This window comes from Gadus chalcogrammus, chromosome 1 (genome assembly GCF_026213295.1).
Source record: "Gadus chalcogrammus isolate NIFS_2021 chromosome 1, NIFS_Gcha_1.0, whole genome shotgun sequence".
Classification (NCBI taxonomy): domain Eukaryota; kingdom Metazoa; phylum Chordata; class Actinopteri; order Gadiformes; family Gadidae; genus Gadus; species Gadus chalcogrammus.
This window is the reverse complement of record NC_079412.1, coordinates 5,414,283-5,484,487: the sequence shown is the minus strand read 5'-3', so window position 1 is coordinate 5,484,487 and position 70,205 is coordinate 5,414,283. Positions and strand designations below refer to the sequence as shown.

Sequence of the window (70,205 nt, the reverse complement as noted above, 5' to 3'; positions counted from 1 at the left end):
GAGTTTGTGTATTGTAATCCAGAATACAAAAACAATAGTTTTGACCAAGAATTGCATGTTGCTGCCCTCTTCAGGTTGGTCCTTAATGACCTGCTTCAGTTCTCCAAATGTAGTATTCAGTTGTATTCCCATAGAGCTAAACATCACTCTCATTTATGGTCATTTGTTCTTTGAAGTCATCAAATGTAGTATTCAGTTGTATTCCCATAGAGCTAAACATCACTCTCATTTATGGTAATTTGTTCTTTGAAGTCATCATTGGTTTAACACTTTGTCAACAAGTTAGAGCATTAAAAAACTGCTAAAATGATGAAATTGCAACATATATGTGCTGTATCATGTATTAAGCGTCTTAGAGTACCATATTAAGCGCTATATATTTTTTTTTTATTATTATTATTATTATCATACAGATAGCATTGGTTTGAAGACATTGAAAACCATGGCAATGCAATTGTGAAATGTATGTTTGTTAATCCGTGTAGTAAAAATAACAAGTATACATTGAATCATTTCCACTGTGTGCGTGTTTGTGTGTGTGTGTGTGTGTGTGTGTGTGTGTGGTTGTGTGTGTGTGTTTGTGTGTGTGTGTGTGTGTGTGCGTGTGTTTGTGTGTGTGTGTGTGTGTGTAAGCTACTCATGTAATGTCAAGTTTATCCAAATTAAAAAAACATAGCAGGCTTCAATAGATGGATCCTGATCTCTGTCTCTGGACTCTTGTCTCCACAGCGGTCTACATCTTGATTTGTGCAGGTGGGCTGATGATGGTGGTGGGCTTCTTTGGATGTTTTGGCGCTGTGCGAGAATCTCAGTGTCTTCTGGCGTCGGTGGGTCCATATGTGTGTCACGGCCACTGTCGTATGGCACCCAACGCATTGGTGTTATAAGCAATATGTGTAGAATCTTCAAGCCTAGGTCAAAAGTCCAGTTTCATTTAATTTAGTGGCATCTGAAGGAACAGACTTGACAGAAATGGTATATAATATTCATATCTATGTTTTACTCAGTGTATAATTGCACAAGAAAAGAGTCATTGTGTTTTGGTGGCTTTAGAAGGAGCCCTTTATACCTCATCAGGGAGCAGAGTTGCACCGGCCTGTTTCTACACTATCCCAGAACGGGAAAATGGCTCTAGGGAGGACGTGGTTTTCATCATAATCGCAATCCTACTAGTAACTTCCTAGTTGACCTATAGTTTTAGAGACTAAAAATCTATCATGGAAACTCACCAGCACATGTAAGGTGATCACCTAATTTTAGAAGAACTAAAGCAGGCGTGATAAGCTGCCAGTGGATGCCTTTTAAACAAGTGTTTTGTATTCCACAGTTCTTTGCTTGTCTTTTGATAATCTTTGGGGCCGAGGTTGCTGCTGGGGTTTTTGGTTTCTTAAACCAGGAGCAGGTAGGCCTTATCAAAAAACAACAACTCTATATGCAATATTCATAACACACACCATGTCCTATGAATAGCTTATTGACTCTTATTTATTCCCTTCTATATTAGATTATTGAGGAAGTTCAAAAGTTCTACAGCACTTCAGTTGCCGAAGCCGCAGACCCCAACTACAATGGCACCACAGTCGCTTCTATCTACCACAGTGTTGTAAGTAGATTACCGTGGATCGTCTCCATTTAATTCCCAAAATGTTCATGGCAGAAAGAGGATGTTGCTTCCATCTTTCCTGTAGCTGCATTGCTGTGGAGGGTCCAGCCCAGACCCAGCTCTGTGCCCAGAAACTGAAGAGAAAACCAAGGTAGGGTCTTCTTTGGAACTCTTAGTGGCAGGACAATTTCAAAAAGCCATTCAACAAAGCATAGCTAATGCTTCTGACAGTCTTTAACATGACCAAACCTGTTAAACCTGTGAACATGTATTTGTTAAACTAGCCTTTGTAATAAGGAGTAATGGAGCACACGAACACTTTGGTTATAAGCATTATGAAATATAAAATATTAACCTGTGAAATTTGGGTCTTTTTAACAGAAATGGCAGTTTCTCCAGAAATGACGTCCAACTGTTAACTGTTTCATGTTCCCACAGGACTGTTTGACTGCAATAACAGACTTCTTCAATGAGAAGCTCTATATAGTCGGCTTCGTTGGGATTGGAGTTGCAGGAGTCATGGTGAGGTCTCTTCCACATGAGTGATGAACACATGAGCTTAGACTATCGTCTCCTTGCTCTGAATGGACTCTTCTTTCCCCAGAGATGACACTATTTCATGTCTATGCAGTGTTTTTAAACATGTCAATGTAACATACAATGTAAAGGTATCCCTCTGGTTTCTTGCAGGTGCTTGGCATGATCTTCAGTATGGTTCTGTGTTGTGCGATCAGGAACAGCCGGGAGATCATCTAGGAATACTCATTCGGCACTACTCACACTCCTACCAGCCGTTCCAACATACATCTTAATGTACAGCTAATACTTAGCCTGTCCACTGATTGGAGACAGTGTTTCCCATATTTTAAGCTTTGAAGGAATGAATTCATTACAATTGGAAGGACCTTCTTTGTTTGCAAAAAATCTATTAGCACTAAAATGAACAAGAAAGCATTTTTTTTTACACACTTGCCAAATATAAATGGCTACTTTGTTTGTTTATAGCCAGTTTAAAAGAAATGCAATAGAGTATAACTGTAAATAACGATAACCGTCCTGGTTGAAGGCAACTCCAGTACATTACAATTATTTATTTGATCAATGTTAAGTGATATAAAACTTAAATGTCTATGAGTTAGATGAAGGCTTCAATGTTTTAAGGACTGTTTCATAAAATTCATGATGTGCCCAGAGTTACACTATCGTTAAACATTTACTCTCCCTATTCCAATTTAATCAAGCTAACCCTCATCTCCTAGTTTAATGAAGTATTTGCCTTAACGGAACAATGTGATCTTTATCAGCCCAGAGGGTGAGGAGATGCAAAACACTGCTATAATCTTGTTCACGGTCCACAGTAATAATCCCACATTGCAATGTTTTCACATGCTCTTTTTAAGCAATATCATGTGAAGTGTCAGCTGTTTGTAGTGTGCTGAATATTTAGGCTGTTCATTGGTTAGTGTGCAAATGAGATGATTTAACGCACACATATTCTTAACTAAACTAAGAAATACATTTGGCGCTTAGGACAATTGCTTTTGTAGATAGGAGTCATCTGCACAAGTCATAGGTTCACTCAGCCAGAGAGAGCTGTGCTTTATTTAAATAGCTAGCTAGAAATCCACATACGACACACGTAAAAAACATTTTGTTGGAACATAACACAGATTGTCTTATTGAAATATTAACTGACCATTTTAATAAAACAAACTAAAAAGATGAATGTATGAATGTTTGAGGCTTAGGCTACGGGCTATGGTCTCACCACCATTTTGAGTTTACATGGACAAACCCGTATTATGTGTGGAAATCTGCATCTTAAGTATTGGCAAAACAAACAGTACATGCAACACCTCAGGTACAGACTAGACAGTTGTCTGGATGGTCCAATGGAAAAAACACTCCAAAATGTATCAAAAATATATCAGTCAAAGCAAATAGTAGAGCCATTAAGTTTGTTATTCTTTAAAAAATAAATATAAATAACAGCCCTTCTGCTTTAACAAGTATTTCAGTCAGATATAAATATGACTACACAGTACTGCTGTCAAGCATTTTTTGACCAAAAAAAAAAAGAATACGTTCACTTTTAGATCTTCTTTCCCTCACAGAGGGAAACCCAAGACGTACACAAGATGCATACAGAACACGGCATTCTGGAGTCGTACAAGCCTGGAACAAACCAAACTATACTGCCATTGGTCACTGGCTGGATCAGGGAAACATGTGAAGTGCATCAAAGTGCGTAACCCCGTATCGCCTCCAGGGTTCCTCTGGCACACTGATTCGGTGTATAGCTGCCCATCCGTGGTCAAACAGACTTCCTCTCATCTTGGGGGAGGGGGGGGGAATGCATAGTCAGCCTGCTTGACGGGGGACGCTTCAACGCAGTCTCCTTATGTGGAAATGAGACTGAGAGGAGAGTTCTCTAGGATGTACTCTCCCACTCCCAGGAAGTACATGACCTGTGCAATACCGAAGAGAGGCGCGATGACCAGCGCCCGGCAGCCCGCGCCCTTCAGGAAGGCCGAGGGTCCTTCCTTCTGCAGGATCTTCCTGGAAAACCCACAGGCGGGAAGGAGAAAGAAAGCTGGGATGAGTTGAGAATTCAGCTTAGTAAGCCCTCGACAAAAAGATACCACAGGAGGAGATTATCACTGATACTGGCGCCATCGTACCGTATACAGTCCACCACGCCCGTGTACGTCTCCTCACCGCCCGCTTTGCTCAAGGACTGCAGTCTTGTCTTCACGACTGGGGAGAAAAAACAGACCGCAAAATAATTAACTCGGGAAGAGAAACCGCGAGGAGCCCCACAGACGGGGTGCGCCGTGCGTCTCCGTACGCTCGTACTGTCCATGGAGAGAGGGCTTACCGTCGCAAGGGTTCACCGCGACGGCGGCCGTGGAGCCGGCCAGGGCGCCGGACAGGAAGGCCCAGTAGAAAGGGGGGGGCTGCTCTAAGCTGGGCTTCCCCAGGCGGTTCAGGTGGGCGAACAACGGGAAGTACACCACAGAGAACGGAACGTCTCTGGAAAGAAGATACAGGGAAATTATTATTTGGGATAATCGGGTCAGAAAAATGTAGATATTTTACTTTTTGTCAATTCAATCAACAATACATATTTTGGCCGATCATGCTTATCCAAAGGACCACTGCCAGTGTGCATTACGCTTATTTATAGTCCTAGAGAGGGGGTTGACTCAAAGAAGGCATACCTATGCAAACTAACAGTATTGTGGCTCACCTCATGATGGTGGCCCCCAGGCCTCGGTACAGGCCCTGGATGCCCTGGGTGTGGAGCAGCTCCCGGGCGATCTGCATGGCCGACGCGGGCCGCGGCAAGGCCGCCACATTGTAGGAGCGGGTCAGTATGGGGTTGGGGACGACCAGCTTCACCGAGCTCATGACGCCGGGGCTCCGCTGGGCAGCTGGAGGAACACAAGTTAAAAAGGTTAAGTAATGCATTCCATTTAACGGTGAAACTGGTTGAAAGGGGTACCGTTTAATGAAGTATGCCTATGTCAAAGGAGTAACAAAGAGGATACAGAACACGATGTAGAGTTGATCCCTTATATAGTCACAACTGTAGGCCAACACGTATTATGTTTAGCTGTACGAGTGCGTCCATCATCTTGAGATGTTCAGTAAATACAACCAGCCTGGAGATCGTATTTGCCACAACAGAGAGGAGCTCCCGTTGGGCCCCGGCAACGGGCAAGTTGCACGTAGAGCCGTACCTCGTCCGCTTTAGAGACGACCAAACAGGACATACCTATTCTTCCAGCGTCCTGCAGCTGGATCTTCAGCATCTCCATGGGGGTGGTGATGACCACCTGACACATGCCCGCCCCGCAGCCGGCCAGCATCTCCCTGAGCACCGTCAGCCCCTTACTGTCCGGACACAACGGGGAATGAGTCAGTGAACCACGGCGAGAGCGGGGGCCAGGGAAGGCTCCAGGGTCGTCCTTTCTTACCCGTCTTTGCTGAGGTGATGGCGGAAGAAGTCGTTGGCAGCCAGCTTTATGGCCTTCTCAGGGGTGACCAGGGTGAGATTGACCGCAGCACCTGAGGAGAAAAACATTGGGAGTGAGCAACGACTTTGCGACCGTGTGACAAGAAAAGAAACGCATTCAGAACCAGGGTCGACTAACAGTAGGTTTAATTTACTCAACCGATAGAATCTGATTAACAGAATGAAATCCAGAAAGAGATGCTCAAGGATGGAGGATTGAAAAAGGGGGGAGGGGCCGAGAGGTGGATTAGGAACATGTTAGAACGGAGAGAAGGAAGGACGTAGCTTGCCGTAAGAATAACTAGAGCAGAGAGAAAACTGACCCACTTGTTATTCAATATAGAACAATTATGTTTATGTGATGAATGATGGGTTAGGGGGTTAATAAGTGAAGGAGAACAATATTAGAATGGATTGGGTAAAGAGACAATGGCTTGGGAAAGGAGCCAGGTCCTTCATGCACTCAGACTGGGGGGGAAGGGGCTCATGGCCAACCGCTAAAGGCAAGATTCTTTCAGTCTGGTTGCCACGGAGGTTTTTAAAAACACCCCACCACCCTCCTCCAGTCTTTAAGGGCACAGCTATTGCTCACCAAACAGGCTAAACACAAAACTAAAGACAGAGGAAGGCCAAAAAAAGAGTGGCAGGTTTTTACGAGATAGACATGGAAACAGAAGACATACAATCATAACACATTCAAACAAAGACCTGTGCCTAGTTATGTTCATGAATAAGAGCAGTGTAGTAAGAACCATTAAAGGATTTGCCTCCAGCGTGGCTGCGCCATATCGGCTAGCCTTCAAAATCCCAGGGGTCTGCAATATGAAAAACACAGATGCAAACACACGGCATTCCTCATACAGTTGGGAGACCTCTCGCTAGAAGGCCCCTTCAATAGACAGTTCTTATTTAAAAAGGGATGGCCAACAGTTAGCTCGGCCAATGTCCTCTTCCCTTTTAGAAACAAAACCAGGGCTATGCCCGTTGTCACTCGACGCCCGTTTAGGACAGTGCTTACTACTAAACTGAGAGCACAACACTTTCCTTACTATATTTACATTTCACAGCATTCTAACACATTGCTACCACTTGGTGTAAACCAAGTCCATTTCCAAGCAGTTGACAGAATGTTGAATCAGAATTAAACCAGAGTATGTTATATTAATGTCTGGGTACTTTTCAACTTTTTCTAAGGACAGCTTAAATCTCTGGAAGTGACTGAGCTACATTCTAAAGCGGGAACATGTCTTACCTCTGTACATGCCAAAGTACCCCTCCGACCTAACTGTCTTCACAAGGCAGTCAACCCTAAAGAGAGAAAAATAAATAACAACATAGAAAGTAAGTGCATAGGACATGTAAGGGAAAGCTATTAAATAAGGGGATGTTCAACTAAGAAAACTGGATTCTGGGGCTTAAGTATGTAATGCACGCAAATAAGACTTGGTTAAGTTGGAGAAGAGAGAAGGCGAATGTGCTTTCCAACACCGTCATGTTTCTAAACACTTCAAGGATTACTTTCAAATACCAACTGGGTGTAGCTCTCTATAGGAACACATTAGAGTACAGCAGCCCTACTGGGGCAGGAGGGCATGCTGGAGCCCAAATGGCGGCTGCTGGAATGGCGCAACATAAAACAACCCTGGCCCCCACATTCCCCTGGGCTTAGAGATCCTCAGTAAGAGAGCTTAACAAAAGGTTGCTGCATTCAAACCAACCCTACGAACAAAGAATGCAAACCAACTCATGCAAATACACCAAGGTGGCTGCCAGGGTGGAATACATCGCTGTTTGATACAGGCCCCAACACGGGAATGAAAGCTAAAGCATGTTGTGTTCAACATGATGAGACCTAGAGTATAGAGCGCTACACATCAGAGTCAAGTCAGGTACTTTTAAATTTGCAAACTATGATAACCCATGTAACACCAGCAACTGCCAATAGCCCTCCAGGTAATACCATTGTTTAAGATAGATGCAGCTGGCACAACCTGTTCTGCAAATACAAAGCTACGGCCCTGAGGGTCTACAGGGGGAACTTACATGCTTTTGTAGACCTGTTGACCTGGTCTCTGATTTTGTAGCCTGGTTTTAGCCAGGTCAATAGGGAAGACACAAGTCACCCCAACGATGCCAGCAATTCCACCATTAATAAGCTTGGCTGGCAGGCTACAAGGGAAGAAAAGGTTTATATTAGTAAAATTCCCATATCGCACACGCACAACCTAGTTCAATTTTAATAGCCGGTAGGAAATTAATTATTAAATATTTTAAAACAACATACCTGATTGGTTGCTGAGACATGTTGATTTTGTGATGATCAAAGAAAAAAATATATGTAATGTGCAAAGAGTCTTCTAGAGTCGATATGAGACGAGTCCTAAAAAAGAGAATTGCAATTATCAGTTTAAGCAGGCAAACTTCTAGGTATTGCACTCACAAGACAGTAGTAGCTCAGATATATATCTGAATGGAGAGCTTATCGCGCAACGTCATAGGTCACATGACGCGCCTTCAGCTGCTCGAGGTGCCTCTAAAAGGGGGAGTGTCTAGCTCTCACAGCACACAGGAATGCCCTTTTTGTCGCTTCCGGTAAACTGATCTTCGTTATAAAAGCAGAGCAACACAAAGCTTTGTAAAACATTGTAAAAGGAAAACCTTTCTGCCATGTAATAGCCCTTACTGTTGGATATAATACGCGAACTATCAGATATGACGCATTGTAGTTCCACAAACCGTGTCAATTTTAGAAAAATTAATAAACATTTAATAGTAAAACCACAATAATTTGAACTTCAAAGTAAACTAATCGTTACATATTTTTGGCCCATTGTAACATGCTAGCTTCTCTATCGGACAGCAGGAAGAACGATACCACCATGGCGAGCGTATCACCATTAACATTTCTTACACATTGAAGTGGCAAAGATAAAGGATCACGGCAGTAAATCGTGAAATAGTTGTAATGCAGCTATTCATCAACTTAACAAAGTTTCTTACCGTGTATAATTTATTATTGAATCAAACTGCAGCGTATCCTGTAACCGGCTGTAGTGGTATCTCCGGGGTTTTGAGTTCAAATATAAAGAGGGGGCCGGCTAGTGGAAAATTCCATTCCTTGGTAGGTGGGCGGTACTAAGGGTAGGGGGGCGGGACTAAACTGTTCAGTCGTTGGTAAGTGGGCGGGACTAAAAGTCATGGTGATGCCTCTGACACCAGCCATCCGAGTTGCAAGTGGGGAAATCCTGTCATGGAATGGCATGAATGTACATCTGCCCATCACACCTCTAGTGTAAACCTGAAGGTCTGCTATTGGAGGCAAGAAGCCAGCCTTGTCGTGATCGTTAGTCCAGTTATTTTCCATCATATATATATGACGTATTAGGACAGTGTTTCAGTGTATATATATACATATACATATATAAACATATATACTCAATAGGACAGTGGTTTCCAAGGCAGCGTTCCCTGAACGGGATTACAGCAACCATAATCTGCTAGTGAAAAGAAAATTGCAAATAGCTGCCGTTAACAATATCCTTGTTATCCTCCATGTTTACATTTCTTCATGATTGAATAATTCTTGTTAATAATACTTGCGCCATTTATATAAAGTACATTTGTACATCTGCCCATCACACTTCTAGTGTAAACCTGAAGGTCTACTCTTTTTGGCAAGAAGCCAGCCTTTTCAATAATACTTTTTGACAACTAATGCAATTTCCTGTTGGGAGCTGGCTGGGTTTTAAGGATAGGAACCAGGGAATTAGAATGATTATTTATCATACTGGGCACACTGTCTATATTTTTAACATTTAAATAAACACATACATTAACATATTTTCTCAAGGCAATGGAACAGGCATGGTGGCCATTTCACCTTCTACCACTCTTCTGTTCCTATTTAAATAATGTGTTATGAAAGCAGAATGGAAGCCTAACCCTAAAGGAAACAGAGAGCAGGGATCTACTATATCGTCTTTCATTAATGTTAAATCAGATCTGGTATGGTTCCTTTAATATTTATTAATCAATGTCATTTTCTGACACATTTGTGTTCCCTGCACACAAAGAATTAAGCTCATAAATTAACTATATTTTATATTATTAATATTATTATATTGTATGTATTTTAGACACCTACATGTATGGCTCCCTTTGAATGGCTGCAAAGTTATGGTATACTCTCACAACAGTGCTATTAAAGATTTGGAAGATCCAAAGTGAGTCATGCAGGCTGAAATAGCGGTGGGATGTCATGTGAGGATAAGGCCATGTGACTATGTGTTTATTTAGTTAACAGTGCATACTGTACAGTCTGCTGCCGTCCAGAACACAATGTGATAATGAACAGCAACAAACAGATGAATCACTATTTACAGACATAAGCTTTCATTCAGCGGCTTTCATGGGACACAGGTTTAAGACTAGATTGTATGTTCATCACGAGGGAGTCTGAGTCACACACACACACACACACACACACACACACACACACACACACACACACACACACACACACACACACACACACACACACACACACACACACACACACACACACACACACACACACACACACACACACACACACACACACACACACGTATTGGGACGCCTTTGTATATAATTTTGTCGCCCAAATTAATAATATTAAAACATAGATTTGTATGCGTGATATTTGAAATATCTTTATTTGGAAATAAACAAAAAGTAACAAAACGTTTGTATGCAGTGTATATTCAGATGGTTTTTTTTCATGGTACTACTACTCCCTAGTGGAAAATTACCCTAGGTTGATGCCAATATCCCTTTCTTTTCTCTCAGTATTTCAACAGGTAAAATACTAATGTCAATATCGACCAGTCCTAATACTAACGATAGAATTAATATTATTAAAAGCAAATGGTGGTCATTATAACATCCAACAGTTGGCTGCTCTTAACCCCATAAACATACTGAAAAGCCCCAAACAAGCATAGGAAAAGAAAACTAAAAACCTGAATCAAACAGCCAGCCTTTAGAAATTAAAAGGGCAGCAGGAAGTTGCTCTGGTAGATGTGTCTGACGGGCTTGGTACACGTGGGCCTGTTGCTGCTGGCTCTGTGGGCGCACTCATCGACTGCGGTGTTGCAGGCTCCGCAGTGGCAGCTGAGGGCCACGGGGTAGCTGAACAGAGAGCTGCCCTCGCTGGGGCAGCCGGGCAGGATGGCCGTGCGGTACTCCACCTGGTTGTAGGTGCAGCCTCTCTGGAGCAGAAAGCGCAGGCCCACCAGGTCTCCCATGTTGCTGTCCTGTTTGGTTGACATCATGGTTGTAGAATAAGAACATGACCCAGAAACCCTTATTATTTTTTACTTCATCAGGCCTAAACATTTTAACTGTTACAATTTTAGATGTCTCAACAATCCTACATTAAAGTTCCAAAATATAATAATATGACTAGTCTGAAGTTTGTGTGAATAGTTGCCCAGCGCAAGATACAATATTAACGGCACATACCCGAGAGTAACAGAATCCCATGCAGATGGTGGTGTTGATAGCCACACAAAAGTTACACTCGGGCTTCTCCACGTAGAGCGTGTAGTCCGTTGGGACGCACATCGGAGCAGCTGGGCTGAACATCAGCAAGAGGACGCTGCCCACAAACACAAAATAATCCATTCTCTAGATTGAATTAGGTTGCTAACTATGGGTCAATCTACGACTTGATGTGGCTCTTAGCCGAAGCAGGTTTTTATGCTTGGTTATCTGCTGACCCGCTGAAGGTTGGCAGTATTTATGTTGTAACATTGTAATCCTTATTCATACCAAGATCCTCGTTATCTTTCATGTGTGATGAGGGGGAATATCCAATCCATTATGTGATTGACATGCATTAAAGAACTCAAAACACAGGTATAATAATAACTTGGAGGAGTAAACCCCGTGGGTCATTTAGGAGCATGCCACTAGATGTCCCCATATGAAAGGAAATACTCTGTATTTTCTGATTTAGGGTTTTAAGTTTGCGATGGGGCTGGGGGTATGGTTGGTATATGGTCTTTTTATAGACTCCATAGCACTGAATAACAATGCAGAGGGACCCAAAAGTGTATCACCAAGAAGAACCACATGCAATTAACACAGCACAGCCAAAGATCACAGAGCAAAACGAAGGCTCTCACCGAGAGGGCCAGGGTGTTTGTGTCTGCATGCGTGTCCACATGCTCAACAAAGGTTCCTCTCAAACCGTCGTCGCTCCAGGTTGCTCACAGGCCTGCTTCTACGAAGGGGCAATAGGGGGGCACTGCACCCTCAGTTTCATGTTTAATACAACCCATAAAAAATGCTAAACAATGACTGGGCATTATTGGTTTTGATATATACATCACTGAAAGCTCATATCACAGCAGTGATACAGCAGTGTTTTCTCAATGTGTATGCTGGCCACGATTTGGCCAGTATATCAACTGCCTCTATCCCCTCCACACCAACAAAGGCAGACGCCCAAAGGAATATTTTTGCTAAATTATTGTTGTATTATATTATTATAATCTGTAAATCCTCTGTAAGATATCAATCCCAATATCTGGTCTGCATGCAGATTTCCCAGATGCGAAGCTTGATAGCCCCTACAAACAGAAACAAGAAGGGGCCTTTACCCATACAGATATGATTGTAAATTAGAGTTTGGGTTACTTTTTAACACTTGTTCTCATGATCATGGTTAATATTACGGCTGAACATTGTGTTGACTGGTTGTATGCTCAATGAAAAACTAAACAACGAAGGCCATGTTTCTCAGAATTACAAGAGGGCAAACTATGTCATCTATTCCGGCAAATTTCAGCCAGTGATATTAGGATGATACTAGCAAAGATAAGCCATGTTACCTTAATATGCTAAAAATAAGGCAAACCAAAACATTAATCTCTGAAAAAACATTAAATCATTCTATTATCAGGCTTTACCAGGTAGAATATATTCAGATAAAGTTTATGCAGTGATTTCAATGCTGTAGCAACTAATGTGACCGCATAGTTTATTGCAACAATATGGTTTTTTGACCACAGGGCTGAACCCGCTTCTAAGGAAACCCATCTTTATTAGGATATATTTTTGGCCTCAACTTCCATAGGAACATGATCTCCAACCTAAACGACAGAAGAGACCACCCATAATAACCCATATTACCGTTTCTGGTTTAGCACCCCCTAGCGGCCAAAGAAACAGCAAAACGTCACGTATGTCAAGATGGTCTGTCAAAACAAAATGGATCTGTTATATTCTCAGTAGACGGCATTTGCATTAAAATGCACTTTGATAATCTTTCTGGCAATAAATGTGCATTTAATTTGGTAATCTTCAGTCAGTAAATGTAGATTTAGTTTAGTTTGTTAGTTCATTTCCATCGTTGCCATGGTGATTCATATGGATGCTGCTTTCCCTGAGACCACACTGCTTGTCTTTGTGTTTTGTAGTCATCTGAATTGTTGTGTAAAGTATTATTTTATGTGACTGTTCCTTCAATACAAAACGTTGATTTTCGATTGATCCAGGGATGACATTTATTTCCTTTACTTTGGGACGGACTGGGACGACAAGGATTTTTGGGGCACTAAGGAAGTTTGATTTGATCCGTTCCAAAGGTCATTTTTATACATTTTGTTGGACAATATAAACATGAAAAATGAATACCACTTTAAAAGGTTCTTGAAGCTTTAATGCGTCAATAAAGTAAAAGGACTTCCAAATGATCATCATCAACTAGTAGACCTATACAGGAAGTGATAAGAACACACCATTCATAAGGGCTCTGAATGACGAAGGACTACGATTTTTATATGAAACTTTATATGAAAGAGGGCCTCAAGGACAAGTTACATGATCAATCTGGGGGCTGTCGCCCTTCAGGAAGTAACCCACTACGGCCCACTCTTGATATTTTGAGGAAGTAACCCACAATGGCCCACTCTTGATATTTTGAGGAAGTAACCCACAACGGCCCACTCTTGATATTTTGAGCTACAATTCTTCCCAGACTTACACCCCAGATCACTCACACATATCTGAGAATGAGACTTTGGGCACAATAACGTTTTATGCTTACATCTTACTCCCAAGTCATTCTGTGCCCCCATGTTTAGTATTTTTGCTTCACTGTGACGGTCACAGGGTTGCCTTGTGGTGGTGGTGCTGCTTCTGGTGTGTTCTGTGTTGCAGGTTGCTGGTTGGTGGATTATCACCTAACGAGATGCAGCTCACCTGAGCAGGCTGGGCTCAGGAGCCTATAAAGCAGCCCCGATCAAGTGACTCCTTCTGTTCCTGGCCTGCAGCCCGATCCTTAGTTTCTGTTATGTTTGTTTGTTCACGGTAGTCTTTAATAAATGTATTAAGTTCATCCAAGACCATGTGTGGCCTCCCCTTCAATGTTGCAACCGTTGAGCCAGGTTGTAACATATGGGGGCTCGTCCGACCAATTTGAGTTTTTCCACGATGGTAAAACTATTGATAGTTTTGACTGGTTTTTGGGGAGGCCGGTAAGTCTTGATCTTTGTTTGGTGTTTCTATCAGTTAATTGGTGCACTAGTTAATATGTTTTGAAGCTCCTTTGTGGTTTTGTGGATCAGTAGTGCATGGTTGGGGATTGAGCTTTTCATTGGGTAATCTGCTGAGGTTAGGCTAAACAGTTGATTGTCCAATCATTCAAATTGATTGAATTTGAACTTCCCCTGTTAGGCTTCAGTTGCGTTTCCCCTTTGGGTTGCGTGAATTATTTTTGTTTCGTTTGTTTAATCCTTTTGGTAGTGCTGTGGCAACGTGGTTAGTGTCAATTGTTTTCGGACAATTGTCTCGGGAGCACGTCCGAAGGATCTTGGGGGTTGTCTGCTTGCAGGTCGCCTTTCAAACCGGCTGGTTTACAGTGCATAAATACCCACCGCAAGCTGCATGAACACTAGGGTCAGGATTATTTAGTTTTGGATAGGCAGTTAGTGGGGAAGTTCCAATTCTATTTGCATCCCAATAATCAACAGTCTTGTCATGGCTTCTGTCAGTAGTTTTGTTCAGTCTCCCACTGAGGCAATTTTGAATAGTTGCACAAAAGACCAACTTTTGAAGCTCGTGGAGCATTATGGTGTTGACATTGGGGATAAAAAGTTAAAGGCGGAAATTAAAGGGGCATTGAGGGCTTCTTTAATTGAGAGTGGTGTGTTGCCAGCCACAGTACAAAGTAATGCTGCGGTTGAGTCTGTTTCTCCTCCTGTAGGTCTAACATTTGAGCAGCAGAAGGAGCTGCTGCTGTTGACATTAAATGCGGAGTTGGAGAAAGAACATCTAAAACATTCTTTGGAAAAGGATAAATTAGATGCGGAGATGGAGAAAGAACATCTAAAACAGTCTTTGGAAAGGGAAAAATTGGGGTTGCAACAGTACCGATTAGACCTTATTAAAGCAGGAATGATTGTGGGTAATTCTGAGGGTTCAGGATCGTCTGAAGAACCCGCTACAGCACAGGTAAAAGGGTTTGATGTGGTTCGTAATTTGCGTCTTATACCAAAGTTTGACGAGAAAGATCCAGACACGTTTTTTATCCTTTTTGAACGTGTAGCCGATATGAGAGGTTGGCCTGAAACTGACCGGGTTGTTATGTTACAATCAGTGTTCACCGGAGAAGCCCAGGAAGCTTATTCCGCTCTTAGTGCAGTGGAGTGTCAGACCTATTCCACTGTAAGAGATGCAGTTCTTAGAGCATACGAGTTGGTGCCAGAGGCTCATAGGCAACGCTTCAGGTCCTGGGAAAAGGCTGATAAACAGACCAACGTGGAATTTGCAAGAGAGTTGTCTAAATATTTCAATAGATGGTGTTCAGCAGTAGGGGTCATTACATTTAAAGATCTCTGTGATCTCATTGTTTTGGAACAGTTCAAAGATAGTCTTCCATCGGAAGTTGCCACTCATATTGATGAGCGTGGAGTGAAAACGGTTAATGAAGCAGCAATTCTGGCAGATAAATATATTATGGCTCGAAAAGGAAAGCTGGGGAGAAGCCGTATTCCAGATGTGCAGGCTCAGAACATTGGCCGCTCTGCTAAAATGTCGTGGTCGGAGTCTGCAAAGCCGAACCGTAGTTCACGTTCAGGTGGCTTTGATGATGTTTGTAATTACTGCCGTGAGCGAGGACACTGGAAAGCGGATTGCACCTGGCTGAAGAGCAGATTTAACCGAGGAGGCAATGCATTTCCTAAACCAGCTGCCTTAAGTGTTCCAATTAGGAACCTTCCAGTTGTTTCTGATAAAGTTCTTGAGGCAGATAAAACTGGAAATGGGAATTTTTCTGGTTTTGGAGCATTTGTCTCGGATGGATTTGTATCTGTGTCTGGTGGTAGGGATAAAGTGCCAGTAAAAATTCTACGAGATACAGGAGCAAAGGACTCGTTCATATTATCTTCTGTTGTGAAGTTTTCTCAGGACACTGACACAGGTGACTGTCTGCTAGTGCAGGGAATGGGCTTAGAGACTCTCAGTGTTCCTTTGCACAAAGTTAGTTTGGCTTGTGGCTTTGTGACTGGTGATGTCCACCTCGGGGTTCGTCCTGCTCTTCCACTCAGTGGAGTCCATGTTGTTCTTGGTAATGATTTAGCTGGCAATCATGGCTGGGTTGATGGTGCCCCACCTGATACATGTACTCCGTTGATGAATAACCCAGCTGATTGTAAGATTGAATTCCCTGAGGTATTTACCGCTTGTGCTGTGACACGGGCAATGGCGGCAAAAGCTTCGGAACCTCAAGATTTTGCTGTTGACCATGAAGAACTGGACTGTGGGAGGGATTTGCATGTACCTGATTCTCTGTCTATCTCCCAGCAGAAACTTATCACTGAACAACAGGCGGATGCTTCGTTGAGTGAACTGTTTGATCAGGTGCGGCCTAGCGTTGAAGCTCGGAGTGCAGCTAGTGGGTACTTTCTGCAGAATGAGGTATTGGTCCGTAAGTGGGTCCCACAGGGCATGGATGGTGTTGGTGATCCAGTTTACCAAGTAGTAACCCCAACTAAGTATCGAAATAAAGTGATGCAGTGTTCTCATGACCAGACTGGGCATCTGGAAGTTAAGAAAACGTACTGTCACATTCTGTGGTATTTCTTTTGGCCTCGTCTTAAGGGTGATGTGGCAGGGTATATCAAGAGCTGTCATACTTGTCAACTTACAGGTAAACCCAATCTGACAATTAAGCCTGCCCCACTCTCTCCAATCCCTGCAGTGGATAACCCATTTGAACACATAATAATTGACTGTGTTGGACCTTTGCCAAAAGTCAAAATTTGGTTCAGAGTATTTGTTAACTGTCATGTGTCAGGTTACACGCTACCCTGCCGCCTATCCGTTGCGTACAATTACAGCCAAATCTGTAGTTAAGGCTTTAACTCAGTTCATCACAATATTCGGCATACCAAAGATTAATCAGAGGCTAATGAGTTGGTTGGTTTTGAGATGAGTTGGTTGGTTTTGAGATGAGTTGGTTGGTATGGAGATGTGTTGGTTGGTATGGAGATGAGGTGGTTGGTATGGTAAAGAGTTGGTTGGTATGGTAAAGAGTTGGTTGGTATGGTAAAGAGTTGGTTGGTATGGTAAAGAGTTGGTTGGTATGGAGAAAAGAGGGATGTCGTGATTTACAGTAACACCTGGGAGGATCATCTAAGTCGCATCCGGGCTTTGTTTGAACGATTTGCAAATGCGAGTCTGACAGTAAACTTGGCTAAATTCCTCCTAGCTCCCAGACTGGATCAGCCATTTACACTACATGTTGATGCCAGCCATGTTGGAGCAGGTGTGGTACTCCTCCAGGCTGATGGAAAAGAACCCTAATCAGAGGCTTATGCGATGGGCTCTGTTTTTGCAGCCGTACAACTTAGACATCCGTCATATTAAGGGCACCCACAACGTCATGGCGGATGCTTTGTCCCGTGCGCCTTTGTAACTCGCAAAGTGAAATTGAAAGTGTGTATTCTGTTGCAGTGTACAGGAGTGTATGCCCTTTATGAATGTACAGGGTAGAACTCCTGTCTTATGGGGTGAAGTGTGACGGTCACAGGGTTGCCTTGTGGTGGTGGTGCTGCTTCTGGTGTGTTCTGTGTTGCAGGTTGCTGGTTGGTGGATTATCACCTAACGAGATGCAGCTCACCTGAGCAGGCTGGGCTCAGGAGCCTATAAAGCAGCCCCGATCAAGTGACTCCTTCTCTTCCTGGCCTGCAGCCCGATCCTTAGTTTCTGTTATGTTTGTTTGTTCACGGTATTCTTTAATAAATGTATTAAGTTCATCCAAGACCATGTGTGGCCTCCCCTTCAATGTTGCAACCGTTGAGCCAGGTTGTAACACACTTATTGTATGTCTCTGATTATTTGGATAATTTTAGTAAATTAGCATTTTGGAATATTTTCGTCAGCCTTTTAATCTATTGATTGCATTCACGCATCAAAAACCAAAGTTCCTTTCCCCCCAATTCCTTCTCAACCATGGCTGAGATAACCCCCATTATGAGTCTCGTTGTGGAAATACCAGAGACGTCAGAGAACCTGACGTGTTATGCAATAACACCAGCAGCAGAACGGTTATCCAAATAACAAAGAAGTGTACAAAACTTGGCCCCATATGACCAAGTGGAGTTGAAATTGGAGCGTCTGAGCTTTCATTTTTTCAAAGGCAGATCAGGATACCTAGTGCTCGTTTTACACCTAACACCATTTCTAGCTACTGGGGAACTATAGGCAGGTTAGGATAACTCATATTAATGTTAGAAAACCTCATAAAGTGAAGTCAAGTGCCGATTTAGAAGCGTTCGCGGTGCCCCTAAACAATAACATGGAAGACAAACATTGCACCGGGCAAACTCGATATTCAATGAAAAAAGTATCTGGAGGGCTTATTTGATAGGTATACATGCCAGAACAAAGACCCTGGGTTATATTTTTACAATTACACTTTAACTAAGAAACTAAGAAACACAGTGGGAAGCCTTTTACCATGAAGACCTGGTCTACCATGAAGACCTGGCTACATTTGTAGACACAGTAATGTCTTACATCAAGTACTGCATTGGGAATGTCACTGTGGAAAAGTGCATCCCGGTGTTCCCAAACCAGAAACCATGGATGACAAGCCAGGTCCGCACGCTCCTCCGGGCCCCTGACTCATCCTTCAGATCAGTTGACAGAGCATTGTACTGCGCCGATTGCGCCAACCTGAGGAGAGGCATTAGGTGGGCCAAAGTAGAATACAAGAGGAGGATAGACGAACCGCTCAACAACCCCCGGCAGAGGAGCTAAACAGCTTCTTTGCCCGCTTTGAGCCTCAAACACAGCACTCAGCCACATCACTCCAACCACGACTACAACCCCCATGAGCCTCCAGCACCCCCCCACTCACTCTTGAGGTACAGGACGTGAGGCGGGTGCTCAGTGCAGTTAACCCCAGGAAGGCTGCAGGCCCAGATGGAGTACCAGGGAAGGTGCTCAAGTCATGTGCCAACCAGCTATCACAGGTCTTCACTGACATTTTCAACCAGTCTCTGGAATAAGCCGTTATCCCATCCTGCTTGAAATCTGCCACAATCATCCAAATCCCTAAAAAGTCACCCACTACCAGCCTCAATGACTTCCGCCCCGTAGCACTCACCCCAGTCATCACCAAGTGCTTTGAGAAACTGGTTTTGAGACACATCAAAGCCTGTCTCCCCCCCACCCTGGACACACACCAGTTTGCATACCGGACTAAAGATCCACCGACGACGCAATAGCCATCGCTCTCCACTCACGCTGAGTCACCTGGAGAAAGAGGGGAGCTACGTCAGGATGCTCTTCATTGACTTCAGCTCAGCTTTTAACACAATAATACCAGACATTCTGATCCCCAAGTTAATCAACCTGGGGGTTGTATGCCCACCTGCTCCTGGATAAAATACTTTCTGCTCAACCGACCCCAGCAGGTGAAACTGGGTCCTCACCTCTCCTCCTCCCGCACTCTCAGCATTGGCTCTCCCCAGGGCTGTGTGCTGAGCCCACTACACTACTCCCTCTACACATCTGACTGCAGTCCCACCCACCCAGAGAACATCTTTGTCAAATCCGCTGATGACACAACGGTGGTGGGCCTTATAACAGGGGGAAACGAGGCGGGGTCCTGAAACTTGGTGAGTGGTGTGATTCTAACAACCTGGCACTGAACATCACCAAGACCAAGGAACTTACCGTATTTTCCGGACTATACGTCGCTCCCGAGTATTAGTCGCATCAGTCAAAAAATGCTCCATGACGAGGAAAAAAACATATATACGTCGCATCGGTGTATAAGTCGCATTTATTTTTAAACATTTAAACAAGAACGTTTAGTCTGGAGAGACTGAATAAAATTGCAATAGCAATATAGGTGTGTCGGTCCCACTCCAGCGGAGGGCTCCAGTTTTCGCCAGCCAAGTCATGCGCTGTGATATGTGTGACAGCTATGTTGCACAACATTGCAGCTAAGGCTGGGGTAGCTTTGGTTGAACCGGAGGACATTGAGGACGATGACGACGAGAATATAATTTATTCGGTGGTGCAGTAGGCTTGCAGCGTTCAGTTGTAGGCCTAATGAATGACGGTGCCATCTTGCGGCCGAAGATTATGTACAAACAATTTTGGCATATAAGTCGCTTCGAAATATAAGTCGCAGGGCAAGCCAAACTACAAAAAAAACGCGACTTATAGTCCGGAAAATACGGTATCCTGGACTTCCGATGGAACAGAGCCGCCCCTGCCCCCCTGTACATCAACGGTGAAGGTGTGGAGCGAGTGCAGTCCTTCAAATTCCTCGGAGTCAACATCTCTGCTGATCTCTCCTGGTCGGTCAACACCTCAGCGCTGGTCAAGAAGGCCCAGCAGCGGCTACACTTACTGAGGGTGCTCAGGAGGGAGCATCTAAACACACAGCTGCTGGTGACCTTCTACCGTTCCACCATCGAGAGCCTGCTGACCTACCCTGTGTCAGTGTGGCACACCAGCTGCATGGAGGCTGACAGGAAGAGACTGCAAAAAATCATTCCTTAAGCACCATCTACGGCTCCCGCTGTCTCAGCAGGGCCAGAGGCATCCTGAAGGACACCACCCACCCCGGTTACCATTTCTTCAACCTGTTGCCCTCTGGCATGCGCTTCAGGTCCATATATGCCAGAACAAATAGACTCAGGAACAGCTTCTTTCCCAAAGCTGTCACCATACTCTGGTGACAGCTTCCCAAAGCTGTCACCAGACCTGCACTGATTTTTGTTGTCTGTTTGTGGTCTTTACTGTGTATTTAAGTTTTACTGTGTATTTCAATTTTTATTTATTTTTATTATTTATTTATTTTTATTATATATTGCTTTTGTATATTATTATGTATTATATATTCGATAACATGTGTGCACTTTTAAGGAGCTGCTCATTGCATTTCGTTGTACAATGACAATAAAGCTTTCTATTCTATTCTATTTAACATAATTATCATTCACCGACCGATCGAATGAAATGCATGTTATCGCAATAAATGTGCATCAAAAGCGCATTTTAATGCAAAAAATGTTTTTCTTGTTGGATAAAGTGCCTCGACAGCAAGTAGGACAGTGATTCCCCTCCAATATATCTATATAAAAAAAACCTCCTAAAATGTAATTGCAACCGAGAACAAAAAACGTTGCGGGCTAGTTAAAATATGTTTCACTGATCTGCATCTGCAAATCATGATCTGGAAATCATGATCTGCACTCATTGTCGCTCACTCAAACAAATTGACATTGGCGCACATGGCTAATTTGCATACGCGCACAAGACTGGCTGGCTCCGCAAGGAAAATAATGGAACATATTTATCTATCTAGGCCTGTCTGTCTGTCTGTCTGTCTGTCTGTCAACGCGTTTCTTGTTTTAATGTGATGTATTTTGTGTGTGTCCAGTCAGACTTGTCTCCCTTGTTCTGTGTGGTCTTGTAGGCTACAGCCGCGATACATTTTTCAGTCGACATTTTGTACAGTCAGTAGGAACCATAAAAGTAGGTTGGAACCAAAGTGCCGGTGTTCGGTGTACCCTGGGATCCACGCAAGCGAAGAGCGTCTACATTCCGATTGGCTGTCAGTGTTTTGCCGCCGAAACGCGTCATAGTAAATTGCATAAAGTTCAGCCGTCTTCACCTTTTTTTGGTCGCTCTGGTCGCTCACCTTTTGCCGCTGGTAGCATTTGACGCTTGTGTCGCTTTGGTCGCTCTTGCCAAGGCCCGCTGCTCCCTATACGCAGAGTGCGTAGGGCACCAAGTACCTGAGGGGGCACCAAAAATTAAGGTTTGTAAAAAAAAGAAATACATTATTGAATTATAAAAATATGTAAATTAGCTATGAAGAGGCCCACAGTTTTTTGTACTTAATTGTATCATTCAATTTCGGCAAATTAGATGTTTTTTCCTAATATATAAAAAAGGGGCCAGCAGCGGCCCTGTTATTGCCCATAGAAAGTGAATGACTTCCGGTGATTTGGCAGCTCAATTCACTTCTGATGTGAATGCACAGTTAGACTTTCTTAAAATGCATTTTCCACTGAGAATATAATGGATGTCATCCATTTTGTTTTGGCAGGCAACCTTGACATCAATGACTGTGACAGTGGGGTGCTAGCATAAGACCAGTAAGAAAAGAACTGAAATTTGACATACAAATTTTCTACGTTCTCTGTGTAGTTTTGAGTGCAGCTTGTTTCTCCAGTTGATCTAGTGAAAGCATAACCATAGCACCCCCACAGCAATAAAGTTATCAACTCTGCTTGTTTGTTATCAGTTCATTGTCAATGTCCTGCCATTGCTGTCCTCAGATCAGTAACTAACTGATCTGATCTAGCTGATCTAAGCTCGATTAAGGTGGTGTTGTCACTCACGCTCCCTCCCACAAGAGATCTATCGTAGCTATTCATTGAACATGGACACAAGCTAGCGTGCATCATTTTTGCCGGTGAACTATGGATCGAAAAAAACATCCTCGCAGCAAATTGACAAGCAAAAATATACGTTTTTTAAAAGTACACTTTTACAGTTTTAAGTTTAAATTGCACAATTGTGCACCAAGACAACAAGCCCACATGCACTCAGAGCAGCTCTCACAGAGCACTCGGCCCTGGATGTTCTGTAAACTTGCGGTTGTGCTGTTTTGGTGCTTAGGGTCTCTCTCTGCACTTAAAATGAAATTGGGGATCTCTGTTATTCTACATTAAATAGAAAAACATTGATATAAAACTCAAATGGGAATATAAGATCGCACTTCTCACATCTCTGACTTGATGTACATCCAACGGTAGCCCACCCCCCACTTTCAGCGTGCAAAGTAGGCTACAAGATGAACAATTGTGAGCGGTCCATATTATCAATGATTTTTTTAGTTAATATAATTTAATAATAATAAAATAATAAAATAATAGGTAAGTAAAAGAAAAACATATGCAAAAAAAAATAGAGAGTTAAAAAGGCATTTTAGTATTAAAATAGAAAATAAAGGCAAAGTTATTTAGCAGAAAGCTATAGCAAACATAAAAGTCTTCAGTCTTGTTTTAAAGGTGCTCAGAGTTGGGGCAAGTCTTAAATCCTCTGGGAGTTTATTCCAGCTATTTGTTGCGTAGTAACTAAATCCTGCTTTCCCATGTTTTGTGTTTACTCTGGGGATAATTAACAGATTGGTCTCAGAGCTTCTAAGTGGTCTAAATGGCTGATGTAGTGGAAGCATATCAGTTAAATATTTTGGGCCTAAACCATGTAGGGATTTATAGGTAAGCAACATGATTTTAAAATCAATTCTCTGACTTACAGGAAGCCAATGTAACGATTTCAGAATTGGTGTAATATGATAAAAAAATTTGGTCTTTGTTAGAACTCTAGCAGCAGCATTCTGAACAAGCTGAAGCTTCCTCAGAGTTTGTTTTGGGAGACCTGTAAGGAGACCATTGCAGTAATCAAGCTTACTAGTGATAATGGCATGTACAAGTTTTTGTAAGTCTTCGGTGGACATGAGCCCTCTAAGTCTTGCTACATTTTTAAGGTGATAATATGCCGATTTTGTAACTGATTTGATGTGAATGTCAAAATGTAAATCTGAATCCATGATAACCCCTAGATTTCTGGCTTTGATTGAGGTTTTCAGGGACAGAGAGTGAAGGTGTTGGGTTACTTTAAGCCTTTCCGTTTTAGAACCAAATACAATTATCTCTGTTTTGTCCTCACTTAGTTGAAGGAAATTTCGGCACATCCATTCCTTCACTTGCTCAATTATAAAGTTGTTAATAATAGAGGCATCTAGGCTCCACTTTTTTAAAAGGGGTTTAATAACTGCAGTTTTCAAAGCTTTTGGGAAATTGCCTGACTGGAGAGAGTTGTTAACTATCTGCAATATGTCTACTGCTAGGCAGTCGAAAACATTCTTAAATAGGTTGGTAGGTATAGTATCAAGGCAACAGGTGGATGGCTTTAGTTGTGTCACAGTTTACACAAGATTTTGAGAGTCTATAACATTAAAGCATGCCATCCTTGCCACGTAATTTTTGCCTGAACAGGGTGGTAGTCCAACATTTTTGTTTGAAGTGGAGATATTGATGGCGCGTCTGATACCTTCAATTTTAACAATATAAAAAGCTGCAAACTCATTGCATTTCTGCGTGATCAGGTGGAATTTCTGTTGGGGGGTTGGTCAGTCTGTCAACAGTTGCAAATAGGGTTTTTGCATTATTAGTGTTGGTTTTAATGATATTGGAGAAAAATGTTTCTCTAGCATTTTTTAAGTCTAAATTGTAGGCACGGAGGCTCTCTTTATAGATATCATGGTGAATATGAAGTTTTGTTTTACGCCAGATGCGTTCAACCTTCCTGCATTCCTTTTTCTGTGCTGTTACAGAAGCAGCTTTTCTCCAGGGTGCCTTTTGCTTTCCAGAAATCGTTTTAACCTTATTAGGTGCAATGACATCTATGACTTTCAAAATTTTCAAATTAAAGTTTTCTACAAGATCATCAGGAGAACATGGATTTAGAGGTGGTAGCAAGGAGATGGCCTTTTTAAAAAGTACATTAGAATCTTCATTGATTGACCGTTTTTTGACAGTGTTTGATTTTGTCTGTATATCGGGAATAAAAGATATGTTAAAGAAAACACAAAAGTGGTCAGATAAGGAAGGATCAGTCACAGAGAGATCAGAAACATTGAGGCCCTTTGTGATAACCAGGTCTAGAGTGTGCCCCTTACAATGAGTAGCCTCTTTCACATGTTGAGACAGTTCAAATGTGTCCAAAATGGCAAAAAGTTTTTTTGCACACTTGTCATTCAAATCATCAGTATGAAAATTGAAGTCACCAGTTATAACTAGACAGTCAAATTCTGTGGAGATGCTAGACAATAATTCTGTGAAGTCATCGAAAAAATTTGCAGAATATGTGGGTGGCCTGTAAATAATTAATAGGAGAACCCTGGGGGAGCATTTCAATACAGCACTAAGGTATTCGAACGATGAAAAATCACCAAATAACATCTGTTTCCCCTGAAATACATTTTTTAATATAGAAGCAACCCTCCACCTCTTTTTCCAGATCTACATGCATCTAAAAAGTTATAGTTGGGAGGAGCTGTCTCTATCAGAACGGTTGCACTGTTAATTTGTTCCAGCCATGTTTCAGTTAAAAACATAAAATCCAGTTTAGAAGTGGTAATAAAATCATTAACTAAAAATGATTTGTTATTGAGAGACCTCACATTAAGTAGAGCCATCCTGATGGTGTTGTTGATAGGCTTTAAGGTTGTTTTTGGTTTGGAGGCAATAGATATGAGATTTGTGAGGTTAGCAGTGTGTCTAAGTTTCCCTTTGTTTACTCTCTTAGTGGTTACAGCATGAATGCGAAAGTTGCCCTGCTTTGACGTAGGCAACCTTGGGTTCAGCAGATTATGTGAAACTTCCTTTATACTGTGTCTACGGCTGAACCCTTTTTTGTCTCAGTAATACTCATGACTACTATCAGTATAGTGGGGGGGCTGGGGCGCCATCCTCTTGGGTGTTATCAGCCTGTCGCTATGACATGGCGATGCTATCAATGACCCAGATATAAGTTTGCTGCCAACATATTCCAGTCTTTTATATTCGGCTGGAAAATCACAAAGGGAGGAGACATTGGGGCTGGAGAGATAGCTATGGGAGAGATGAGGCTGGAGGTCCCAATGGCTGGAGGCCCCAATGGCTGGAGGTCATTGGGTGGAGGTCATTGGGGCTGGAGAGATAGCTATGGGAGAGATGAGGCTGGAGGTCACCACAAAGGGAGAAGACATTGGGGCTGGAGAGATAGCTATCGGTGGGGCAGGGTGGCAGGGTTAATTTCAGTGACTGGCTAATCCGGCTGATCCATGTCTTCTTCTCAACCTGTGCTCTGATTGTGGCCTGTGCATCAGACCTTGGCAAGGTCTGTGGGCTGTCTGCTATCTGTGTGTCAGATAGTGGCAGAGTAGGAGGGGGGGGTGGCCGTTCCTCGCCAAGCCAGCATCAGCGATGGGGGAAGGCACAGTGTTGATGGCGTCGGGCGGGCTGTTGTCTCTCTTCAAGGTCTTCTTCTCAACCTGTGCTCTGATTGTGGCCTGTGCATCAGACCATGGAGGGGGGTGGCCGTTCCTCGCCAAGCCAGCGTCAACGATAGGGGAAGGCACAGTGTCGATGGCGTCGGACGGGCTGTTGTCTATCTTCAAGGTCTCTGGGCTGTCTGCTATCTGTGTGTCAGATAGTGGCAGAGTAGATGTGTGGTGGAGGCTGTAGTCTCGCTTCTTCTCAACCTGTGCTCTGACTGTGGCCTGTGCGTCAGACCATGGAGATTTGTGGGAAAGCGAGAAGAGAAGATTGTTCCTCAACAGTTTTGAGCCTAACCTGTTTGGGTGTAGGCCATCTGCTCTGAAAAGATATTTGCGCCCCCAGAATAAGTTGAAATTGTCAATAAAGCCCCTCCTCTTTCATTGCAGACTCTGGAAAGCCATGTATTCAGTGCAACTGGACGAATGAATCTGTTTATTCCCCTGTCAACTGCTGGTATGGGTCCACTGATGAATGACTTGATGTGTATTTTGTCCAGTGAATCCAATAGATCAGTGTAATCCCTCTTCAGAAGTTCTGACTGTTCTCATTGAATGTCATTAAATCCTGCATGCACAATAATCTGTGAGATTTTGGGGTTTTCCAATATGATTTTGGCTAGTTTATGGTTGATATCACTAACCATTCCATATGGGAAGATGCATGTTTTGATCTTCTTACCGGTTATATCCTTGATGGTTGAGTCTCCTATAATCAGAGTGTCTGGTTCATCTGCTTTCTCTGAGATGGGCCCTTGTTGAACGGTGGCAGACACATGCACAGCCCGCCTCCGTGGCGACTGGTTGTTCCGTCTCTGTCCGCACTGTCCGTCCGGATGCATCTCGGGGCTCAGGGGTGCATGGGTGGCAGGCGCGTTCGTGGACTCTTGAAGTGGCAGGAACCGGTTCTTCAGTGGCAGGGTTAATTTCAGTGACGGGCTAATCCGGCTGATACATGTAACTTTAGCTTTGGGTAGCTTAGCATTTGGCGTTGAGTGAACTTGTTGATTCACTTTGGTATGTTGTTTTGGCTTAGCGCCGGCTCTGTGCCAGTGAGACGCAGCTGGAACTGTCTCTCTCTTGTCCAGCTTCGGGAAGGACACAGTGTATACTTGAAGAAAATACTTTTGTTTTGAGAATTTTTCGGACAATATGCATTTCTTACTTTCTTTCTTCTTCTTATTTTTTTTTAAGTTTGTTAGCCTAAGAATTGTGCTCTTGTTTTCTTGTACAATAAGTACAAGTAAACAAGAGTGTGTTTTTACTAGAGTGTGTTGTTACTTCAAGGCAGAATATGGGGAAGGGGTGCCAGGAAATCTCACCTGCGCCCACCAGCAGGACGCTCGCCCTGGGCGAGCACCTACAGGCCCGATGCCTTTAGCCAGTCCTGGGGAGAGCAGTGGTTGGGTCTCTACAACGCTACACTGCGTGCCTGCAGAGGCATTGCCAAGCGAGGACAATAGGCAAAACTTTTGTTGAGTTGCTCTGTGTAATTGGGCAGTATGATAAGACTGTAGCTAAACAAATGCTGGACAATACTGGATATGCAAAATTCACCCATCACGATATCCAAAGTGAAATGATGGGTATTATCGCAGATATGCTTAGACGTAAAATAAGTGCAAATCCAGGAGGGTGGACATTTTGCCATAATGCGGGATGAAAGTAAAGAGCTTTGTTAAGAAATTTTATTTGAGTTATTTGTGTATATGTGTAATCCAGGGCATATAAAGACTGGGAAGAGAAATAATTACTTTCTCGTCATTGAAACCCATTCATATTTTACGATCTCAAAGGTCCCATGGGGGTCTACCGGAAGGGGCGGACTTACGAGCTCTACATGAAAGAGGGCATTGAACTATACTAGAATGATCAATCAGGAGGCAGAAGCGCTACTACAGGAAGTCAAGGACAGTAACCAGTATGCTATAGTCCTGGTGTCTCTTTTTTATCAAAGATAATCTCAAATTACATACGAGTATCCCTTTGGGGGCTCCAGCATCAAATGCTCCTCCTCATGGTGCCTTATCCAGCGGCGCGTTACCATCCAATATGCATACCTGAGAATCAGGCCTCTTTCTCAAAACGACAAAAGGTTTTGAGCGAAAAGTACAAAAGTTGGGACATGGTGGCAGCTCTTTGACATTTTGATCCCAGAATGGAAAACCTGGTCTGACTTTTCCAAGACTTGAAAAACAGCTTTAAGTCACAGATTTCCATCCAACCAACAATTGGGGAAATATAAACTGCCCCGTTTTTTATGCCCATTTACTACCGCCCTGAGACCTAGTGGAGATAGTAAGGGTCTACCTCCCTGAGACCTAGTGGAGATAGGAAGGGTCTACCTCCCTGAGACCTAGTGGAGACAGGAAAGTCCTACCGCCTGAGACTTGGCAACCTTATTCTAGGGCCTGATTGGGACCACCACACCAAGCCTTCGCCCTCTCGTTTGAAGTTTCTACAGCTTGTCTAGAATTTAGATTAATTTGTAGAAACGACTTGTGTTTCCAATGCATTTCAATAGAGCATTTGATGATGCTGTGTGAGCCTTTCCTGTATGGTGGGAGCCCGCAAATGTATAGCAATTATTTTCTTTTGGGCCCTGTTACAGTGTCCAATACACATAAAATGAGCAGCCTTTGGACAACCCAACAAAGACAGACAACAGGGTTTTTGGGAAAATAAAAAGTTTTATGGTTGACAGCGATCTTAAGGTTTCGCACAAGTGAAACACGTAACGCAACCAAAATAAAACCACCGTCGGCAGAAAAGGCCTAGGTGATTACCGCAAAGGGAAAATGCAATGGAAAAACCTCACGCTAACTGCCTGGGAGGTTCAGTTTATCCAACTTCCGTGCCCGACAGCGGACAAAATAAAACAGTGGAAGCTATATAGCTACGCTTGCTCTAACCTGAAAGTGCAGAAAGTAACCACCACCAATGGTAACAACAAATATGATATCTTTGACAAAATTGACAAAAGGTACAAGTGTGCCAGCGTCTGTGCTCAGATAATAGAGAGAGTGAGCCACCATCTTCCACTTGGCTTTATATGTGTGGGGGCGGCGCCAACAATCAGGGCGAGCCAAACAGCAACCTGCAGCCACAATGCTCCGCCTCCAGGAGGTGATTGATATGATTGAGTGCAGGAGGCAAAAGCAAGACATTAGTGCAAAAGGAAAAAAACAGCACAAGACCCAGCACTACCACGTAACAGGCCCTCTTTCATATGGAAAAACAACCCATCTCGATAGCTCATTCCAAATCATGATCATGGCATCAACATCAGAAATAGTCGAAAAACCCTGAGCAGGAAGAATAACCTCTCACACATGAGGGGGTCATTGCCTCGTAGGCACCAATGGAGGCGCTGTTCTTTCTGGTGCACCTTAGTATACAGTATATGTCTATTTCCAAGCCAGCGGAACCTAGTTTAAGACAAAAACATTGTACAGCAGCTCAGCTGTCACACACGACGCCGTTATAGCAATTTGTAAGCTATGATTTGTTGTAAAACCATGTATTTTATTAATTTTATTAGTAAATGACTGACGTGCTCTTTTAATGATATTCTTTTAGTGATAAATCCTCAACAGAGTTTGTGTAAATTAACCGTTGTATAGAAATTTGTCTTAATTGTATACATGTATCTGATAAAAGCATCCCTTTTCCTATCACAGAAACCATAATCAATATTTATGTTCATGTATTAAATATAGGATATAAACGTGCATGTTACAGAAAATACAGAAATAAACGTTGTAAACAAGGTCATATGGATGTTAATGGTGTGTTTTATTATCCATCCGTCTCGGAGGTCCGAGGACGTTGCCTAGCGACACGCATGAACACGCCCCTTTTCCTCGGAAGGCAAACTTACTTGCTCGGATGAACTCAGAGGAGGCCGAGCAAAATTCCGAGACAGAATTCAAGATGGCTGCGCCCAGTGTGACTTGAAGTATGAACTGTTTTCATTGTGCTTGGACCGCTTTGGTGGTTTAAATGGCAATTTCAATCACTCGTACCATACCGTCACCGGGGCAAGTCCGGCTGTTTTCAAAAGCATCTGTCATTTCAAAATTAACAACAAACAGATCGCACATATCCGAACAACAGAACGGACAAAAGAAACGTATAAATCCCTTTATTTACGGAGTTATGTTGTGTCAATAAAGACCAAATATGTATAGCTTTACATTTACGGCAATACTTGTCTTGAAATAATACTAGGAGGCGGGGCGTGCTGGTGTTATATACCATTGTTGGGAACGGCAGTTACCGTTCCTGAACGGCATGCCGTTCCAACTGAACAGCAGTTACCGTTCCAGAACGGCAGTTACCGTTCCAGAACGGCATGTGCCGTTCCTGAAGGGCATATGCCATGGTATGTCAGTGGTCGCGGTGGCACATGCCACAGGCCAATAAACGATCTTGGCGCTGCTGCAAAATGTAGCGCGTTGCTCCACATATTGGTTTCCAAATACGTGTTGTGTAATTTAATCATTTTGGGGATTTCTTAATGTAGCCTACCCCGATTCTAGTACCTCAAAAGCCCCATATAAGCTTGAGAAACGCCAAGACTAGCTTTACGGAGTAACTTAACATCATATACAATCGCTCCAAAAGATTAAGATAATGACAATAAAAACATTTCTAATCAGACTAACGAGACTTTTCCTGAGAGAATGGCAGCCATTTTTTGTTTTTGTTTTTTCATACCTCAAGAACAACCAAAGGGATGTAGCGTTGCCCTGAACAGCCGAGCACCAAGGAAACATCCGGAAAATCAACACACTTACAGACGGACTGTGCTTCTCTGAAAACATTAATGGTGAGGGGCTGTGGGGAATTGATTTTCATTTTTTATTTGGGCCTTGACTAAGACTATGAGGTGGATACCTCATAGTCCTTATCTCTACCTGAAAATCCGAAAATAGTATGTTAACGGCAATCCTACTGGTTTTGCTTTGACTTATTTTTGTTCTAATTTCAGTTGCCACATTAATTGAGGAATTGCATGTTAAGAGCACGATTAGTCCAACTCCTGGATAAGCCTTGCCTCTGTTGTTTGCCTACCAGGCCGCATTCCGATTGTAGGTGAGTCCTGGCCTATCATAGGCCTACAGAACCCCTGGTTTTCAAAGAATGGGTTGCAACCACACACTGAGCACCTCTATTATACCCTCAGCACAAAACCCCTAATAATAGGCGATTCTTACGTTAAATCGCAATAAATATCTTAATAAGTAGTACAGTTGCCACCTTTACAAGAACACGACAGTGTGGTTAACAATGTCTAAATGTACTGCTGCATACACTCTGCTGCTGCATAACCCCCGGCCTAACACACACCACTTGAGCATCATTAGCCTAACCAAGGCTCCGTGCCTCGCCCTTTTTTGAAATCCCAAACTTTTAAATGCACCTGTATGTTGGCCTTGATAGATTATTAACAAAGCACAGCATTTAACAACTCTACCTTTATCTCTAGGCAGCTCTGCAGCGTTGATCATTGGTTAGAGTGGTTGGCTTGCAGCCGTTTAAAGTAGGCTATAAGACAGGCTGTTCTTGTAAGGTTGTAGTTTGTGCAGGTAGCTTAAGGGTGAAGCAAACAAACGATGGCAGGAGAAGTGGCCTCGTTCTCCGTGTGGGACTATGTGGTGTTTGCAGGTATACTTTTGGGGGCTTCTGGGATTGGCCTCTGGCAGGCAATTCGTGGTCGCAAGGAGAACACGAGTGAGGAGTTTCTACTGGGTGGCCGCCAAATGCATGCGGTGCCCGTTGCGATGTCTCTTACCGCCAGCTTCATGTCGGGCATCACGGTGATCGGCACGCCCGCCGAGTCTTATCGTTATGGCACGGCCTTCTGGCTCTTCGGCCTGAGCTACGCCATCACGTCCATCGTCACGGCGGAGATCTTTGTCCCCTTCTTCTACCGACTGGGCATCACCAGCATCTATGAGGTGAGCAGAGTTCACTATTATGCATGGTTGAGCCATGCATAATAGTATTGTACGATCTTCAAAATTCCAAGGCATTTATTATGCAAGCATATGCAAAGAACTTTATGTTTTTTTTATATTGTACGATCTTCAAAATTCCAAGGCATTTATTATGCAAGCATATGCAAAGAACTTTATGTTTTTTTTATCATCTATTACTAGTTCAATAAGCCCTACTTCAATCCAATTAAAAGACAAAAATAATTGTTCTTGGAAGAGATAGGTCTTCATATCCCCATGACTAAATGGACAAAATCATTCAGAAATTCTGACCACCATTAAGGTACTACACATAAGATCAACAATGGACTGTGTAGTGCCAGACATCAGCTTTCCTTGTTTATTCTGACATGTTTTCATATTTATATTTCTAGTACCTGGAGATGCGCTTCAGTAAAAGTGTGCGTGTTTTGGCGACAAGCATATTTATTATGCAGACGGTAAGTTACAGGTCTTGGTAAGCACTTTTTGTATTAAATGCCATACCCGTCAAATTACCATTACAGTTTTCCGTTCATTTACATGTAATTACCTAATGGTGACATCTGCTTTAGGTCCTATACACTGGTTTGGTCATCTACGCTCCAGCTATTGCACTCAACCAAAGTGAGTTTAAGTGTGCCTTTATTAATATGTGATCAGTTCGGCTCATGTCTATGAAAAAATGTGTTCTTCCATGAGATAACACTACCAACTCAATTAATTTAATGGAGTTCATGTTCCTAATCTCTTGGCTCTAAATATTAATAATGCTTTTACGCACGTCAGTTGAGGCGAAAGTAATGTTTTTTAGCATGATATAAATGAGATGGTGTTTGTTCCACAGTCACTGGGCTGAACCTGTGGGGCGTGTTGGTGGTGACGGGTGCGGTGTGCATCGTCTACTGTACCTTGGTTGGTAGTTCAAACACTCACCTCTGAACCCCTTCAAATATCACTTCCCATCAATCACAAGGTGTGTTGATTGCCGGATGTACTAAAGTTATCCAAAACTTTATCTTAACAAGCAAGTTTTATAATGTCCAGGTCAAATCCGGTACATCTGAAGCATGTGACAGACGTGTCATTAATCAGGAGCATGCTCTTTATGGTTATTGCCAAACCCTGCACTCTTGACACTGACACTCGGCTCTGTACTGGGACCCCTTCTGTTCTCCCTCTATAGCAGATCCCTTGGCTCTGTTATCCTGCTGGCTGGCGTCTGCTAAATTCCCTAAATGTGAATGTAAATGTATTGCAGGGCGGCCTGAAGGCTGTGATCTGGACCGACGCGGTGCAGTTGGTCATCATGCTGTCAGGCTTTGCTGCAGTAATCGCCAGGGGGGTGGTGCTCCAGGGAGACATGGCCCGGATATGGCAGGACGCTGCCGACGGAGGACGGCTCGAAGCGTTTGAGTAAGAACAATGAGAAACCCCAATAGCTGAATGGTTGGGTTCCAAGCAGTTGATAGATCTGCAAAAGGATGGTAACATTATGTCTGTGATATGTTGAAACATGGAACTCTAGCAGACAGGTTGTCGTTAAAGGTCCAATATTAAACCACCAGGTGTGATTAGCCATTACTAGCCGTTTTGAAAATCTGCATCTATCAAAAGTGGGCGTGTCCACCTAGATGGGTGCTGGATAGATCAGTCTACGAGCATACCCAGTGGACTGTAGCAAACGTTGCTCCTCTATCCGTCATACATCTAGGTGGACGCGTCCACTTGGGATGTAAATAGAGGCAGAAATTCAAAAAGGCTTGTAATGGCTATTCACACTCACACCTGGCGGTATAATATGGGACCTTTAAGAGAGCTTGGTTCACAGCCGTCAGAAAAAACTGACGGCTGATGATTTTCTGTTTTCGATGAAGTTTGGAGATGAATGGTTGTAGGTTGTGATAGAAAGACTAAGAAATAGGGAAGAGCCTGCAAGACTACATCCTGACACTCACTACGTTAAATAATGTCATGTCTTACTTCCCTTTGCACTTTTTATACATTAACATGCCATCACACCTTTTCATTAAAATGTGCGGGAAGTAATATTTGACAGTTGTAAAGAGAGCAGAAAAAAGAGTCCAAGATTTGGAAATAAAACAACTAAAAAGCCTTCCATTTCACAGACCTGTGATTGACAGGGAAGATAGATTCCCCGAACCAATCATGGGAGAGGAGCCCTGATAAATTGGACACAAGGGAGGGACGAAAATCTATATTGACTCATTCGGACGCAGGCCAATTGAATAAGATATTCTAACAGAGCATTTAATTCACTTAACACTAAGGAAGGGCTATGTTAATCAAACAAATCCTAAAATCTCAATCTCTTAAATCATCCTTTTAAAAGCACTTTACCCTTCATTGCAGTTTTGACCCGGACCCACTGAAGCGCCACACCTTCTGGACCATCCTGGTGGGGGGCAGCATGATCTGGATCTCTGTGTACAGCATCAACCAGTCCCAGGTGCAGCGCTACTTGGCCTGCAGGAGCGTGGCCCACGCCAAGACGTAAGATGCTTCCGTTGGCACCATGGATATGAAATTTCCACACAATACATCACAAGTAAAACATATCTGCAGTGGTCTCCTGCACGACACACTGGATTGAAGATGAATCATGAGGTGTTGTTTCTCACATGGTGGCGCTGACGCGGGGACCACTGAAACAGGGAATGTGTGGGCAGAGCAGCATTTAGGAGAGCAGTAAATTATCACCTAGAGAATAATGAGAATAATAGAACTGCAAACTACAGGGATATCGGGATTACGGAAGCATTATAGTCTGATTCTGGGCTTGCGATTAAGGCAGTGTCTGCTGTTTAGGACGACTCTTCCTCTGTGGGCCGCGTGTGTCATGCAAAGTAATGCTTATTAATAACACGCCATTATAACGTCTGTTCGCCCGGAACTCATTCATATACACACAAGATACAAGTGTTAGTTTTGGGCGCACGCCACAGTACAGCAGCCCTGAATGTTTGCCTTCCTGTTTGGATGTTTGAGGGAATCACACTAGTGTCCAAAAGCCTGCCAAAGATCCCCAATGTGGGTTATACACAGGGCAAGGCCAAATCAACTATGATTGACATAAGCAGTCTGTAATGTGTGTCAATGCATATCAAAATGGGTTAAGAGTTTTTCATAACCCACTTTGTATAATGCTATATATTGCACAATATTTTTCTGAAAAAAGTGTCTGCAACTGTTTCCCAAAAAGTAGGCATGCTTATCAACTCTAATAGCGCAAAATATATTGTAAAGAAGTATTAAAAAGTAAGAAGGATTGCAATATCATTGTTAACACTGTGAAGCCTTATTCTGCAACTATCAACCCGTCAATCATTTCATTGAAGTCAATTAGCATGCATGTGTCATCTCAAAAGCTGTTTTACCAATTGTGTTCTTTTTGTAGGTCCTTGTATTTGAATTACTTGGGCCTGTTGGCTACTGTGAGTCTGGCCATGTTTTGTGGCCTCACCATGTACTCTATTTACATGAAGTGTGATCCCCTCACTAACGGTGATGTAGGATCCCCCGACCAGGTAAGAGGAACCCAGAATAGAGCACATATTCATTACCCCATAGGATGGATATTATATATATGAAATTGTAGTGTAATGTGTCATGAATAAAACTACAATTATTAATGATGTATTTACTGTTAAATTAATCTTTGAACCCACTCGTTCTACGGATTGATCCAAGTTGCTTCCGTACCTTGTCATGGATATCCTGGCAGACTACCCAGGAGTCCCTGGTTTTTTTGTGGCTGCAGCTTACAGTGGGACTCTCAGGTGAGGCCCGAGAGACCAGCTTCAATCAGCGCATAAACTGTAGGGTCGAAAGGCTGGCCAAACAAATGGTTTGTTATAGTCGGAAGCCGAAGGTAAAGCTTACTCCAGCTGCTGCCGTATTTTATAGAGAAGATTGTTGCTTAGAAATGCCAGCCATTAACTCACCTGTCTTCTAATGGTTGTCCTGAGACCCGTGCCCTCTCCTATTGCTCTCTTATAGACAACAACCAAAGTTCCCCCCCACATTCAGAGCTTCACATTGAGCTAGAAATCAAGGGCATATAGGCACTGTTCTATCCTGGTTAGAAAAACACATGCAACAATAATTAATTGATTTGCCTTCCACAGGCCAAATATGAACAAAATGATGTTGTGTAAATTCTTAGCAGCATATTAACTGTAAATGTGTCTTATCTTAGCACCGTGTCCTCCAGTATTAATGCACTCACGGCTGTCACACTGGAAGACTTTATCCGACCTAAATGGCGAAACCTGACAGAGAAGCAGTTGTCCTGGATCAACATGAGTCTCAGTGAGTCCTGTTCTAAACTATCATTCAGTGTTGAGGCAGATCAACATGAGTCTCAGTGAGTCCTGTTCTAAACATTCAGTCGTGACGGCTGGGATAATTAATGCGCAGTGGAACAATATGATTAATATATACATATAGTCCTTTGCCAAGCCAGCATTATGAAACATCAAGTCAAGCTCTTTCAATTCATCATTGCTAGGTCAATTTAATTTAGAAGAAGGCTACTAGGTAGACAAGCTTGTGAATGATTTCACATTAAAATGATGTGTGAATGCTGGGTGGCGGGAGTGAGAGGGTTTTTCCAATTGTCCCTTGTAAACAAAGATAGAGGGCCTTATTTTAACGGTCTGAAACGCAAGTGAGAAGCGCCAAACGCAGGTAGCTTTGTGGGCGGCAGTGTGGGGAAAGTTCACTTTCTACGTGAACTAGTTCAAAGTTCGGTTCACAAATTTTAAAATGAACTAGTTCAGTTAAACGTTCATTATTCAAACTTTTTAACTAAGTTCACAGTTCCAAAAAATTAACTAGTTCATAGTTCTTTTTTTCAATATGTTGCTGTGAGCTATTATTTTTTCCGGCATTTTGAAAATTGAGCCCCCTTTGTGGTTTGTCAAGGATGAGTAGAATGGTTGAATCAAGTATCGTAGCGAAATACAGTTTATATCGTGTGTTATTGCACATTTAGCGCATTTTGTAAATCCCATTGATTTCTGTTGGAAGACTCATTGCTCGTTGGCCGGAAACGGAAAGGGGGGGTTCACGTTTGGTTGTAGTCTTTTCTCTCTCGGTTCTAGCCCTGCTGCTAAGACGGAGAACCGAGCGAAAAGACTACAACCAAACGTAAACAGCCCCCCTTTCCGTTTCCGGCCAAAAATGATTCTAGGAGGTAATCTAGTCCACTGAGCTATGAGCCAGAGGGCTAACGTTATGGATTGTACATATTTATTTATAATTCGAAATTCGTCTCAGCCTTTATAGCACAGATACTCTAGCATATAATCGCGTTTTCTGAGAACAGTTTAATGTAATAGTAAGCTGACAACACCGCAACTGCAAATTAACCAAACAGAGATAACAATGGCAACTGGTCAAACCACACAGCGTTCTGCGCGCGCATCCGCCGTGTGGATAAACAAATAACCCCCCTATTGAACGAAGTTAAACCGAGTAAGCGTGCCGCTCACAGACACCAGAATGAACGAGTTCACAGTAACGTTCATCAGGCAGTAATACAGTACATTCGGTTAACGTTCGCCCAAAATATGAACAAGTTCATGAACTATCGTTCAATGAACGCGTTCAGGCACAACACTGGGCGGTTCTATGGCGATGTTGCTATTATACCGGCGGATAAATGACTCTTGCGCTTGACGCAAATCTAAAAAGGGTTGTCCTGAAGTAGCCTAATTACCCGTAGGTGTGGTTTGCCATCTCCTATCCCCTTTACGAGCAAGAGCATTTGAACTTGACGAGTTGATATTTTGACAATGCGTTTATAGTCTCAGAAGAGATGACCACATGAATTTCAAACTTCAAATGTCTCAGTTTATGGCCAAATAATATAGCCTAATCCACACTTGGATTAGCGTTTTCTTCTACAATTTCAAAAATACTGAGTCGTCATGGGAATTTCGGCAAAGAAAATGTAACACACATGATATGCGGTCCTGTGGCCGCAACTGTGGGTCTATTTAATGATAGGCGGCAATACATTAACAAACATTGTTTCTTACCAGTATTGTAGGCTTATACATTATCGTTATCGACTTGTGTTCCTAATATCCATGTGTCATCCATGTTAATATACATTGCCATGGACTGTATTATGCGTTACATGTATAGTTTGCGTGTGATTAAACAGATGGATGCACACAAGTGCTCCCGCATTCATTCATTCGTTTTAACAATCACTCGCTGTAAAACGATGTTTTCTCAAGATCAAATACTCATTAATCCTAAAAGTTATGGGCTTGTACACAATGTCTATGTAAGAAAATATGTGTTTGCTGTACGGTGTTTGTAGATGCATTGATTTAAAAGTACAACTGGAAGTGACGATTCTGTCGACCTATCAACGGAGAGCTTGTGTAGCTCGAACTTGCTGGCACCCTTTCAGGCGTCTCAGTACCCCAACGGAGGAGTACTGCGAGACGAGTACGTCTCAGTACGGCTCAAGCCCACTTTTGGCGGTGCAAACGCGATCCGTGCCGTACCTTTGCGAACCGAACCAAACCGCACCCTCCGGTGGAAACGCACCATCAGTGGCGCGAGTTTGATGCGGGGGAAAATCTCCTTTGCGCCGGGTGCAAACTAGCAAAGATACATGCGTCGGTTTAGGAAGTCAATTGCGCTGGATGCAAGATAGAGCCCATTTTACTGGTCGACCAGAAAATTGCAGATCGGAACTGCAACATAGCCTAAGCTTACACACCAGTAGGCTATACACAGCACAAACATGCAAACGATTTGCCTAACCTAAGAGAAATATTATGATGATGATGTGGATTGTGGAAACAGTTTTTTTCCATAGGGGCTGCATTAATGAACACTGCAGTAATATCCCAGTCGTTAAAATAATAATAATAATAATAATAAACTCGAGCTAAGTAGGCTATATCCCAGGCTTCCTAAACAAAATCTCGTTTTAGGGTAAATTATAACGTTTGTTAAATTATTTGGGATAGAACAGCTGATACAGCAGTAAGAAGTACTTTTAAAACAATGCATCTGCAAACACATATTTTTCGACACAGACATTATGTACAAGCCCATACTTTTTAGGATTGATGAGTATTTGTCAAAATATAAACTCGTCAAGTTCAAAGGCGCAGGCTCTTAAAGAGGATGGGAGATATAACTTTCTTTGGTTTATTGCACGTTACGCCCAAAACACACCAGAGATCCTCCCACAAAGCTACTTAAGTTTAGTGATTCTCCCTTGCATTTCAGACCGTTAAAATAGGGGCCTTTATCGGTTATGGGACGTGATTTTACTGTTAACATTACTGGAATCATTATCTTTACTGATTACACATCAAGGTTATTTAAGATATATCTATGATATCACATTGATGATATGATCTATTTTTATGATCAATCCTGTGCCTAACTGACCTTTAACTGTTCTAATTTATTAAAAACAACAGCTCACCTATAAACCGTCATTATTTCCACATTCCAGGTGTGTTCTTTGGTGTGGTTTGTATTGGAATGGCTGGAGTTGCTTCGTTGATGGGAAGTGTTCTGCAAGTAAGCATACAGTATTACATTCCTTTTGCATAGAAACCCCTTGTTTACATCCTCACTTAAGGATGGATTAAGGTTGCGATTGTGATTAAGAACTGCAGGCTAATACGAATAGTAAACGACACAATCTATCCAAACTACGCAATCTTGTGGGGTGGGTGAGTGTCTGAAAAGGGGTCTAAATGTTAGCCTTCATCCTTGCCGGCTGTTGATGAATGCGGTATGAGGTATCCCGCTCCTACATATCCTTGTGGTTTTTAGGCTGCTCTGTCCATCATGGGGATCATTGGTGGGCCTCTTTTGGGACTGTTCTTCTTGGGAATGCTTTTCCGCACAACAAACACCATGGTGAGTAATTCATGATTACTTTTCTAATCATGTTAAATGACCAAAACAATATGAGTGGCAGTACATTTTCTTTTCATCTTGACTCGCCAGGGGGGCCTACTGGGACTTCTTGTAGGCCTCATATTGACTATGTGGGTGGGTATCGGAGCCCAGATCTATCCCCCCGGAGCCGACAAAACCAATCTTCTGCAATTCAGCACCAACTGCAGTAATTCACCGGGCGATAATAACATGACCACTGAATTTCCATGGACCAGTGCCTTGACATTGACCCGTGAACCACCGTGAGTACAGCAAGTTCTTGAGGGCCTAAAAGACTGCATTCAGTTTGCAAATAGCATAACAGACCAACGACAGCCTGGGGCTACGTATACGTATGGAAATGGGACACACAAACAGCCCATACAATTATTCACTAGCCAGAAATAAACAAAAAAAAAAAGTTCACTTTGTTACTTGCCTATACAATCAGTGATGCTCAAGAGTGGATCTGGTCATGCAGTAAGCTCTCTCTCTCTCTCTCTCAGGGTTAGGCCTCCTCTGGCTGACAGCTGGTACTCGCTGTCCTACCTGTACTTCTGTCCTCTGGGCACCCTGTGCACCGTGGTAGTTGGGCTGCTGGTCAGCATCATCACAGGTAAACCTCATCTATCTCAGCCCCCCCCCCCCCGTCTGGATGAAGACCACTGGATGGGCCGTGTGGTTGTTGTCATTAAACTGCAAGTCTATTCTTTGTTCATTCTTTCATTAGGTGGGTGTAAGCAGGAGAGGCTTGACAGTAGTCTGTTTGTGAGGAAGAGCGACCTGATTTGTTTCAACTACTGTGGCAGTAGTTCTAAGGTAAGAGATGAAGACAGGGATAGGGGAGCAGTATTGGTTCCTGCCCTGTTACTTACTATGTTTATTCCTTTGCCTACACAGACATCAGACATGGAGAAAGAGGACAATGAGAAGACCAAGGACAAGTTTGATGCATATGACAAGTTTGATACAACGGAAAAAGATGAGAAGAAAGTGACCAAATTGTAAAAGGAATTGATCACTATATTGTGAAAGGGACAACCCTAACAAAAGTATATTTTAGCATTATTATAACAGAGATCCTTTTAGCCAATTAAATTAAATGTGAACAACTGGCAGTTGTTAAGTGAAGACAGCAGTGAATACCGCCTAAATCTAAATCTAATTTAAAGTTATTTTTGAACTATGAAGTGTTTACACATATCTCAACAGAGTATGCCCCAATATGCCAACCTCTTGGAACAGTGTCTTCGAATAATTGCTCCCTCGTAGAAAAAAATGCATATGTATTGTAAAAAATATAAATATTATAATACTAAATGTTTATTTAGTATTTTATGTTTAAATATTTATTGTAATAATTAACTATATATAATTATGGAGGTTGAAAATTAAAAATTAAAAAAATATGCATTATGCAAGAAAAGAGGGAAAGTGGGCCGGCTAGTGTATCTATCACTTGACAAGAGTGAACTGTCCAGTTCACAATGTATGCATATCATGTATGAGTAATTGAGTGAAAGAAAACCATGCTGGGAATTAATCCAGATAAGAGAGACACATAGGTGAACTGTAATAACCTCGGGCCCTTATCTCCTTGGCAACATGCAATGAAGGAAGTTACAAAGAAATGACCCGCCCACTCCTACCTGCCATTCTGCCAGGAAGAGACTGGCTGTACCTAGTGCGCAAGGAGTAGAGAGTAAACAATGATAGGACAGCGATTGTGGAAACCATTCTTTCTGTTCTCGTGTTATGAACTACTAGAGGTGAGAAAAACTATTTTTCCTAAAATGATAAACTGGGAAAGAAAAGCGGCATAAAGTATTACAGAATGTATTTACTGTTAGTTACTGTACGCGTCCTTATTTTTGGTTCTTTGTCTAATGGCCCACCAGACGGGCCATACAATTCATGAGGGTTAGGCCCGTGGCTTGTTGGGTCCAAAACAGCTACTTAGTGGCAACTCACCTTTGACATACATTGAGATTGTACCATGACTATATTTAATTTACAAGGCATGTCAAAGGTGAGTTCCTCCTCAGTTGGCTGGCGGCTCGTTGTGTTATTCCACTACTGAGGGGAAAATCACCTTTGACATAAATTGTTATTGAAATAGTTATTGCACAATCTGAATAGACCACATCAAATAAATTACTTAAACTAGAACTTTATTGTCCTGGTTTACTCACAACATTTTCAAAATTAGCAATACGTAATTCTTTCCGTTTCTTAACTCAGAGCACACAATGAACCAGGTCCTGGAGTCACATGTTGCCTTGCTGGTATGTTGCCTTCTCGCATGTTCATTTGCTGCAATGACACCGGCGCCAAAGGAGGACTTGACGACAACATTAGCCAGCTTTAAAGACACAACCTCTCATACTACAGACGTCCCGAATACAACAGTCTCTTCAATGAGCATCCCCAACAATGCCACCCAGGGGTCTACAGCCGACAGCTCTGTCTCTTTCCAAAGCACTACCGATCCTACCAGAAACTTAGAATCGACTGCTTCTTCTAGCACCTCAAGCCAGGTTTCAACACGCAGGAGCACAACACAGCCTCCAGCCAGTATCACCACCACCAGCCCAACCACAACCACCTTCAAAACGACAAACCCTGAGAGGGAAACTTCAACCTGGTCGCAACCAACAAGCCAAGCAACCCCACCAGCTGTGTTTCATAGCACTTCACCTGCTGATACTACAAAACATTCCACACAAGCTGCCCCAGACAATGTAACGCTAATACGGCCTCCTGTCATAGAAGGTGAGCTTAGAGCTGCTTATTCTCAAGAGTGAAATTTGTGTTGTATGACGGCAATACTTTATTTTGGATGCATTTATAACTAGACATAAAGAGTCAATGAGCCCACTTTTTCAGATGGAATTTGAACACTGTTTTTAAAAGTTATTGGAAATGGGGGGCGTGTTATCCCCATAGTTACGACCCACGCCAACTTTATGATACGTTTTTAGTACCATTGTTGTCTAACTGTTATGAACGTTATACTAAGCACAGTGTTGTATATGAAATCCACCACAGACTGTAGCGTTATAATATAGCTATCTGACCGGGAACCATAAAAAGCCCTTCAAGGGCTTTTTATGGTTCTAAGTTCCCGTAACGCAAGGGGGTTACGGACCCCTTACGTCCTTGCGTACCCTCCTTCCACAGCAAGGGCCGGACGTGCGCCTCCCAAAAATCGTGACCTTCCGTCGAGGTGGCGCAGCAGCAAGGGCTGCCTTGTTCACACTACATGGGTCCGTCAACGGATGACCGAGGCAGTGTCTGACGTATAGGGGACTAGTCTCTCTAGACGCATTCTGCAGCCAATCAAATCGCTTTCCGCTACAATGGCGATGTGTGGATATAAATACAAAAGATCACACAAACAACAGGTGACCAGAAACAATCCTATCATTCCACCTTTCTTTAAAAAAAAAAAACAGCCAGATTTTTTACTGATTCTTCCTGCTTGTTATTGCAAAATGGATCAAGGAAACGCGAACTGATTGGCCGACGGATCCGCCGCTGCCTGAAAAGTTGAACATTTCTAGCAGGCCACGGAGCCGCATGGACGGTATTCTCCCTTCCAGCCCCCTGCACAGAATTGTTTGCGGAGGGGGGGGGGCCTTGATGACCTAGCGGCATATGGCCACTGAGCGCAATGTGTAGCTCCTGCCACTAGGGGGTGATAGAAGAATCAAAAAAACTGTGGGTGTAAGGTGGACAGGCTTGGGGGGGCCCCCCTCTGCCTTGGGCCCCCCCAAGCCTGTCCACCTTACACCCCCAGTCCGGCGGCCCTGGATGGACCCACAATGGATTTTGCGAGCGCCCCATTAAAAGTCAATAAGATCCATTGACGGACGGATGTAGTGTGAACAAGCCATAGGGTTCGTTCGAAATGCATTGTGGGACCGTCCGTCCATTCGGCTCTGTGGCCTGCACCTGCGTCAAAAAGTTGAAATGTTCAACTTTCAGGCAAAATACAATCCACGCGTCTACTGGGCCCATTTTTCAATAGACCTCTGAAGAATAAGTCCCGCCTCCGAGGCTCTTGGTTACATGTTTAAATGTCTATGGAAATAACCTGGGAGTTTTGAATGATCGTACGTGACAAACTCTGTAGGTGGCGAAGAAGTAAATGCTGCTCAGGTTTTGAACTACACACTTTTTCCATCTAGATTCCACTTGGGTTTTGGATTGTCTGTGCCGTTAAAGAAGTAGTTATTCGCCACCTACAGAGTTTGTCACCTACGATCATTCAAAACCCCCATGTTATTTTCCATAGACATTTAAACATGGAACCAAGAGCCTCAGAGGCGGGACTTATTCTTCAGAGGTCAATAACAAGCAGGAAGAAGCAGGAAAAATCGTTTATATTTTTTTAAAGAATTGTGGAATGATAGGATTGTTTTTAGTCACCTGTTGTTTGTGTCATCTTTTATATCCACACATCGGCTTTGTAGCGGGAAGCGATTTGATTGGCGGCAGTATGCGTCTCCAAAGACTAGTCCCCTATGCGTCAGACACCCCCTCGGTCACCCGTCGACGGACGCATGTACACACCTGGTTCACACTACATGCGTCCGTTGACGGATGGGGGCTTTTTGACGTATCCATGTGTTCTTCCGGGTTGTATAACAAAGGCGATTTCATTGGACAGTATCCTTGCGTATATTTGCATAACGCAGTCTGATTGGCCGACGGATCCGTCACTGCCTGAAAAGTTGAACATTTCTAAACTTTTTGACTCAGGCCACGGAGCCAACAGAACGGACGGACCCACAATGCATTTCGCGAGCGCCCAATGCAAAGTCAATGAGATCCGTCGACGGACGGAGGTAGTGTGAACAAGGCTTGAACAAGCCCTCGCCCACCGTCCACCCACACCGCCGCGCCATCGCCTCGCCATCAGACTACCTCGGAGAAGGTCATCTGACGTCACGAAGGGACGCCATCTAGTGTTCACATGGTGTTTTTGGGAGAATGGCAAAAACATAGGGTTTTAATCATTTTTCTCTAAATGGGGACTTATTTCAGTAACAGTGATACAATGGCATGTTACTTTATTGACGATCATCTAAGACAAATTACTATGTTTCAAACCCCCAAAAAAGCGTTTTTGCGTATTCACCCGTTTAACTTTTGCCAAATTGTTTTTTTGTCATTATATTTGTGTGAGTAGGTTTGAACCTCAACACCTCAGAGAGGAATATGACGATCGTCTTCAGCGTTGTGCTCGCAGGGTTTGTTTTGGGGTCCGTTATATATCTTCTCCACAGATGCAAACAGAGACTGCAATATTCCCATCACCCCCTTCACATGGGTAAGAATTTAAATCTCTTTTCATATCTTACTATCAATACAATGTAATTTTGTTACGAGCTGCTACAGAACCTCTCTCTTCAACAGATCAATTTCAGGCTGATGACGACACGCTGGTAATCTCGGGCGGACTTTATGACGGACATGCATTATTCGACCAACCACAACCCACTACAGAAGGATCAGTCAACCTTCAGTTTATCAATGAGAGAGAGAGCTCCTACATTAACTGATGGCTCACTGAAAGTGAAGTAAGATGAAGTTATCTTTTTCAGAATTGAGCTTTCAACAACTGTCATCTTTGAAGTATACTCTTGATACATTGGGGAATATATTATCATTTATTTATAACGCTAACGAGAACAATGCAGAATCAGAGAATTTTTATAATTGTAACAATCTGTAATACAAACAGCAATGAATTGATCTATTATTATCATAAAAAAACACAACTTGAAAAGTACATAACATTTTGTGTGCATGGTAATGAAACGCAAATGGAACAGCCATGCTTGGCTATGCAACAGCATTCATGAACACAGTCATTGGTCAGTATCCAACAAATTCATGAGAACTAATACCTTATTGAAATGTCTAAAACGGCTTAAAGATAATGAATACAAACTTAAACGTTCATACAAAGCTAAATCAGTTTTGAACAAACACTGATACTGATGACTATGCTTACTATGCTTTTGAACTTTCTGAGATATAAAAGCACTTTTTTAAGCAAATATTTTTTGATCCACCTTCTTTTTCTTTTCGTCTGAGCTAGCGACAGTAATCCAACCTGCATCTCTCATCCTTTTTATCGCAGCAATCTTCAGGGAGTTTCCAGGGGATTTATACACGGCAGGGCTTTTGTTCTAAAATAAGGGTTGATACAATTTCATTGAAATGGGATAATACTTGAGAGGGAAAATGCCTGCTAGAGCTTTCCAATTGGAAAATGTGGTCGATATTACCGTCTTGAGGGTGTGTCCTTTGCGCTGCTTTGCAGAGAATCGTGGCTCAGGTTCATCAGCAAATGTCTATCAAAAAGAAGGACAATTAGCCCTCGTTCTTTCATTAGTGTTACACTTGTCCTTTATTTACCATCTACCATGGGGAAATCTTACCATGAGATCATTGGGCTCAGAACTGTCAGACTTGGGATCGAGCTCCAGGGTGCCCCTTCCCCAAGGAGCTGACTTCTCCAAAGATGGGGGGGTTCTGATTCTGTAGGACTGTAGAAGAATTCAAAGACAAACAATCATCAAAGCAATCCCAAATGTTTGAAGCTTAAAAGAGGCTGCAGAAACGTCATTGGGTTTACCTTGATTTTTGGTGTGGCTCCAATCCTGCTTACGGTACCTGTGCTCCAAGAAGGTGTCTTGATGATCTCTTTTGAAATGTCCTTAAAAAGAAGAAATTTCAGTCTGAGTGAATGCTACTGAGACTACTGAGGCTACTGGGCCTTGGGCCATCATACCTGATGTTTTGGTGTCCGACCAGATATTTGTATGGTGTTCCAAGAAGGAGTTTTCCTGTTTGATTCCTTCAAATTGAAAGTAAACAAACATTCAGTGCTTTTGCTAATGTTTAAAAATATATTATATGATATAACAGCACTACATCCACCAAGTCGTATCCACTGCTATAAATTACAAAGACCAAAAGAAAGAAGCAAAAACAAAAATCCTAAAGGCATTAACTTTATTATATTATAAAGCTACCATACAAATACTATACAAAAAGCAATGCAACCTGGTCTTCACTGGTTCACCTGTATTTTGGCAGTTGAGAAACCTCCATTGTTGTTTTTGCAGCCTGCACTCTTGGTCTTTGGGAACGTTTCTTTCAAAATGTCTACGTTTTCCTTTGGAACAGGTGACTAGAGATGCAATAATAAATGTTATGATCCCAACTAACACTACAACGACAACAACCATAAGGAATTTATATGATGCTGCTCTTTGCCTCTGATCGCTGACTGATCTTTAATGTGGAAATGTCTTTCTTCAATTCATGCAACTCCATCTGTAGCTGTTCCTAATAGCAAAAAAAAAAAAAAAACTATTACAAGTAAGTAGTAAAACTCATGGTATATCGGGTTGCATATAGAAATAGCGGAAATGAAGCACACCGCCACGGCTCTTACTGTCTCTTTCATGGCTTTCTTCAGATTATTTTTCAGGTCATCATTTTCGATCTTATTCTGGAAAAGCTCCAACTCCTAAAGACAATAATAAGACGTCGGCAAAAGGTGCTGTTATATTTTCCTAAATCAAAATAAAATAGGTATTTTAGAATAGTACCAGTGAACTTTTTCGGGCAAAAGCCTCCTTCTGGGTATTTTTTGTCTCCTCAAGCTCTGCATCCTTTTCTTTAACCATTTCATCATACTGGTTCTGAAAATGACAAAATATGATCAAAGATGTTTCACATGCTGAAGCTTTTTGATGTTGAAGTTCCACTAAACCATCGCATACTCGTGTGATTATTTTACCTTGTGTTTTTCCATTAGTGCGACCATGTCGCCAATCTTGTGTTGACATTTGAGTTCCAAGTCCTCCTTGTTCTTGGTGACTTCTGAAGCTGTGAGCTTCAGTATTTGCACCTATACAAAGAATGGCATGTATTTTTTGTTGATGTCCATAATGAAAAATGTATTGTGTCTTCATTGCAAGATGGTAATCACGTTCACCTCATTTTCAAGCTCAGCTGCCATAGTAGTTTTGACATCAAGCTCTTCAAGCAATCTTTTACGTTCTCCTTCGTTCTCTCTTTTCATATGTTCACATTCCTCTTTTAGATGATTAATCTAAAGCACATGATATGTATTGATATCAATAATTCGTATTGATGTTAGGAGCGACTCCAGCTAAATTGACGTACTACGTACCTTATCTTCAAGATGACCACATCTTTCAATCTCTTTTGCCATCTGTTTTTTAAGGGTTTTATTCTAAAATCAAACAATTAAACGTTTATCCTTGTAAAAACATATCTGTGTTTGTTTATGTGTGTTTATAACAACAACCAACCTCTGTGTTGCGTTCTTCCTGGGTCTTAGACTTAGCTTCAAATTTTGCCTTGAGATTGCACAGCTAAATAATACAAGATGAATGAATGAATTAATGAAAATTAAATAATTAAATGATAAATTCCGAAGGTGAGCCCAAAATCAGCCTTGATCGGTACCTTTGCTTCCATCACTTTATACTGCTTCTCTTTTTTGGTTATTTTATCCTGCAAGTTGTCATCCTATAAATATGAATCATATTTGATGTTAACAGTTTCCAAAACTTTACAAGCATTTTATTTTTGCAATATTTGTTCAAGCATGTGTTAGGAGGCTTACACTTTGCAATAATTGATTCTCCAGATCTGCCGTTTTTTTAAATTGCTCCTGAATTTGGATATTCAACGAAGAAACTTCCTCTCTAATGAATACAAATGTAAAATATATTACAAATCCATAACAATATCTGGCATTCAATAGTTATAAAAGTGAAATACTTAAATATGTAGATGTATAAATTACAAACTTACCGTAAATGTTGGTTTTTGTCTTCTAATCCTTCGACTTCTCTTGTGATGTCCATCTCCCTTTCCTCACTAGCCTGTTAGATAAAGCATAACCATATTTGAATTTTTTTCAACATTTTAGTTCAAGTAGAAGATTTTCAATATATATTCTCAGAAGGTAATTCAGGACACCATCCTTTGTGCAGACCTTCAATTTTTCTTCTAGCTTCATGTGCACATCATTATACCTTGATAACAGCTCTCCATACCTTATTCTGTAGAACAAAACATAAACGTGTTATTTAATGCAAACAAATGTAATGATGGACTGGACATAAAAACTCACTCATGTTGAATAATGTCCTTTTTTTGTTGTTCCATATGAAAGGTTGATGCTTGTCTTTGCTCTAGCTCAACCAATAACTTGGCTTCCACTTCCTGTACTTTTTCCTGGGGGGTGGGGGACAAACACAATGTCATCGTTAACAACATAGCCTTCTTTCTACAGCCATACCATAAATGTATTCTATGTTAAGTTGGAGTTGGATGCAGGAGGAACATAATGAGGGTAAGGAGGACATTAATTAGGACACCTCAGCCATCCTGGCTTTCTCTTTCAGCTCATTATGGGCCTTTTCAGCCCTCAGACCGGCCTTCTTCTGCAGTTCCCTTTCAGCAGATAAAATCTCAACTTTACCCTGGTGGATAGAACAAAGGTTAACTGGATTGTATATTTGAGGATTGGACTATATAATAATAATTATGCAAGCAAGAATATAGTGTTAAGGGAAGACATCTATGTTTAATTGTGCGACTTGGCGTAAAGAGTATTGATGACATTTTTTAACCTTAAAAAGTTTGGCTTCCTCATTTGCTCTAGACAACTCAGCTGCTGTTTCTTGAACTCCGGCTTCAATACATTTGTTCCTCTCCATGAGAATGCCAATGGACTGTGATTTAATCTCCTGAGAGCATAGGCATAACATAAATGTCATCTGCTAGCTGTATGCTGAAATAAATATTATTCCTGCAGGAAATGTACACAACGTATGCGATCTAAAACAATATTTTTACCAGTTCATCTGCTGCAACCTTGATCTCTTCATCTTTTTTTAGGCTCTTCTCCCTTGTTTCTCCTACAAAATGTAATGTCCTTAAGCTTGGCAATCATACAGTACTCAGGCAGTAGGAATAGTAACTTCATATATTTTTAATGGCTGACCTAGAGCTGCCATGGTGTCCTCCATCTCCATGCTGATGTCTTGAAGCTTAAGCTCAAGCTCCTTTCCTCTTGAAAAAAAATAATAATTGAAATGTAACACCATGCAACGGAATATCAAAAGTAATGTATAATTATTAGGGTTTCAATTATACCTTTCCTTTTCTGATGATAGTAATAATTCTCTCTCATTTGCTGCAGCCTGCATTTCCACTAATGCATTTGCTTGTTGATATTCAGCTTTGCTGAGCTCCTCTATTCTTAAATCTTTCTGTTGGTTTAATTGTGCATAGTCTTCTTTGGTTTTCTCCATTGCTGAGGTCATTCTTGCCAGGTTTTTCTTGGGAGTAATATATACAATTTGATTTAATGTACTTACGACCAGAATAATAATTTGGAGTAACATTAAAAACTGCCTACCTCAGTTTCTTTACACAGCTCTTCTGCATCTTGAAGTTTATGAAGAACAGAGTCCTGGTCATATTTGGAACTTTTGATAAGTTCTTTCTGTTTACCTGTTACAATGTCATAGTTTGTAAATGTGCATTGTTGTGTATGTGCATTTTAGAATATGAGAAGAGGGAAATATGGATAAGCACATTTCTTATAATGAGAAATTTTCCAAAGATAAGTACTAGATACAGCAAGTGACAATACAACAGCCAAATATATGGCTGACTCAATATAAAGTGCATATAGGCCTACGCATCTATCTATGAAGAAAATAGTACAGTAGATAAAAAGAGTGTCTTTGCTTGAAATGTAATTTAAGAGTTCACATGCTGAGGTGAAAGGTTTACCAATGGTCATCATATCATGGTTCCAAAAATCGACCATGAAAGCATACCATTCTCTTCTTCAAGTAGTCTGCAACTCTCCTGGGTTATTTTAAGGTTTACCATCAGCTTCTCCAGTTCATCCTCCTTCTCCTTCAGTTTTTTCTCAAGGAGTTTAACCTACATTAAGGGTGATTCAAACTGTCCTATAACCACATCATTTTGAGCCTTTAACTATATGAAGCATTTATTTGAATCTAACCTCGTCATATTTGATGCGATATTCCTGGTCAACTTTATCTTTGAGCACTTCAAATTGCAACAGGCCTTCTTTGACTGAAAAACAAAATAAATAACAGATATGCGATTAATGCTTCAACCATCAACTGGAACACTGACATCCCTTAATACAAGTTCACCTAATTTAATGTTTTTATTATTAAAAAGAAAGTTGCATCATTGCATCTTTCAATGCACATCTTTAATTAGAATGTATTCTGAATTAAGTGTAAAGCACTGACAATCAGAATCATAACCTCACACACCTTGCAGCATTTCATGTCGATCCGCTTCTGCTTGAATACGAAGGGTCTCAAAGGCAGTAATCATCCCCTAAGAAATAATTGTATGAATATTTCGATACATTAAAATAATTTGGTTCCCAGCTGTATGTTTTGTGGATATTACCTGAATACTTTCATTATTTTCCAAAAAGAGTTGGTGTGTTTCCTCTCTCTCAGATTCAACTGCAGAAAGCACAAGATATGCATTAATATGCAACATTTATTAATTTGAGAAATGTTGTTGCTTGCCAGCTAGGTAGTAAATTTACCCTTTACTTACATAAATGAATTTTTTCCGATGAACGTTCAAAAGTATCTTTCAATAAATGACATAAATTCCTTGTGGCATTGTTCCTATAGGTTAGAGTACAACTTGATTAAATGGAGTTCATACAATTTTCTGAGGATAGAACAGCCTCCAATCAAAGCACCTACTTGATCCTTAAATCCTGATTCTCATGTATCTCTTCCTCCAGCTTTATACTTAGACCTTCATTTTCAAACTGCAAAAATATGAATAAATTTAACTATCTATTTTCAGGTATAGAGTGCTATTGTACATTTAAGTTCAATGGAGTTGAACTTAATGAATCACAAACCTGCAAATCCTGAATGGCTTTGCGCTGGGTTTCAATTATTCTTCTATTTTCTTGCAGACTGCGGTCGTTTTTCATGGTCTCAGAGTCCACTTTGGCTTTCCAAGATTTTATTTTGTCCACTTCATCAAACAGCATGGTATAGAGTTGTCCACTATTATTCTGGGGAATATTCAGCAGAGAAGCATGAGTTTGCTGCAAAGGCGAAGTGGATCATACTTATAAGTCATTACCCATTTATGTAACGATTAACTTACCTCATCGTTCTCTACTGAAGGTACAACTCTTGACTTTGGGATATCTTTAGGGAATAACGTCACATGTAATGGGCAACATTTATAGAACCTGCTTGTTTAATTGTTCGCCATGTATGATTATGAAATGTTGCCCTTATTATTATTATACCTTGTCTGCCAGGTTTATTTGGAACAACCATGTTTGCCTTAGGTAAAGCTTTGTCAATACATGGGTTGAAGCCCTGCGCGCAAGAGGAAAATTATATGCATATTAATACTTACTTATACAAACTATACTTAATATGAATATACTATATGCATACCATGCTAAACATATACTATATACAAAATAGTTCTAATCTCGAAAGTCTTGATTCGGTTTGACAGTTCGATGAACAGTTCTTCGTGCTTCGGTTCGACAGGGTGGGCATGGTTAACGTTAGATGAACAGTTCTTCGTGCTTCGGTTCGACAGGGTGAGCAGGGTTAACGTTAGATGAACAGTTCTTCGTTCTTCGGACAGGGTGTAAATGGTTTACAAATATATATATATATATATATATATATATATATATATATATATATATATAGAGAGAGAGAGATAAAAAAGTTATTCAGCGTTTAACCGGATCTGAACCGGTTTTGTACCTGCTGTCCGCCTGCTGCCTGCCTCACGCTCCAGTCCTCCACTATCTCCTGCGGTCGGACCGCCGAGATCTGCCCTCGGTTCACCCTCGGTGGCACTAACAGTTTAAATGTGAACCCTCGGTCTTTATCCATCCTGTGAGGCTGTGAATAACGAACCAGATATGTTGACTCGGATAGCGAATGAACATAGTGACAGCGACGAGTCAGTTATTAGCCTAGATTGACGGACCAAAAGTCTTTCATTATCGGCCGAATAGAATGTTAACAACAAATACCTTCCTTACTAGAAATAGCGACAATATACAAATTCATATAAGCTAATTGCAGGAAATTATTAAGCAAGTAAGTAGTAACGTTGGTCAAAATAACTCCATATAACGGGTTAACTGGTTTTATCCAACGGTTTAAAGGTTTTTATCCAACGGCCGTGCGTGCGCGTGAACTCGTTATATTGAAAAGGCGCGTCATCACGCTTCTTCTGCTTTACATTTGTATTTGTATTGTGGAACGGATATATCTATTATACATATTAAATCTATATCTAACGGCCTATTTCATACACCCCGGTACATTCTTATTCTGAATTTGATTTCCATTAAATAGCTCGAAATATATTTTTTTGTGGGGGAAGGGGGGAATCGAACCCGGACCGGATGAACCACCGGTGGCGAAGTCACGCCCTTTTCGGTAGAGCCCATGGTACCTATGAGATCGAAAAAAATGAATGGGTTTCAATGGAGAGAAAGTAATTATTTTCTGGTCCAAGTCTTTATATGCCCCGGATTACACATATGTTGTTTGTGGATTTAAATTATAATTTTTCATGCAAAGAAAACTAAACATTTTCGTGAGGGGGTTTTATAGGGGGGGATAAAAGCATCGAAAGAGGTAAAAAAACGTATAAATCGGGGCATGCGGAGAGTTTCAGTTATGCCGATGGGGAGATTGTTGGTCTTGTCCACGCCAGTCGCAGGGAGCGTGACGGCACATCCGAGACAGTCTTTCTCATTGTGTTTTCTCTACAGCCTTTAATTGAAAAAAATGCACAATAAACGGTCAAACTCTTGACATGAATAATTATCATTTAAATCCACAAACAACATATGTGTAATCCAGGGCAGACTGGGACCAGAAAATAATTACTTTCTCTCCATTGAAACCCATTCATATTTTTCGATCTCATAGGTCCCATATGGGCTCTACCGGAACGGGCGTGACTTTGCCACTCTATATAGTTAGAAATATATTGTAAAAAATCGAATGCAATTGTATTCTGTATTCAATTTCAGGAAATATAGACTTTGTTATGGTTACAGTGATTTATTTTTCATTTAAGTCATAATTAAATGCATGAATACATTGTATGGTCATCATTGCCATGCACTCCTGATTGAGTGGGCTAGACTACAATCACATCAGACAAATCAGACACATTCAGGCCATCCTGTGTGCCTGTCCGAAAGAGCAAAACAGAGCATTTATTGGAAAAATAATAAACTTGGAAAGTGAGGCTTGGAGGTTTAGTAGTATATTGAATATCAACTTCAGAGTGTAAAACATTACAGAAGTAAAAAGATAATTATATTATAGAAACTATTATTCTTGGATGTTATATGTGCAAAAACAAAGATGCATGGAAAAAAAATTCAGCTCAGTAAAGAATCGATTAGTTAGACCGTATCTTCTGCCACCTTTGACACTGCTTTGCTTTTATTTGGCTCATATCTCCTACCCTCTACCTTAACCCTTCTCTCTTCCTCCTTCTTCTCTTTGTCCATTAGACGATAGTTGATTCCCATGGCAAAGAAGAGGAACACACTGGAAACAATGAGGATAATACCGCATCCCTGGTAGGTGTACTTGTAATCATTGTAGATGTCTTTGAACCTCCCTGTGGAAAATTAACAACATATGTCATTTTAATAACCTTTTCTATGCCGTTATTCAGGATGAAATTATCGTCGTCACACAGAATATCACATGTGTGTTGGCAATTACTTATTGTAGGTATTCCATTAAGCAACAGTTAACTGTTGGAGTAGATTAACTTTATGGTGAGAGATAATGTGAGAACTGGTTAAAACCAAGGTATGATGGAAAGTGAACACAAGACAATGAAAAATTGTGTTTGCACACATATATGTACAGGCACTGGCTCACCGTCTCCTTTATCAAATAACAATGTTTATTTTTGTCATCATGTCATTTTTAATTTGTAAATGTTCTTTAATCAACAGTTGAATGGTGGTGGCACTTACCCAATAGAGGTGGTCCTAGCAGCACAGGGCCACACTCCACAATGGTGACCAGCCCCACAGCACTGGAGAAGCGCTGAGCCCCAACGATATCCATCAAGGTCTCAAACAGCACCGAGCTCAGCCAGCCGAAGGCGAAGCCGAAGAAAATGGCATAAATCACAAAGCCTGTGTAGGTCACAGATAAAGGTGCCATCACATGGCACACACCGTTGTACAAGACAGATGCAGCAAAGAAGTATTGTATTCTTGGTCGGATCCACTTGGTGTTGGCCACCATGCCCATGGAGGGCCTTGCCACCATATCTACAAAAGCGAGTACGGAAAGCAAAAAAGCAGCCTTCTCTTTGGGGATATCTCTACTCTTGCCGAAATTACTGAGGAAAACGAGTGGGGCGAAGAGGCCGAAGAACATGATGAAGTTGCCCATGAGATACAGCAGGAAGCCGCGGTGCTTGAACAGGGTGAAGTCAATGAAGCTGTTCATGATCTGTGATGCGGTCCTCCTCTCCGTGCCCCTCTCCACCGGTTTGGGTTTGGGCCCTATGGGTCGCATGAGAGAACCTGCCACACAGCAGTTGAAGAGAAGGCCCCCAAGGATCAGAAAGCTTCCTCTCCAGCCAAACTTGTCGAAGAACCAGGTGTTGATTGGTGCCAGGGTGGAGAGGAAGACAGGGCTGCCGGCCATGGCGATGCCGTTGGCAATGGGTCTCTTCTTGAAGAAGTACTTTCCGATCATTGTAAGTGCTGGGTTGAGGTTGAAGGCTAATCCCAAGCCTGAAAATTAAAGCGAGCAAGTGTTAGACAGTGAGCCCAGGCATTCCTTGACATTCAACAGAGGATTTACATGAATAGGACTTATAATGTTGATAGTACTACTGAAGCAATACTGATTTAATTATATTACAGCAAAATATTTTGTATTCCTTCAATGCAACACTAGGTGGCAGCAGCGTTGCATGAAATAAGGTTGTTTATGCGATACAACTCAAACGTATTCACCTCCCACAACTCCAATACAGAAATAGAGCGCCTGGATGGAGTTGCAGAAAGAGGCGGCGATGAGGCCCGATCCGGACAAGCAGCCCCCGAACATCATCACAGCGCGACTCCCGTACTTATTAACCAGGATGCTGCTGATTGGACCTGAATATCGAATAGGCAAGGATGAGGGGAAGGTGGCAGAGTCTCATAGCACACACACACACACACACACACACACACACACACACACACACACACACACACACACACACACACACACACACACACACACACACACACACACACACACACACACACACACACACACACACACACACACACACACAGCTCTAGCGCAATGACTTCAATACCATTTCTTGAATTCTCTTGTCAATGCTGCACTGCAGTAGGCCTAAATATTCTCCTTTTGAAATTATGTTTACATGTGAGGTTTCTTGAAGGCATGGTGGGGATTTTTATCTGGTACATTTTACAGAGGAAAAGATTCATCCCTCATGTCTAACTGTTAGTAGCCTATTGCCCACCCACATATCCATTTCTATTTTATCTGTTATTTTTGATGTGCAAGCCTACACTTTATGAATACAGCATTCAAAGGTAGAATTGAATGTGATTGAATGTGTGTAGCAACAACGAATATAGACAATGCAATGCATGGCTAATATGTGTCACAAAATAAAAATAGTTTGTATAAACAGAAACTTAAATGGATGCAAGGAATTAGGTGCCACAATGTCATTTCCCTAGCATGGATTTTAATAGCACAGCAAAATGAGAATGAGTATCCGCATGAAAGATGCTTCCACCTCCCTGCCAAGTCCCCGTACCGCCCAACGAGATTAAATAGAAGCTGACAGGTTTTGTTTAGAGGTTGTCCAGACTCATTTGTGAGCGCAGAGCAGGACAAAGCAAGGTGTTTTTTTCAGGATTGTTACGAAGGCAGACTCTAAAATCTAACAATGAGTTCTTTCCTGCCCTTCAGAAAGGAGAGTGGCTAAGAATCATACAAAATCAATTGTTGGCGACCGGACCAATGTTAGACATTAGGAATGTAATGAATCTGAAATTGAAGGAGAGCCAGGTTGACCAGTAATTCAAAATCTTGTCTTGAAAGTGTGTGTGCTTGGAGAGTTCTCAGGGCTACAAGTGTGATAGGATGTTGGTTTACTTATTTGGCAGGTATTGCTCCAGACTTCAAGGAAAGGTCAATAAGCTTGTCAGATGTGTTTATTGCATTATAAATGAAAGAATACATGTATTCACCTTTTATATGAATGCCCACATGCTGAGTGGATTATAACCTTCACACTGTTTACTGTATAATGGAACGAATTGCCAACAACACACCCATTTTTAGGAAACCATTCTGGAAGAAAGCGTTCGTCCTTGCAATCGTCAATGGGGTCTACCCATTTATTTTACAACTAACAACACAACAAAATCTTATGTTATCATAAACGGACAAGGATTTACAGAGTAGTTCAACAAATATAGTTTTTGTTTTTGTAACTTACCACTTCCTCGACTATGTTCTTTCGGTGGTAAAGATGCATAAAGAGGAGTAGTTTTCTGAATATTCTCAGGAATAAAATCTGTCCTTGGAGACTCTTCTAGACACTTTATTTTATCTATACTTTATTCATGCCTGTAATTTACCTTGCAAAACATGTCAGAATGAACAGGCCATTGTAAATAGTCATTTAGTGAGACTATTATCTAATGGCTTTCAACATTCATTTCGGAAATTCATATTTATCTGTCCATTAAGGTTAATGATTATTATTATTTACTTATTTATTGTTGAATAACTAATGTTCCACTTCGACTACAGTAAGCTTAGCACGCTGTGGTTTTGGGAATCTTGGGTCATGTATAAACTCAAAACATTAAAGATTTTGTTCAAATCCAAATTAAACAGTTGCATTCAATTCATTAAATGTGTAAAATTACTTAGAAAAGGGAAAAGAGATCTTACCTCCTCCATACATACACGCCAGCATAATGGATGAAATCCACGACACCTGGCTGCTAGTAACATCGAAGATGACCTCAATCTCCTTGAAGAAGACGGTGATGGACTTTGGGAAGGCGTAGGAGAAGCCGATGGAGATGAAGGCGCCGATCACCACCATCCATCCCCAGCCACCCTCCGGGGGCGTGTATCCTTGAGGGCCACCGACTGCAGGAGCCATTTCTGCTGAATAGTATCCTCAGCTACAGTCTGTGCAGAGGGTCGTAGCCTGTTGGGTGAAGGAAAATAGCCAAATACTTGATACCATGATCACCTTGACTTAAAATACTATATTTCCATGTTGGTTTTGTTGTTGCTTTTTAGTAGGCTCAAGTGATGGTAACATATGTGTCAGTGTTAGATAACAGAACATGAATATATGCTACAGTGCCATCTGGATCTCACGCAGCATATTTGATGCTTTTCTTTTGGAAAGATTTGGCTTGCGTACCAACAAGGCAGGTGTATCAATGTCAGTTCAGAGGGTTTGGGATGAAGTAGAGCAATACCTGGGAGAGGAACAGATGACTGTGAGAAATCACAGGAATAATGCCTATTGGAGGAAGTGTGAAGCTTATTTAAACAGCTGCATGAGAGTGAATGTGTTGTTCAGCATTTGCATCTGCTTGTACCTCAGCTGTCTGACTTCTCTCTGCAGCCCCTGATTATTATAACACAAAAGGTTTTGTTTGTGGGAAAGAGAGTTACAGATAGCAAACATCTTCCAAGAGAAGGACACATTAAATCAAGTTTTTCATCAGTGATCAGTTTTAAGCATGAATCAGAAAAATGTAGCTAGTGCAGCATGATTTTTTTGAAAACCTAAAAATCAGGTCATCAATCAAGATCACTGAATAAATTGTAGACTCTAAGAGAATGGTTTGTGTATTAAATAACACCTTGAAACAACATGCTATGTCTGGGGTATTGTTTGGAATCATTATGTTCTGAAAGAAGAAACAATTATTTGTTTTGGAGTTGTTCGCAATCTGTCTATGAAGTGGTAAGTATTTTTTATGACCAATTTCCCTTTCCCATTTCCCTCTCCCCCTTCCATCTATTCAACATGCTTTCTATCCCCGGGAACTCTCACATGTCTCTCTCTGGTGTTGATGTATGTATATGGGATGCATCCAGAGTTCAGAGTCAAAAGGATTAAAGGTATCGTGTTGTTTCCAGAGGTGAGGCTCCGCAGACAGCACATCGATCAGCCTTGGAGAACACTGCTTGTATTTGGACGGCTCAATTTAGTGAGCCAGCCGTTGTTCTACTCTGGTGGGTGGGGGAAGACAGGATGTTTTGTGGCTTGGGTTGTTTTATTGTTATTTATTTATATTTTGCATTTTCAGGCAAGGCAGACTTAATTTGGTTGACAAATTGGTCTAGTGGCGTGAAAAGTTATTGGATGAGCAAATTGTGTGTAATGAACTGTGAATATTTAATGCGCCACAGAACTTTTGTTATTGAAATGGGATTTGAGCGGCTACACTGCAGCCATAAAAAGGTGCCTCTGTTGTAGTACAGAAGTACGGAACAGAGTAAAAAAAATAGGTTATTTTAACAAATTGAAATTGACATCGCCTTCCTAATGACACCCACCTCACCCGCCAACCCTTTCAGTAGTGGTTGAAAACTTGTTGGGGTGATTGCAAAGGGATGATTTTTCTGTGCACATATCTTTTTAACCAAGTAAAGTCAGAAATCTCCTGTGACCTCATATGCATATCGGGCCACCCCATGGAAAACAGCATAGTTTAACCGCATAATAATAGATTGAGAGTGTGAATAACTTTGTCACTAGGACTGGGCTCACCTTCTTGTGATGGTTTATGTGAGCGTGACAACAATCGTCTTACAGGAGTGAATCACTGGTCTATAGTGCTGTTCGAGTTCAGCTCAGGGATAGCCCTAATCTGAAACAAGAGTTATATACGTATGTACAGTATACATACACACAAACACAGTGCGTCACTTGTCCACCCACACAGCCACGTCCTATTAATTCATTGAATAAGCTTGCTTCTCATTAGAAATTAGCCAATATTTATTAAACAATATGATGATAGTTAGAAGAGTCAAGCAATAATAATTCAACCTGCCTTACCTAATTTTAAGCTAAATATACTTCTAAAAAGATATTACTATAAAAAATAATTATTGATACAAAAACTGATCAAAAGGAGGGACGAACAATAATACGAAGTCGTGACATGATAAACAATGAGCAATATAAAATGCCTTCTTCCCCATAAATCCTAACAAAACATGTGCAAGTAAACCATACATTTTCCAATCTATAAAGGGCCATGCCATGCCATAAGCAGTGTGAACTGCATCTCTATCCGTCAATGTATTCATACCTTGCCTTTAACCAGCTCTCTTCGACACCAGACAAGCGATGGCCCTGTGATGATCCTTGTCTGTCTGAAGGGCGGCCTCCCACTACAAGGCAGTTGTCATCGTAGGGTCCGACGAGGGCCAGATGTACTAAACAAAGACAACTCTTCATACGCGATCGCTCGGGATGGGATCGCAAGTTTTCACGGCTCCTTTCACAGGAGCTTGAAAAGTTTAAGTTTACTCATTCATTACCGGGAGGGATGTCACACAGACCCACACACGCACAGTCAGACACAATCACATACACACCAATCCTAGGGTGTGTATGTTCCTCTAGTTCCTCCAAACTGTGTGGTGGGACCTAATGCCCTGCTTTTTAAAAGGCAATTCCCCCCCACCCCCCTTCCCCCCCTATACAAATCAAATACACACACACAGACACACCCCTCATCATGGGTGCACTCTCACTCACACTGACACAAATTGCAATGTGTCTGGCGCCTTTTGGGGGGGGGGGGTCGGGGGGGGTCGTATATAGTGCGAGGAAAAATGGAAAGGATATCAGATTAGATGCTCTTTGGAACCCTGATTTCCTGTGTGTGTTGACACATCAATGCATTTTTTTAATTGGGTCTTGGGAGTTATGGCTGTAGGAGTTCCGGTCCACATACAGAGAACATCCATTGTTTACTGGTGGGAGGGGGGGGGGCATACTGCACCTGGGAGAGTGATTTCTGATCGCTGCATAGATCGGCCCAGGCCAGGGGCTTCCTCCGCTGGCATGCCTACTCGTGGGAAGGCCTTGCAAGGTGCCTCAAACTCAAAACTCTCCTTAAAACCTGCTTTCTGTTTATGAGATCTTTTATTCGCTCCCGTTTGCTTCAAATCGAATGACGAGTTTTGTTTTGGATTGGAGGGACTACAGCCCACCCATCCCAATGCAACTCGATGTCTTCAGGAGGGCTGGCATTTATTGCCGAGTGTATTGGGCACAGAAAGGAAATGGATTTGGGAAACATATACAATCTTGTTCATACACAGACACACAAAAGTGCAACATGCAGTCACCTACAAACACTTAAAAACAAACACTCTCTCACAAGCACTCTCTCACACACACACACACACACACACACACACACACACACACACACACACACACACACACACACACACACACACACACACACACACACACACAGACACACACACACACACACACACACACACACACACACACACACACACACACACACACACACTCACAAACTACTCCAACGCACAAACACAGTACTCTAACACCGACACCCACAAGTGTACAAAAGTGCAGGCATCATCACACACGCCCTCTTGCGCTCGTAATACGAACACAAATAAAGAAAGTGCCTGGACACACGGAAGCATACAATCTCCTTCTCACTGTAGCGAGATGCAAGGGAACCACAGCGACTGAGGCGGTGTCTTCCACAGACCTACGGTGCATCCGTCTCTTATCCCCTCATTCTCCCTCTTGATGCAGAGTCAGGTTGAACTGTCATCTTCACCATCCATCTGAATAGCAATCCATGCACTGCGCTTTCTTTTTTCCGTTCTATTCTGTCTTTAGCTTTTGACTCCTCTTACCCTCATTTGGCCTACCCATTTGCCACTCTCCCTTTCTTTATTATTTTCCTTCCAATGAAAGACATTTTAACACACTGTGGTTTACTCAAAGTAGAGAATCCTTGTGCTTATCAGCCCCGTTCCTTTTGGAGGAAGTCAGATCACAGCAAACACCATGGCAGAACTCGACGGCGTTTGATTAGAATGTGTGATAAGTGCTGGGGGCTTATTGTTACTGCTCTATTGTGTCAGGTTTCAGAAAGTAACCATAATGAAAGAATGCATTATTGTTGATTGATTGAACCATTCAAGTTGAGCTCTGAGACAGGTGACTCCAGGCTTGATAATTAATGCTGAATTCTATACGTGTTATGCTCTGCAAAAAAAGTGCCAATAAAATTAATAAATTTATAATGAGTGAGAATATATTGAAACGTGTATTAGTATTTAAATCGGACCAATTGAAATGTAGAAATGTTGACAAGCAAACTCACTCGAGAGTGGCCCACTTTATTTGAAACAAGAAAAGGAAGAAAAGATCTTTAATAATTTCAGTTTCTGAGTCTCCTGCCTAAAGTCACGCAAGAGCGGAGATCAACAACATTATCTTGATAATGAAAAGCAGCCCATGGCTGAGTTAGAGGGATTTTCTGTGATCAGCTTATGCTACGTGTGCCAATATTTAGCTTTCTTCCAATAGCAACTATAAAACTTCCACTATTCCATGGTGGAAACATCCCATCAAATCAACTAAGTACAGTGTAGTTTGGACCGAAATCTTAAGGCTGGTATTAATTAAGATATAATTGCCTATATACTTTGTAGGTAAGAAGGCAACCAATTCTCAGATAGATTATATTAATTATATAAAAAAATCAGTTCAAGGTACAAATGTACAAATGTACTCATCAAAGGTTTATGTTGGTAATATCCCAAGTTTAACCTAGAAATTAAGATAGTTCTTTCTAATGTTAGGAGCCATATTCTTCCTTTTATTAATTATGTGTATTATGAATGTTTTTGGCGACCTCCACAGGTCTTGAGGGCTTGTGTGCACATAATGGAGCCTGGGCAGCATCAGGTGTGTCTGATTACACAGCAAAAAGGTTTTCTACTATGGCTAGCCCACTTCTTGCTTTTTTGGGTTTAAGAATTAGAAGTCAGTATTATTTGGGCTATTGTTATACCAAATAAACCCACATGACCTTTTTGCAAACTCAACAAACTTCTGGACATTATATTCTTTGACACCTCATGGACTCAAGCATTGTCAGATACTAGATTGCAGTCAGTCACCAGTGATGTTTATTGGAACCAGGAACATTGGAGAAATGTCACTACACAAATAATTTATTTCTTAAATAATCATTGTTCCTGGCTTCAACCATTTATAATGAGTTTATTAGATTACCTTAGAAACAATGTTATATAAAATTCCTGATAACATTTTCCATAGCATAGGAACATTTTCCCTCTAGTGTCATGGTACATCTTCTCACATATTGAGTACGTTTTTGCAGATTATTTTACAATTTACTTAGAAAGTATGCTGAAACTGTATGATAAAAGGAAACATTGTTTTTTTTCATGATATGACAATGTTTTTACCAAAACCCATGTAATATAATATTCCATTGCCTATGCAATTCAAAATAATTTGTACTTTTTCATTTATATATGTTCCACTGCATTAGTATGTAAAACAATTTAATTAGTAAGTACAATGGACCTGTCCTGTAAAAGGAATCCCTGGTTGTTTCCATTGTATTATTAGGCCTTTACCATATACCTTGTTACAGGATAATCCTTTATCATGCAACAAACTTTACCATGTATGTTCCACAACAGTACACGGTGGCGTCCCCTTTTCAATGCACTATTTATCTTGCATTGACTTTTTAATAGGCTCTAGCCAGGGTCACTCAAAGCACAACGACTGGAACTCTATCTTTCACTGGCAGCGACACTACTCAACTTTATTCTATGTCGTCATACTCTCATTTTATTTGTGGTGGAAGGATGGATAGATTGTTGTTAGCTTTTCCCAGACAGAGAAGACGGCTTACCGAAATACTATATAGAAACAATCCGGAGTTCACCAATCAGTTTTAGGGATGCCAGAAATACCAAAAGAAATCCTTATCAAATAGACAGTCTAAATCTCAACAAATCTTCAATAGTTTCCACCAGTGTACACACATCGAGGTCGATTTATCACTGTTATATACTGTCTAAGCGTGTAGAACCATCAGAATAACTCTCAACCTGCATAATTAATGTAATTTTGGCAAAAAATGTGGAATAGTGGGCCTTTAATGCAAACCATCGCAACAAAAAACGCCTGCAGAAATTATCCGACACCCGCTGGTCTCAGCATGATTCATGTCTACAGTAGCCTATGTCTTCTGTCATTGATCAATATGAGGACATTTTAACCACGATGGTTGAATTAAAATCAGAGGGAGACAGCAAGTGCAGCTCGAAAGCGACCCCCCACACAAGAGCAATGGAATCATTAGATTTTATTATATGCCTTGTGACGTGGTGTTTGATCGATACATTTCGGCTGCGCATGTATTTTTGTAATTTTTGTAATTGCTGCTATAAATTATGTTGTCGTTGACTTCTAACATGCCTCTATCTTTGCTGTTTAAATCTAACAGTAGTCTATGAGTAATACATCAGTGGTAACCACTGTTTTTGGTTGCGAAATTGTGCCAGCTAGGCATTCCGTGGCATTGGATGTGTTACACATCCGATACACGGAATGTCCGCTGGTGACGCCACTGAGCCTATAGTAGGCTAACGATGCTCTTAGCATCCAACGAGTAGCCTGCCCCTGGAGTCCTCGTTAGCTACGAGCGTTTTCACGACGTCCGTTACCAACGATGCTTTTTGGAAATGGTGTGAAAACTGTACGATGCTCGTACGACGCACTTCACGATACATTTAGGCTAACGATGCTTTCGGGAAACTGGGCCCTGGAGATTGAAGTGACGTCTGAATGGGTATGCTTGTGTCTTTGTGTTTGTGAGTGTTTGTCTGAGCAACAGACAGTGTAAAGCTGCCTGCACATTTGTGTCTGTTTCCTTATGTGTGCATGAACAAGAAAGAGTCTGTGTTTGTGTGTGCTTTACAAAGTGGAAAGTCTAGTAAACAAAGCCAATGATTAATATTTTATGCAACAATTCAAAAGTATGCCTCAGTACATGTACACAATAAGATACAAAGTTAATTGAGTCTGTTTATCTCAACCTCAAACTGTTTACGTGTATGTATGCAATTTGTGTGTGTGCACGTCTGAATGTGTCTGCATTTACAGTTTTTCGTGGGCACCGACTATGCCTGTGAATTCAACATTTACCGTAGCCACACAGATCAAGTATGGCAAGGCATTTCCCCCAGTATGGGGGTTCCATTGATCCACTTTAGTGGTTCAGGAAACACAATGAATATTACGCCTGAATGTATGCCGGCAACACTCCATCGGTCAACACCTTTGTTTCCTTTATATGTGGCCTGTGTTATCGTGTCACTTTTAATTCTTAAATTGAATCTTTTAAAATGGTTATACAAAGAAAAGAGATGGATACGGTAGTAATATATTACGTTGAAGTGAAACATTGGTGGATTCATGGAGATGGATGGGTGTCTTGTAGAATGTGTTCGCAATGATCATGAGAAAATATAAATCCTGGTTCATTGGGATTTATGTGGCAAGCTATTAGCCATTTTTTGGAAGGGGGTGTGGGAGTTGCCGAAGACATGGACGCACATTCGGTAATCCACAATGTCACTGTCCGGGTTGTTGTTGTGGAACCAAAGGAGGTGGAGGAAGTCTCTGTGGCTGCTCGCTTAGAGTGCGGCAGAGAGAGTTGAGGCAGCTTTTGGCGTACTGCCTGTTGTTGGGCAGTCGTTTTCGTGGGGACTGGAATGGAAGGGGTGCGACCCAACTTTTCGACTCGTCTTGTCGATGCTCATCGTCCGTGATCGGCAGGAACCTCAGGTCATCCATTGAAGGAGCGCGCTTGTTTTCATTGGCTGTGTGAAGGAAGGATGATTGACCCAGGTTTTCTCTATTGAGCGTCTGTGTGCTGTTAGGGGTGTCAAACTCTCTTTCACCTGGATTTTGCTGCTGCATGGGCTGAGGAACTGAGGCGTCCACCTTCCAGAATGGAGAATGATCTGCATGGGGTGGCTTGTGCGCTCCACCGGGGCACACGTCGCCGACGACAACCCATCCAAGGTCCAGCTTTTGGGTGAATGGCGCGTCATGTGGACCGTTTATATATGACCTCTTATTTTGTGTACTCCCAGAATGTCTCTACCGAGCAACAGGAGTATGTTTGCATGTGGAACCAGGGGTGGGATCCCGTCTGCGATGCGTCTCAGGTGTCCATGGTGTCGAGCAGCATTGGGGGTTGGGATCTCCAAATGGTTGATTGGGATTTGGTTGCATTCGAGGAGTGTGGGGAGAGGGAAACTGACCTTGTCGTCGGCTGTCTCCACAATGTAACCACGGGCCTTCCTGCCAGCTTTCTCTTTGAGTCCTGAACATGTCCTGGCTGTGCATGGCGATGGACTACACGCCACGTTGATGATGCTGAAGAACTCTGACGTCGCCAAGGAATGGTTGCTTTTCAAGTGCTCTTCAAGCGTCTTATCCCTGAAGCCTCTTTATTTCCTCAGTGGCAGGGCTTTGCTATTGATGGGGCAGTGCTTCCCAGGTGTGATGTTTCCAGGTCTCTCTGTGGGGGACACTTGTGTCTTGTGCACATACGGCTGGAAGGTGAAGCCCTTTCATCCTGGGTATTGAATGGAAGCTTGTTGACGATGGGAGCCACCCCTCTCGAGGTGTCTGGTAAGACAGTCCAGGTAAGTAGCCGTCCATCTCCGCAGCTTCTAGGTCTAGGAGCAGGTCAACCAGGTCGCGGAGCTTGTAAGGGTCTTTGTAAGTCACCTTCGGAAAGTCCTCCAGTTTATCAAACAGAGCCCTTTCGATTGCCTCTGGTGAGCCATAGTACTCTTCCAGCCTCTGCTAAACCATCATCAATCCGACCTGGGGCTGCCTGATGTTGACTGCTTTGAGCCTTCTTGCCTGTTCTGAGGACTCCTTGCCATGCCATTTGATGAAGAGATCAAGCACTTCTCCTGCTGACAGGCCCAGGCCTGTGATGGCTCCGTAAAAGGTGGACTTCCATGCCCAGAAATTCTCTTGGCTTGCGTCGAAATTGATTAGCCCTGAGGTCACGAACTGACTCCGTGCTAGATACCTGGCGGTGGAGGTGTCAGGGTTGCTTTGGTTGACCGTTCCGCCCTGGTTGCCATGAGGATCGTTGAGGGGTCGCTGTCGGACTCTCAGGTCCATCCCTCTATCGTTCTGCCAAAGTGCCTCTGTTGTCATAGGCAGGGGTGTCTAGAGTATGGGCGCAACGGGCTGCTTTATGTCACTAGTAACTAGTGGTAACTCCTGATAGGATGATGAGGCATGTGGATTGTGTGAGTCAGACTTCAGGCTGGAATGGTCTTGCACATAGTGTTCTGTACGTTGGAGTCGTGTCTGGGGTGAGAGAGTTAGAAGCTCTACTGCGGTGTGACTGATGGTCTGAGACTATCAAACCTGACTCCAGTATTTCTGTACAGCATCCATTTCCTTTTCTGTTCGTAGAGCCTCTAGGGTGGCATCAAGGCGGATTCTCTCTAGTTCGAGGCGGATCTTCTCTACTTTGAGTTCTATTTCCCTCTGAACACAGTCAAACCTGGAGCTTCCTGCTTCTGCCTTGGCTCAGGCTTTGATGATGTCTGGGTTGATGAAGAACTGCTTGACGCTTTTGAGGAACGAGACTGTATTGACTTGTGGTCCTCTTCTTTGAAATGTTCTTCGGGCACTGTGGTATATGCCTAACCCCCTTCTGCCATGGTGAGGGGAGATGTGTGTGTTCACTGAGGTGAAGACGTCAGACGCCTGTCTGACAGTCCTTCAGTCTTTTTTCCAGCCGTTCCTTTCTTACAGCTTGATGGTGTTTTTTCACTGTACTGGTCTGGGTGGATCTGAGCAGCAATCCCACTATGCAGTTCAGCTAACCTAATTGAAATGAATAACTCCAAGAAGCAGGGTGCCGATTAGGAATGTTAACTCAAATTCAAAGAGTGAAACGGAAACACAAACGTACACTGGATGAACAAGAAATGCAAATACACAATATAACATATTGCATCAACTAAGAGCACAAAAGTTGTCTCTCTCCAGAGGCAATGTAAAGATACTGAAAACATAGCTAGCTAGCTAACGTAGCTAGAAAACGTAGCTAGTGAACGCAAAGTTACTATGACAAATGAAAAAAATACTATGACATATTCTCCACTGAGAATATGTCAGTCATGCTGTTTGTTTTTTCAGACAGAAACTTGACGTCACGTGACGTGGATGCAACGAGTACACTGCCTCTACGCGAATCCCTGTCTCTCTGTGTCTTTCTCTCTCGATTTGTCTCTCTCTCTATGTCTCTCTCTGTCTCTCTCTCTCAGCACCTCTGAGACTGCAGCCAGATGGCCGCTCTATTGACTGACAGAGTTGGAGGGAGACAACATAAACTGTTGTGCAGAGGTGGCCGTGGGAGAGTTTGGCTGGGCACCAGAGCTTTGGTTGTTGCTCTAGAATGGGCCTGAGCCGCAGCAGACGCCAGTATATTGGGATTCTCTCTCATGGTTATTGTCCCTGATGTTCTGATGCGCTGTTCTTGCTTGAAGCCGATTGCTGGCTAAATAACACCAGAGATAGGATGGATGACATGTGAGTAGTTTCTCATCAAAGGACCTTAAAGATTTTTCTATGCATTTAAATTCTTTAATTGATGCTAATGTACATCTTTAGATAGTCAGATTTGCCATTCCAAAGGTATCGTTGAACAGAGCTATCTAGTGGATTAATCTTTATTGCACTACTTCGATATTCAATCAGGGGATTAATCCCATTCATGAGTCACATTCTTAACACGGCAGTAGAGAATTAGCTATTAAATGGTGCTTTCAACGTCTTTCCTCCATTACAGCACCTGATCAGTTATATCCCTCCATTGTTATAATGTCTGGGCCAGAGTCTAACCAGCGCTAACAGAATCCCTCACAGTCTTTTATAATGTTACAGCCTCTATCATATATGCTCAAAGACATCCATTCATCATCACATTCTACCACCATAACGCCCTGTCAGCATGAGGATGAGAGAATTGACACAGGCCTAATGTCCAATAAAAACACAACAGAGCATAATATCTGGCAGGATTGGTGGGCTGAGCGTGGCGCGTTCTGCCGTGGAGATCATGGGGGAATCGGGCGCGGAGCTGTGATTTAGGAGGCGGCCAATTCCCTATTGATAGTCTAAAGGATTTCCTCTCTGTGTCATCATAAAACCCATGTACCACGCTAGGCCACAGTGCACCCTTTTTCTTTTTTTGCATCTTATCTTTGCCTGACTCATTTTCTGCATGAGGAAGTCTGGAAAATTGACTTGAATTGCTCCATGCAAATAGGTTGTATTTTGCATTTACACGGGTAGACACAGTGAAGCGGAGTGTGGCAGCAGGTATGCGTGTGATTCTCAACCAGGGTTTTTCCAACCCATAACATTTAGCAATACACGATGAGCCTGCGATGAGGCATGGTATAGCCCAGATCAGCATTCACTGCCTTCCTTATGAGGGGCGATGGAGAGGACAGGCCTTCAGCAATTAGATCTACATTAATGTACCTCCTGGCTCTATGCAGTGGCTAAGCTCCTTTGGGAGAGGAGAACCAAACACACACACGCACACGCACACGCACTCGCACACATACACATTTATATTCTTTACATTCTGAACATTTTCAATTGTAGCGATCCCATTATATCTGATATAGGAACCGTCTACCATCTAAAGCCTATCTTGTTCATTTCAAATTC

The 70,205-nt window shown here is 42.1% G+C and overlaps 6 protein-coding genes across 10 annotated transcripts in view; 2 read left to right on the top strand and 4 right to left on the bottom strand.

Annotated features, from left to right (window-relative positions):
- LOC130373250 (tetraspanin-2-like) overlaps positions 1–3,318 on the top strand; it is a 17,514-nt gene extending 14,196 nt beyond the window's left edge. Inside the window, exons 3-8 of the mRNA XM_056579655.1 lie at positions 730–827; positions 1,328–1,402; positions 1,505–1,603; positions 1,689–1,754; positions 2,042–2,125; positions 2,294–3,318. Coding sequence (XP_056435630.1) covers positions 730–827; positions 1,328–1,402; positions 1,505–1,603; positions 1,689–1,754; positions 2,042–2,125; positions 2,294–2,359 — 488 coding nt within the window. The 3' untranslated portion in view covers positions 2,360–3,318. The remainder of the gene's footprint in view (positions 1–729; positions 828–1,327; positions 1,403–1,504; positions 1,604–1,688; positions 1,755–2,041; positions 2,126–2,293) is intronic.
- slc25a55a (solute carrier family 25 member 55a) lies at positions 2,099–8,730 on the bottom strand. The gene is made up of 10 exons (XM_056579534.1): positions 8,622–8,730; positions 7,906–8,001; positions 7,665–7,790; positions 6,874–6,929; positions 5,584–5,674; positions 5,382–5,500; positions 4,854–5,037; positions 4,482–4,636; positions 4,285–4,360; positions 2,099–4,162 (listed from the first exon to the last, which is right to left on the bottom strand). The coding sequence occupies exons 2-10, from the start codon at positions 7,923–7,925 to the stop codon at positions 4,003–4,005; spliced, it is 987 nt and encodes a 328-aa protein (XP_056435509.1). The 5' UTR covers positions 7,926–8,001; positions 8,622–8,730; the 3' UTR covers positions 2,099–4,002.
- Positions 8,731–10,299: 1,569 nt separating this feature from the next.
- tshba (thyroid stimulating hormone subunit beta a) lies at positions 10,300–11,339 on the bottom strand. Its single transcript, XM_056579407.1, has 2 exons — positions 11,124–11,339; positions 10,300–10,915 (listed from the first exon to the last, which is right to left on the bottom strand). Exons 1-2 carry the CDS (start codon positions 11,283–11,285, stop codon positions 10,649–10,651), a joined length of 429 nt encoding a protein of 142 aa, XP_056435382.1. The 5' UTR covers positions 11,286–11,339; the 3' UTR covers positions 10,300–10,648.
- A 20,429-nt stretch (positions 11,340–31,768) lies between these two features.
- slc5a8l (solute carrier family 5 member 8, like) lies at positions 31,769–49,425 on the top strand. Of its 2 annotated transcripts, XR_008893461.1 has the most exons (18): positions 31,769–32,204; positions 32,618–32,683; positions 32,798–32,849; positions 33,070–33,137; positions 33,484–33,638; positions 34,596–34,736; positions 35,641–35,770; positions 35,934–36,022; positions 36,442–36,554; positions 39,736–39,803; positions 40,062–40,148; positions 40,239–40,432; positions 40,676–40,785; positions 40,900–40,988; positions 41,070–41,938; positions 42,411–42,941; positions 45,364–45,504; positions 45,591–49,425. XR_008893461.1 is itself a non-coding variant. In XM_056579293.1 (15 exons), exons 1-15 carry the CDS (start codon positions 31,860–31,862, stop codon positions 41,175–41,177), a joined length of 1,815 nt encoding a protein of 604 aa, XP_056435268.1. In that variant the 5' UTR covers positions 31,769–31,859; the 3' UTR covers positions 41,178–42,390. The 2 variants fall into 2 exon arrangements, 1 of the variants encoding a protein (XP_056435268.1); XM_056579293.1 differs by lacking the exons at positions 42,411–42,941; positions 45,364–45,504; positions 45,591–49,425 and having other exon boundaries at positions 41,070–42,390.
- Positions 45,836–53,490, bottom strand: sycp1 (synaptonemal complex protein 1). 4 transcript variants are annotated; one of them, XM_056578933.1, is made up of 35 exons: positions 53,326–53,490; positions 53,051–53,191; positions 52,573–52,645; positions 52,425–52,468; positions 52,171–52,329; positions 52,007–52,074; positions 51,852–51,925; positions 51,696–51,754; positions 51,554–51,620; positions 51,271–51,344; positions 51,080–51,188; positions 50,653–50,747; positions 50,388–50,572; positions 50,236–50,303; positions 50,088–50,149; positions 49,862–49,978; positions 49,607–49,711; positions 49,360–49,463; positions 49,222–49,288; positions 49,038–49,108; positions 48,847–48,928; positions 48,687–48,749; positions 48,530–48,592; positions 48,388–48,450; positions 48,190–48,306; positions 47,992–48,102; positions 47,801–47,893; positions 47,644–47,718; positions 47,463–47,534; positions 47,269–47,376; positions 46,975–47,040; positions 46,819–46,899; positions 46,622–46,729; positions 46,469–46,534; positions 45,836–46,369 (listed from the first exon to the last, which is right to left on the bottom strand). In XM_056578933.1, the coding sequence occupies exons 2-35, from the start codon at positions 53,180–53,182 to the stop codon at positions 46,229–46,231; spliced, it is 3,042 nt and encodes a 1,013-aa protein (XP_056434908.1). In that variant the 5' UTR covers positions 53,183–53,191; positions 53,326–53,490; the 3' UTR covers positions 45,836–46,228. The 4 variants fall into 4 exon arrangements, with proteins under 4 accessions (XP_056434908.1, XP_056435112.1, XP_056435039.1 ...); XM_056579137.1 differs by having other exon boundaries at positions 49,862–49,975; XM_056579064.1 differs by having other exon boundaries at positions 53,335–53,490.
- Positions 53,491–54,356: 866 nt separating this feature from the next.
- LOC130390680 (monocarboxylate transporter 1-like) lies at positions 54,357–60,205 on the bottom strand. The gene is made up of 5 exons (XM_056600771.1): positions 60,135–60,205; positions 58,286–58,550; positions 56,308–56,451; positions 55,309–56,082; positions 54,357–54,941 (listed from the first exon to the last, which is right to left on the bottom strand). Exons 2-5 carry the CDS (start codon positions 58,500–58,502, stop codon positions 54,721–54,723), a joined length of 1,356 nt encoding a protein of 451 aa, XP_056456746.1. The 5' UTR covers positions 58,503–58,550; positions 60,135–60,205; the 3' UTR covers positions 54,357–54,720.
- Between the last annotated feature and the right edge of the window lie 10,000 nt (positions 60,206–70,205).

Bases quoted from the DNA above. Each gene is read 5' to 3' on its own strand.
- slc25a55a (XM_056579534.1), bottom strand. From the start codon at position 7,925: ATGTCTCAGCAACCAATCAG. The intron at 5,038-5,381 runs GTATGTCCTGTT...GTGTTCCTCCAG, and splicing joins GCAGGACGCTGGAAGAATAG to CTGCCCAGCGGAGCCCCGGC. The intron at 4,637-4,853 runs GTGAGCCACAAT...TCTTCTTTCCAG, and splicing joins CTGGGGGCCACCATCATGAG to AGACGTTCCGTTCTCTGTGG.
- tshba (XM_056579407.1), bottom strand. From the start codon at position 11,285: ATGGATTATTTTGTGTTTGTGGGCAGCGTCCTCTTGCTGATGTTCAGC. The intron at 10,916-11,123 runs GTATGTGCCGTT...TCAACCAAACAG, and splicing joins TGGGATTCTGTTACTCTCGG to GACAGCAACATGGGAGACCT.
- slc5a8l (XM_056579293.1), top strand. From the start codon at position 31,860: ATGGCAGGAGAAGTGGCCTCGTTCTCCGTGTGGGACTATGTGGTGTTT. The intron at 32,684-32,797 runs GTAAGTTACAGG...CATCTGCTTTAG, and splicing joins GCATATTTATTATGCAGACG to GTCCTATACACTGGTTTGGT. The intron at 32,850-33,069 runs GTGAGTTTAAGT...TTTGTTCCACAG, and splicing joins AGCTATTGCACTCAACCAAA to TCACTGGGCTGAACCTGTGG.
- sycp1 (XM_056578933.1), bottom strand. From the start codon at position 53,182: ATGGATAAAGACCGAGGGTTCACATTTAAACTGTTAGTGCCACCGAGG. The intron at 52,075-52,170 runs GTTTGTGATTCA...ATATTTTTGCAG, and splicing joins AAGCCATTCAGGATTTGCAG to TTTGAAAATGAAGGTCTAAG. The intron at 46,730-46,818 runs GTAAACCCAATG...ATTCTTCTACAG, and splicing joins GAGCCACACCAAAAATCAAG to TCCTACAGAATCAGAACCCC.
- LOC130390680 (XM_056600771.1), bottom strand. From the start codon at position 58,502: ATGGCTCCTGCAGTCGGTGGCCCTCAAGGATACACGCCCCCGGAGGGT. The intron at 56,452-58,285 runs GTAAGATCTCTT...TTCGATATTCAG, and splicing joins GGCGTGTATGTATGGAGGAG to GTCCAATCAGCAGCATCCTG. The intron at 54,942-55,308 runs GTAAGTGCCACC...AATTTTCCACAG, and splicing joins GCTAGGACCACCTCTATTGG to GGAGGTTCAAAGACATCTAC.